This window comes from Homalodisca vitripennis, chromosome 5, assembly GCF_021130785.1.
Source record: "Homalodisca vitripennis isolate AUS2020 chromosome 5, UT_GWSS_2.1, whole genome shotgun sequence".
NCBI classification, from domain to species: Eukaryota; Metazoa; Arthropoda; class Insecta; order Hemiptera; family Cicadellidae; genus Homalodisca; species Homalodisca vitripennis.
This window is the reverse complement of record NC_060211.1, coordinates 74,386,562-74,458,650: the sequence shown is the minus strand read 5'-3', so window position 1 is coordinate 74,458,650 and position 72,089 is coordinate 74,386,562. Positions and strand designations below refer to the sequence as shown.

Below are 72,089 nucleotides of genomic sequence, written 5' to 3'. Positions count from 1 at the left end.
GAAAGATAAATCCACAATGTGCTACAATAAATTAATGTCATGGTGTAAGTTAACGGTCGGTAAACTGTTTAACAAACGTATTTAACTACTTTTGTAACTAATTACCACCACAATTCAGCTTGATAGAATTCAAACTTTCAGTATATTTAGTTTTAATTTAGTAATTGGTATAATTCAAAATTGGTTATCCTTTATCGACTGATGAAAAATATATATGATGCAAATAATCTTAGAATATGATATGCAATATAATATAGACATTATTTTGTTCTAAAAACATAGTCTACACTTCAACTATCAGTCTCGACAAACTTCATTTAAAAATCTACTAAAATATATAGTAAAAGAACACTTATATGCACAATAATCATTAGCGAAGTTTATATTGCATTCAACGATTTTTAACGTATATTTCATAGCATAAAGATTATCTTAAACATTATTATATATGCAGGGTGTTCAGAAAAGGGTGTCACAAACTAGTTTAGCTGATAGTACTCATGATTTAAAACAAAAACTGTCATATAAACATAGGTCGATAAGTGTGCTGTTTTAGCTGTTAGCGGGCATTTTTAACTATACATAAAAAATTATAATCTCTATAACTAGTAAATTTACAGATAATTTTACAAATATGCTATGACAAAAAAATAATAAAAGGAAAACCTTAAAAACATCGTGTTACTTGCTTTAATATTAACAAAATGGCTCATGTTGAAAATTTAAAAAGACAAATGATAAAATATATCAGTGTATTTATAAAAATAGTTGATAGTTTCACAAGGTATTTTGGATAGTTTTGGTAGTTTCGATTTAGATGCAGCGTTATAAGATTATCTTAAACATTATTATTATATATGCAGGGTGTTCAGAAAATAGGTCTAAATACTACTATGTTTTATTATAAACAATATCTTTCATATAAGAGCGTTCAAATAAAGAGAATACTAATATTAACGTTTAACCCTGTAATTTAAAACAAATGTTGTCATTCCAAGAACAGGTTCATACGGTGAATAAAAATTTGCTTTTATTTACCATATGATACATTTAAGAAATAACAAAATTCTGAAAAATATATTTCTCTCTGTTACTTGCAGGGGAATAAGGCTAGTACTCCACACAAGTAAAAAAAACTGTAATTGTAAGTTTCATTCGCTACTCCAGAATCTTCCAAAATTAAACACTCAACTTCTTAATCACCAAGCCACTCGAGCTTTAGGTCCATTTCTTTGCCATCATCGTCTTCACAGTCATCTGGATCAAGAGTGATGATCAGGCTTTCTTCCATCATGCCTTCATCTTTCCTAGGGTTTCGTATGCTTAACATCGTTGTCCCAATCCCAAATTCCATTCCCAATCATTTGATGTCACATTTTCTTTATTTCTGTAATTGTAAATTTTTTATTATGTTCGGCTACATATTCTTTAATTTGTGCCCAAATCAGTTCAGTTGTGTTGAAATTGCAGTGATATGACTGGATTCTAACTATTTGTGTCCTCTTGATGCGGCCATTTCATATATTGTATAAAGAGGTGGATTTGGCTTATGCTGTGTTATAATATGAAAACATTATGCTTTCTTGAAGTCTTAGTCGAACTGGATATTTTGATTCCTCAGCCATTGTTTCACATTACTTTTTCAAACATGGGTGAAGCTTTATCTAATAATTTTTAATGTTATGAAACATTATTCATTATTATTTTCGACGGTTTCTCCAAATTATTTAGTAACTGTTCATCTAACCATTGAAAAACCATTGAAACGATTATTCATTTCTTCATGATAATAATGGTTTGTTTTTTAGACGAGAACAACAGAAGACAGTTCTGTACAAATCCAAGGGGATTGTTAGCGTGCAGAAGTATTATTCTCTCTACTCGTCCTATCGGCACTGGAAATGTCCCTTCTTTCGTGTCGGCAGTCCAACCCCGTTGTCTTGTATGACCAGTATTTACCCATGTTTCGTCTAATCAAACTATATCCTCAAACTGATGCTTCCGTATCTCTCTAAGAAATTAGTTAATACCCAACGCCATAGCAGTCCTTACCACAACTGTATGCACTGGAAGTAAGGTCCCTTTGTTATCACGCTCTGGAACAAAATCTCAAAGTCTTTTACCGAACAAACAAGCATCGAGATTGTGCCCGTAACGGAACGCCCCGGCCGATAGTTTAAGACGAATTGTATTGTTTTGGAGGACTTTTTCGAGATTGCCCTCATATCTTACGACTAACAGCGTTTTCAGATATTATATGTAAAGAAAGGTGAGTCTTGAAAAAGACTATTGGTTGGAATCAGACAGATAGCAGAATAAACACAACGCGCACACACCACTAGACAATCACTCCATCAAAGCTACAATCTGATGGACGAAGAGAATTTTGTCAGCCCTGCAGAATGCGGGCAGCCTATTCGCTTAGACGACGGCAACCACCTCCCCCTCTGGTCGCTTTCCATTTCGTAGAAACTGTTTTTTTTTTTTTTTTTTTTTTTTTTTTTTCATTAAATCACACTATAATTCTGATTACAATTCCAACGGTACGTTTATCGAAGAAATCCGTCAACGCATAAGCGATCCCGACCACTTAAAGGTACGATTGAACAAGCCGGGACCAACAGCTGATGCCTCTCAACTGAAAGGCATATATATTTTTGTGTGTTTTTCAAAAATATATATTTCTGATAATTTTATGATCTATAAAGATTGAAATCGTTGAATAGCATTTCTTGTATAATAAAGTACTAAATTATTTTGAACATAATCCAAATACCTTCACAATGTAGTCCGGAGGATTCATAACAAGTTTCTGGCCACTTATAGATACGTACAGTAGACATCAGGGAAGGAGTCTATTTTTGAACAGTCTACCTGTAAATATTACTAAACTCGTAAACATATTGTAAAATTTGTATAACCTATATTTTGACATCACGTTTAACTTTTTGTAATAAGTTGTGGTCATCAAAGCAAGTCTCTTATACACACTAATACATATAATAGTTTGAATGTTATTTCACATAAAGGACTATTATTCAATTCAAAGATAACAATATTTTAACTTACACTATTAAACTCAGTGATTAAAATAAAGTATGAGGATCTAAGAATAATAGAATTATTACAATCGCCTACAGAATATCCTAAGCAAAATAATAATCTAAGAAAACTTAGATTTTGTTTAATTACAGTGAATTTAAAGTGGTCTCATAGTAGAGTGCCACAGTTTTACAGATTTGTAAGTATGATATGGAATAGTTACCACGTAAATGCCTTGTTCCGGTTGGCCTCCTATGGCCTTGTTGATGGGGTTTATGGCATCGGGAGGACCGTAGATAAGGGAGGTGCCTGTGTCAACGATGGCGGGGTAGTTGCTAATCAATTTCTTCTTCTTCAAATACAGACTGTAAGTTTACACTATGATTAATTCTTGTTTAAATTTAAGTATATTTTGAGTATCCCTTATATTATATTTAAATTTATTACTACACGAGTAAATTAATTAAAACTGAAATTTTAGCCAATGTGAGATAATAATACTCACAAAATAGAACCGACTGTATAAAAAGCTTAAATCTAAAAAGAATTTATGGAATATAAACAAATTTGTATTGCCACTGCAACATTTTCTCATGTTCACACTTGTCTGATATTATAACCATTGTTTTATATCTTGTAAGAAACCGTAAGATCTGTAATAGTTATCATGTAAAAGTATGCATACACGGTATAAATTTATTTTAATATTCTACTTAAATTCAAAAATAGTATTGAACTTGTAGGTATATAATACAAACAGTGGCGTATTTAGGGGAGACTATTAGGGCTGTAGGCCAGGGCGGCAAAGGTTTTAATAAACATATGGAAACAATTTAATTGAGAATATTTGAAAATTGAGGTTGTGTAAATCAATGCCGGTGCACTGAACTTTTCTATACAAAATATTAGGAAGTTAGACTGTCAACTGTAGCCTGTACTGTATAGGGTGGCAGAAGTAGTGTAGTTTCCGTCGATACGCGGGTACAGAACAAAAAGAAGTCTCAAACACGCGTTGGTCAGCAAGATGTGACGCTTGCAAGGCATTGAATAAACATAGGACAGAAGTAACAGATGCACTACAAATTATTTGCAATGGTGAAATACAAAAGGCAACTACACGAATTGAAGCCGGTAACTACCTGTGCAAGTTTCAGACTAGAAACTGCATTTTTGTCAATTCTGTGGGATGATATACTCAACAGATTTATTATTAGTAGTAAAAACGCTACTATCATCTGAAAGCGACTTTTCAACAGTAGCACTAATCTATGGATCATTATCAGATTAAATTAGAAACATAAGAAAAGTGTTCGACATTTATGAAAATGGGGCTCTGCTAAATTCGAAAATATGTATGTATGAAAATTAAATCAACACAAGAGGCCACTAAAGCTGAAATGAAATGAAAATTCTCTTTATTTTTTCAGGCGAAGTTAGGACTACATAGTCCTTTCTTACACTTAACCTGATTATTAATATATGTAAGTACAAGCCATTTGTAATCTTCAAAATAAAAATCAAATCAACATTGTTTCAAAAATAAAATGAATATTTGCTATGTATTCTAAAACTAACAACAAATCTTTTAACAAAAACAAAATTGCACTCTTAAATTTATACAAATTAATATCTGATTACAAAATAATATTGGTGATACATTTTAAACAAAAATTTTGTCAAAATATACAACATTAGAATATTAAAACATTATATTTTTATTAAAATTATTTACTTACACTCACACGTTCATTCATTCTGTCTGCAACAAATCATGACTAGCGATCCTCGGGCACCACGGCCGCGGACATCCGCTGCAAAAAATCAACTTAACAGCCGAAGCAAACCGATCCCGGCTCTCCAAAGATTTTAAAGGATCTGGAAGAGCATTCCACAAACGGCAAGCAGACACTACAAATGATTTATTAAAGGCAGTCGTTCTGTGGTGGGGGATTCGCAACGTCGACGAGCCAGTGCGGGTGTTCTTTACGCCTTCTTCAATAGCAATGAACTCAAAATCGTTTGTAAAGTATTTTGGAAACCCGGTTTTAAGGATAGAAAAAAGTAAAATTAGGATTCGGAAAGCTCTTAGATCTTGCAATTTTAACGTTGACATTAGTACATAATAAGGTGAGATATGCTCATCTCGCTTTAAACTAAACAAAAATCTTAAACAATGATTTTGGATTTTCTGCAATCTATTATTCAAAACCACAGTCATGTCATTAACCACGGCAAAACAGTAGAGGAAATGGGGAAATACGAGTGATTTAATCAGTAAAAGCTTTATGTGGTGTGGTAGAAATCGTTCTTTTCAGCGTATGCACTGCTGCAAATACCTTTTTACAGGTATCTACAACGTAGTCGGTCCAGTCCAGCGTTTTCGTAATTGTCAATCCCAAACTTCTGACACTACTACAGTATGCTACAGACTCTCCGTTTACCCATATTTCACGTACATTGTTAAAGTCAACTGTATTCAAAAGTCTAAAGTGCCCAATTATTATGGGTTTAGTTTTGTCCGAGTTGAGTTTCAGTTCGTGCTTTTCAGTCCAAAGTATCTGTTGAATGTCCAAGTTAATGTTTTCAATAGTTTGGTTAATGTTACTAACACTGCAGTGAGCATATATCTGTAAGTCATCAGCATAAGAGTGAAACTTCGTATGTGTCAGTACCTTGCTTATATCGTTAACATATAGTGAAAAAAGTAAAGGGCCAAGAATGGATCCTTGTGGAACACCACACGTAACAGGCTTCCAGTCAGATCTAATGTCATCAACTATAACACACTGCTGTCTTCCACCTAGATAAGATCCCATCCATGTAAGAACCTCGGTGGTTCCTATATGTCTCAATTTTTCTACTAATAAAGTGTGATTAACAGTATCGAAAGCTTTAGAATAGTCAAACTGTACTAATACAGTGCACTGCCTTTGATCCATGGCAAACCGGATGTCATCTGTAATTCTCAATAACGCAGTTTCAGTACTGTGGTACTGTCGAAATCCAGACTGATAAATGTTAAGAATATTTTGCGATTGTAGAAATTGAGTAATTTGACAATGCACTATTCGCTCAAGACCTTTAGATAAAGCAGGCAAGATGCTGATAGGCCTGTAGTCTTGAGGAAAAGCAGGTGATGGGATCTTGTTTAGTGAACGGATTTGGGCAATCTTCCATATATCAGGAAAAATACCAGTTCGCAAAGATTCATTAACAATTAAAGTAAGAGATGGAAGTATAGCGAACAAGACACGTTTCACCAGTCGAATTTATATGTCATCAGCACCAGTTGTATTGGTAGTGATTCTGTTGATTACATGCAGGACATCCAACTGCATCACTGGCTTAAATTTGAATAGAGGATATGCATGCTCCGTGGGGGGCAGACTTTGTAGTTGGTTGATGTAATTTTGCAGAGCAACATTATTATTTGGTCGAGAAATTAAGAGAAAGTAATCATTTAAATCATTCAAGGGAACTTGGACTGGGACTGAAGAGGGCTGCTTGCCAAAGCCCAGCTTTTTCACATTACGCCACATGATCGTTGAAGTCTGTTTCTTATTAGCAAATAACGTGTTGATGTATCTCAATCTAGAATTTCGAAGGCTCTGCTTAACCCTGTTTCGGAGTTGGCGATACTGATCCATGGCCACCGCATCACCAGTCCTCCTGGCTTTCCGACAGACTGCGTCTCGTTGAGCCATTAAATTTAAAATGTCTTGAGTGAGCCAAGGCACTGGGCGCCTTTTATTCACTCGTTTTTTAACAATTGGAGCATGCTTGTTGAAGAGTGACAGAATCAATGAGTTTAATGTGGCAACCATTTCATTAACGGTCGACAGAGTTTCTACAGAGTGCCATGGTGCTTGAAGTACATCTTCTAGGAAGACATCCTCATTCAAACGCCTAAAATCCCTCTATTTCAAGAATCATTCAAAAGGCTTAGGCGTTTTATAGGAAAGCACAATATTATTAAGATCGCTAACTGCTATAATGTCTAATAGGGTGTGGGATTCAGCAGTGTAGTGTGTAGCGTCCAGTGGTACAATAGTCATGTTGCAACAATTAAACATAGTAGTCAGTTGTTTGTAATCATTGTTCTGTGTTTTCATGAGTAAATCAGTGTTCATGTCACCCATGATTAGGACACGACTGTAGCACGGCATCAGGCGTCAGAGAACATCCTCAAAGTCAGTCAGATGTCCAATCTTAGGAGGGCGGTAACAAACTCCCAGATGTAGGGCATCCGAACCAGACAAATCCAATTTCTAAGAACAGATATTCAGGTCTAGCCGAGTACTCCTGAGGTGAAGCATCCAGTAATTTAACCCTTAAAGTTTGTTTGGTGTATACCGCAACACCTCCACCCCCTTTATTGATTCTGTCGTTTCTGTGGAGAACGTATCCACTTATTGATACTTCACTACTGGGAATACTCGGCTTTAGCGATGACTCTGATATTAAAATAATGTCAAAAGTTTGCTGCCGAAATATAGCACTGATATCATCCACGTGCCCCCTCAATGACTGAGCATTAATATGGGCAGTTTTTAGTTGTTTGGGATAAGGGGACAGTTCATGTAGCAGGACTTGAGCGGTATCAGGCGGAGGAGTGGATGGGGGAGGTGTAGGAGAAGCCGGGTCGGAGTCACTGTCAGCCGCCGACATCCCTACAGCTGAGCCGCGACCGCCGCGCGCCGCCCCGCCACCAGACCACGCTGCTACAGACACACATACACACACATTCATACAATTCTTTCATTTCAACACAATATATCAATATGAAAAAAATAAACAAATATTCCATATTAGATGCGAAGAGAACGAAATACACACAGCCTTGCACTCCATAGATAATACTAATAAATATATACAGTGCTACTAAAATAAAGTAGGAGAGAGAGAGAAAAAAATATGATCATCTAAATAATTGATATCTGATAAAATTGAAATAGTATTAAGTGTAAAATGGTATGTAAATAAACAAATTTAAATAATAAACTTTTCAAACAGAAACAAAATACTACTTGTTAAACATGAATAAATCAATTATTACGTATACTGTATACAACATAGATAAAACTCAAAATTCCTACAAATATTATTATATTGTTGTCCTAAAACTTAATTATACACACATATACACACACTCACTACTAAATTACTAAATTTAATACTGCATACAACCTCGCAAGAACATGGTACATGTATGCCCGCAATATATATATATATATATATATATATATATATATATATATATATATATATATACAATGCCTGCTAAATACAATCTTGAACCCAAACATACAAATACACACACGCAGCTCTACGCCCACACATACAATTCAAAAAAAATATTCCATTATTTTTAAGACATTAGACATAAGACATTAATCTACTATACTAAATCATTACATTTAGAATTTAATCCATGTCGTTATGCAGATGAGGAGAGGGATAAACACTAATTGTCCAATGACCATGTAGCCGAGCCCCTTTTCTTCTCAGAGGTTACCCAGTTTACGCGGCCGTCTATGGTCCAGACATTTCGCGCCCCATGCTTGGCGATCGCCCGCTGGAGCAGCTCTCGCCGATGGAGCGTCAAGTCCTCCCTAACTGTAACTGGAGTCCCCTTCAACTTCTTCTTGTTATTGAAGACCTCCCTCCGTACACGGTAGCTGACAAACCTGACGATGATGGGCCGTGGTTTCGCCGGGCCGCGATCATCAGGCCGGCGAGCAGCTCCGACGCGGTGGGAGCGATCTATGTCGGCCAGGCTAACACTGACTCCCAACCTCTCGGTAAATAATTTTACCATCATCTCATCTGTGTCCTCTCCCTGTTCCTCCTTCACGCCAAACACCCTCAAGTTGTCGCGCCGCTGATATTGTTCGAGCTCATCAGCCCTCTGAGCCCAACCCCGATTTACAAGTGACAACTGTTGCCAAAGTCCCGCCACCTCTGCCTTTAATAATTCCATTTCTGCGAGCGCATTTTGGACGGTGGCGTTGAGAGTGGCAGACAATATCTCAGAGACCTGAGTCGCCACGAGCTGGACAATGCGCGCAACAACGCTGTCGTCCGATAAGGCCACTCGGACGGCAGCTATTGTGGCGGCCTGCCTGCTATCAGGGCTATCTGATAAGGCCGGGTCGGACACAGCTCGCTGGGCAGGTGGCTTGACCTTGGACCCTGCTCCACTGCCACTACTCGTCTTGACAGGCGAATGGTTTACTGACATTTTTAATCTTTATCAAGTAATTAATATCAATTGATAAGTAAGTTCACACTATTGTCTTACCCTTACACACCCAAAGGTCGACACAACCACTTAGTCAAAAGTCCAACAAAGTCTAATAACTTTTTACCACTAAAATTTAATATTTAAGCGGAGCACAAACGAATCACGTGTGTAGGCTACTCTATCATTATCTTCATAGCTGCAACCTAATGAGACTGGAGAAGGTGAAATAAAACGTCTAGGCAGAGATAACTTTAAAATAAACGCCTTTTATGTTGTATTAGACATCATATCCAATGAAATGGAAAAGGGAAAATCTGTATACGATGAGCTGAGCTCGATTTTTAGATTTCGCGTCTTAGACGAAAAAGAAAACCTGTCAAAAAGACACTAAATGGCCATTGTAAAAATCCCCAGTCTTTATAACAAAATTCTCTCTTCATCAGAAGATTTTGCTATAAAATGTCTACATTTATTTTGTTTCTCTAAGGAACTTACAGAGCAAGAACGTCCAAAAAGTATTTTGTTAATCTCTATAAACTCTTACATGTCTACGGAGTTCAAGATATATACCCATAAAACATATGATTTGAAACATTTTTGACGATCCTTGCATCAAACTACTCAGCAGGGAGATCATTTTCTGACAAAAACCTACACGAGATTGCCGATGACTAAAGCACGTTTAGGGGATGCGGCTTTTTTAACCATTAAGTGTGAGATGATCAAGAAATTAGCTTACGATGATTTTATCAATTCATTCTGTCTCTAAATCGAGAAGAAATTTGATATAATCACCATAGAGATGAAAATGATACTGTTTTAATATTTCCTAAAATGTACGTGTATAAACTTACGACTCAAATATATTAGTTGCTTCATATTACATGGTTGGTGAACTAAAATACATTACTATCATTGATAAACTACTAACATTGATATGATTATAAAGACAACAAGATTAAATTGGTTTCAACTTAAAATGTTGTTTATACTTACTACGTTTCAATACAACTTTGGCTATGAAACAAACAAGGGACGGCAGCCACTAGCCCATTGGTGGCAAAACTTAAAATACGCCACTGAATACAAATAATAATACATTAGTGACAATACTTCATAAATAGCACTGCAGACGTAAAGATTATTATGAGACGTTTATTATGTTTTACATACTCTTAGATGGTTAATATGTACTGGTATACCGAAAAACACAATCAATGCAATGTTACGTTCACTAAACATTTGTTTATTATCGATAATTTCTCTGTCGTGCACACCTGTTACCAAACGCGTTTATAATTCTTCTATAGGTTTTTAGAGCGTTAAATTGTTAGCTTTAAATAAATAAGTAATATGCCAAATATGTGTTCCTCACCCATCAACAGTGATGTTCCAATACAAAGGTACCTCGACAGGAGCGAAGACGAAATCCCTAGTGTAATATTTAGGGTCCACGCCTCCAAGAACCAACTCTGCACTTTGCTTGTTGCTAGCGTCTGACGATGGCTCATCCCTGTAATTAATAACATAAAACTAACTTAATGTATGTAATTTACCCATTTATCTTTACTCAATCTGCAAGAACATTATATCAAATTATTGTTGATCTATGGTCTTTGTTCAACATTCTTTGAGCTAAAGAGGCGAATCTATGGGTCAAAAATGACTTCCATGCAACGCTTCTGCAAAATTTATAGAGTCTAAAGGACAGAAGCTTAGAGATATATCTTCCAGAATCCAGTAGATACCAGAGGTAAGAATCTCCCATAGGATATGGGACATAGAACCTAAATATTGCAGAATTTCTAGAGACTACTACAGATTTTCCTACTAGAACCAATAACATAAAATAATTTGGAAACTTTTAAAAGACGGCATTTTTTAAATTCGGAAACACCAAAAGGGCGGTACCACTTAGAGATTTGGGGCTCCCTTGAAACCTTGAATCTTAATTGTAGAGGGCTAATGCCTCCAGTTATACAGACCACTCCCCCAGAGAATCCCCCAGAAACCTATATCTTACCCCCAAACGCTACAGTACTCCAGAGTCCTGGAACGTCTTGAGCTCACGAAACCTTCCTTTACTGAAAATTTCTAAAGATTGGTAAGCATAAGGTAAGGGGGAAAAACATTTGCCGAAATTTTCCATTGGTAAGGAGACCCAAACATTGGTACCCAGTGGACATAAACTTCAAAGAGGAGGTCCAGACACTTGAATCTCTTACACTAAGTCCCAGAGGCTACGCTTTCAGAACTTTATCTTAGGTTCTTGGAGCTCCCACACGATAAAATTTTCTGTAAAAAGCTAATGGGTAACGGCTCCAAGAATTCCATTGAAAAAGATAAAGATATTCCTGGCCAGCTTCCTAGATACGAAGAACAAAAATAGCCTCCGTTAATCAATACAATAAACACATTTAAAGGCTAAAAGGTAATATTTTTATCGTTGGGCACAATGGACTCGTTTTCAAAAATCGAAGTTTATTTATGTTATTTCATTTTTATTCATAGTCCATTAAACTGAAGGTCAGTTAACTCACTCATGTAATTCCTATATCACAAAAACACGTGAAAATATCAAAGTTTTTTTTAACTCATGAGTAAATAATTTAAAATATAAAAAAATATTTCATAATTCAATAAAATTATACCGTATGGTTGGCTAACAACATTTAAATTAAGTATACAGCTAAAATTGTTATGCACAATTTCCTACTTGTTCAGATAAAATGCGAAACACTGGTTTGTTGACCACCTTCTGTTTGACCATGTTGACGAAGGGAGGGTCGGTGTCAATGCTAGAGAGGGAGGTAAACGCCATCCCCAGCAAGCCGTCAATCTTGGTAGAGGCTGTATATGAGTCTATTTCGGTAGCCTCGCCAAAGAGCTGACCTTTCACTGGCAGACCCCCTAACTGTAACAGGAAATCATGAATCAGAGATTTGTCTGGACTTTATTGCATCTTATCCAAAGTCAAGAGCCATGTCAAACTTTTACTTGCCTACAACTAAAAGTTACAGCATATAATCTTGTCAAGAAATGTAAGGCTTCTTGTTTTATCGTTTGAATCAAATCAAATCGTTTATGTGCTCGTTGCAATTAACACTGCACGAATTCTAAGATATGGAACACTCACACCACAATCCTGTCACATTCAGACTTACAACGAATTCATACACTCAAATCTATTTTGTCCCACGCCAATTGCAAACCATTTCCAGCTCTGGAGTCAGTTATCGAATTTTGCGATCTCCTACTTTTATGCCAGAAACTCGTCAACTATGTTAAATGCGTTTAACGCTAGAAGTGTTTCAGACGAGTTTTTGACGCATTTGGTGTAGGGGCATGTTTATCAAATCTGCCAATCTGTTGATGAATTTAACACCAGCCTGCGAAAGTAATACACTACCGTTCTGTGTCTTTTAATACGGTAGTTGTCTCTCCCTCTTGTCTTATACCCATGTAGGTCCCGACCCCTGACTAGGACACATTTAGACATACAGAATAAATTTATTTCCAAAATCTAGAGACTGGATAAAGTCAACAGTTGCTAAATACTGTCCTGCATGACTCTCTGACGTTTAACTTGGCTCAAGCTCCGCACAAAACCACTCCGTAAACACTATGGGGATAAATCAACACATAATATTCTGTAATCATTATCTGATGAGGGCAATATTGGGCCAAGGATATCAAGACCTATATTATTGAGGACAGTTCGGCGCATACGTGGTCAATGTGATTGTTCCAAGTCAACCCCCGATCAAGGTGTATTCCAAGGAATTGTGTAGAATAGACTTTCTCCAATGTGGAATCTGCCATCATACCGGCCGGACCACATTGGTACTCCACTGGTCACAATGTGAAATTCACACGTTTTATTTCGATGAGTTTGTTTGAAGATTGATGCTGTTGATGTGTTGAACACAAATTTGGAGATTAACAAAGGTTTATTGCTCCAAACAATCTTGTAATGTATCTCAGAAACAGAGAGTCGTATCATCAGCATACAAATTCACCTTGTAGAACGATGAATTTACGTTGTTGACGTATATCAGGAATAGGATTGGGCTGAGTATAAAGCCTTGTGGAACTCCATAGCTCAATTTAATTGGTTTGCTAACTTGTTTAAGATCTGGACCACTTGGTCTCTTTGGCTTAAAACTGATCTAAGCTATAAGAGCGGTACGCCTCGGATGCCATGAGAATCTAGTTTTTCAAGCAGTATGTCATGGTCAACGCAGTCGAATGCTTTAGAAAGGTCGAGAAACACATATACGAGTAATATGTGATCCTGACGTTCTACCCCCTATACAACCATATCAAACAGACTCAAAACTGCGTCTACTGTCGATTTACTTTTTCTGAATCCAAATTGGGGTTCGCTGGTTGTGTTTATTCAGAAAGTAAAGCATTCATGTTAAAAAAATTTCGAATATTTTGCTCAACACTGGCAAGATTGAGACTGACCGATAGTTAGTAATTGAACAAGGATCTTCTATCTTAAAAATTGGATGCTCTTTTGCATCCTTTTGAGTTTGAAGACAAATTGACTAACTGAGTAATTGATTTCACAATATGCCTTGAATATTGTTCTTATTAACCACATGGATCTCGATTCGTCCATTGAGGCAACAGTACTCAACCTATGAGGAGGATTCCTTTGTGGCTGTGATAGACGATAGTTTTTCTCACAAGCAACAGACGCGAAACATCTGATAAACTCGTCAGCAACCTCAGAAGCATCAAGTCTGTCCCCAATTTTTACTGTAATTTTTTTAATTCTTCATTTTTATTGTTTATGATGTCCCATGTCGTTTTGGAAACGTTTTTGGAGAAAAGAATTAAATTTGAAAGATCATACGTTTTCGCAGCTTGGATTACCTTTCTGTACGTTGTTTTGTATTTTCTGAACAAACATTTAATTGACCCAAAAAAATTGATTCACACCTTAATATTATCCTGCGACACGTAGCCCGAGACTTCTCCACTGCCATAAGTGATACTGAATGGCTCTCCATTTTTCTTATATGTTTTACTTTTCTTGTCGTTGTACGTTCTATGTTTCTCTGTAAAGTTCCAAACGCAAAGTATTATACAATAGTTGTTTCCTAACTAATTGTTTATACACCTTGTTTACAAATAATGTAAACTAAAACATGCACTATTTAATTTATGTCTAAAACTTTATTGTTTCTTATTGTTCTTTATTTTCAAACCATTATATGATTCTTTTCAATATTTAAAATCGAATTTTTCTAATATTAATTAAACTAATCTAACTACAAGATACTTGTTCTTTAGTAATTCTAAAACTCTTTAAGAAAATAACTCATTTTTCAACAGTTTGTAGGCTAATATCTTCCAATCATATTATTTGTATGAGTTGATACGTACTGCAATAACTTGGTTGACTTTTGCGTATTTGTTTAGAAGCCAGCCACAAGTCAGCAGATCCGGTGTCAAAGTCCACCGTCTCTTTCTGGGGAGGCGTTCTAACAGTTATGGGTCCATAGTAGTACATCTGAAAACAAGGTTTTTCACTTCGCCTCTTTGACAAATTTATGAATAGTAATTTTCCCAATTTTTAGAGAGTAATCACAAACATCATGCTGACTTTGCATACTTCACTTAATCTAAAAATTAATTGTTCAATATTTTATTTTCTGTTTAGTTAACAGAATAGAAGTGATTTTTTTAAAGTATTATAATCTGAGTCCACCATTGTTCGGCATTCAACAATGTTTGAAATTTGTTTATTATTAAAATACAAATTCAATGTACTATTATTAAAATCCAACAAAACAGAGTGTTCATTTGAAAATGATTTACTCATAAACTTGGAAATTCTTTTGATACTTAAAAAACTTAACATATTTATTCAAGAGTGTTTTATTTATTAAGTATTTTATTAAATGAGGTACCAGATAACAGTTTGTTTTAGCAAAACAAACTTTACTTATGCATTAATCATACCCAAATGGAATATGCAATTTTAATTATATTTAATTGGGGTTTATATGAATTTTATATAAAATTTAATAAAAAGTTTAGAATATAAAAATAAGTGTTTGTCAATGTCCCAAACTGTGTAGAATTTGTGGAATAATTATTAAAATTAAATGTTTTAATTTAATTTAAATGCATTGTCTGACTTTAGTAACATAGTTACTATAACAGTTTCAAAAGCAATGTTTAATGTACATTGTAAAGGATATGCAAAGAACAAAGTTAGTTCTTACAAGAATGTTTAGTTTATATGTCTCTAGGCCTATATTTGTATAATATACGTAACATTATAATATAATATGTACTGCATTATAATGATATAAACGTGCAAGTACTTCGCAGTGAATTATAAGTTTATATGAATGTTTAAACTGTAAATACACTAAATATTTTCAATCAATGCACAAATATACTTACATCCTGAGCATCCTTTAGACTGATATCTCCACTTTTCTTCCTGAGGCCCTTTAAATGGCCTGTTAGGTTTGCCAAATTTAACGCATTTTTCTGTAGTCCTATTGTTAGAACACCGTCATTACTCGAGTCACTAAAACAATAAAAAAATTGTAGAAGACATGACTTTATTTGAAATAATACTCCTGATATGGAGCTTTAAAGCATATGCAGACAAAAATATCTCAGTAAAATGTTATTATCGGCATATACTATTATACTTGAATTAAATATTCACACAGAATTCCACTGTAAAGAACACAAGAGCACATTAAAAACTGAAAAATAATGTTGAATATTACTTTGTATGTGAATAATTATTTTACAATCTTTTCAGATTCTTACGATTTCATTATGATATTATTCTCATTAAACTGATTTCAATCTCTAATTCAAGCGATTTATATAGGGCAGATGAACTACTGCATTAGCTCTCTAGTTAAAAACTGAATATGGGAGAGTAAAAGTTGTAACGGTATATACATCAGAAAATAATTTAGTAATTCTAAAAATAAATTTGTATTGTATAGAGAAATAACATAGTAAATTAAATGTGCACAGATAATGTTACAACCAACTTCTTCAAAAACTAACACTCATTTTGATTTCTGGGTTATACTGAATAAGTTCTGCTTATAAATTGTATGGGTTAGATTTTTTCAAGTAGACTACTATATGTTTATCCTTTTCATTTGAGTACATTTGTTTTTATCCCTACATATTTCCATTAACTTCTCATGTTTATTCTTTAAATATCTTATAAGGACTCAAATTGACTATACCTTGCAGTTGGACTTTTGACCATTGGTCAAGTAGAATCTTTTTAAATTTATTAGAGGTAAATAATTTGTAGAATTGAATGTTAAACATGTGGTTTTTTTCAATCCTGCAGTTCTTGCAAAGTGCAAAAATAATGTATTTGTTTTAATATAATTATTTTTTTACTTTGCATAAATACCTGAATATCTTTTATTGCATAATCATCGTGCCCCGTTTTTCAACGATAATATTGAAACATATTGTTAGAACAAGCAATTACTGGCCTGTTATGTATTTCACTATAATATATAGTTAGGGATACATAATAGGGGGAATAGAAATGAGAAGACGATAGTACGTTAACACATGGTGGTGCTAGGTACGGGAGTCACAGGCTAACAACGTGGTTTCGGGCGGAACCGGGCAAAAAGACGTTTGGGCGGAAATCTACCTATAAGCACAAAAAAATCTATTTTAGAATCGTGGGCACAAGAAGGTCTCATTGAAACAGCAGTAGAGGAAATGATAATTCACGTGAATGAAGATGACAGTGACAGTGAAACTAGTGACCTTTAAGATTTTGCTGACGAATATAGAGTGCAAACTGACCAAGGAACACAGTAAATATACGTCAACAGAACGTATGCTGACGAAGCAGATGTTGACGATGATGATTTGGATGGAATAAATCCACTGCCAGCTACGCACGGAAACGTCCTAGAGTTTTCGTTATTAGGTAAGATTCTTGTTGCAGCTATATTATGTTTATTTCAATAATAATTACGAAAATTTCTGATAATACTAGGTTATTTTAATACGACGAACTTCAAGAAATGCACCTGATACCTACTCAAATTTAAACTATCGTGTTACTCTAGTGTGTTTAGAGGCGGAAGGAAATGTCACTCATTTCCTAACGGTACAGTTATGACGAAACGTGCGGCTAGTGGAGACTCGGAGAAAGGTTTTATTGCACTTTTCTGCGAATATCGGACGGACGCTGAGTGGCGCGGAGCTGGGGGCGGTGTTTGAAGTATTTTGACAGCCCCCGCAATAAATATATTCGTGCTGTGAATGCAATATTAGGTTTTCAGAGTACCCAAATTATTCACGATATCCGAATTATTTAGTAGTTGTAGATTATTATATAGTATAATGGTAACATATTAATATCGCACATATTTGTGTTAAATTAGAGAAATTTCGTTTCTGATTACTAGTGTAAACAATCAAAAGACAACACACACTGTCGCGTTGTTTGTTGGTAAGTACGCTGGCGCGCACCGTCTGATGTTCTCTTCTCAGTGTCCGGTGAGAAAGTGACCGCTCACGGCAGTGCCCGCACCAACGCGGCAACACCGCGGCATCAGTCTCCCCACTGCTCGCTGCCCCTCCACACCCTTCCAATACGGAAGTTGTATCTATTCGACTATAAGTGCATGATGGGAAACCACCAATCGGATTTAATACATATATACTCGCCTTCGGCTCGCTGGGGGCTACGCCCCCAGGCCCCCAAAGTAACGCTTGCAAATTCGGGGATAAGCGGGAATTCGGTGACTGGTTAAGTCCGGACATTAAGTAAATGACAAGGGATTTAAAAATTGACCTTTTCATAGATTTTTTTTCCGGATTCGTAAAAAACTTTTGACTTTGAGGCATTTTTGCGGTTAAACCGTTAGAGATACGACAAAAAGTGACTGGACCTTTCTTGTTGGAAATTTAATTTTGTCTTTCGATTGTGCCCTCAGATCTGATCTACGACCTATGGTTTAGCCAGAAATGAGCTCGGGAGAAAAGTCTGCACGGGTCAGCTATCTTGAATTGTTTAGTATAACATAATAAAAACCGACCTCAAGGCAGTATTTTAAGTCGAACAGGGGGTTTAATATCACCAGGAGACTATCTAGTCAAGGCGAGAAATTCCCTGGGTGGGTGATTAATGTTAAGGATGGTTAAGACAAGAGGGGGTTTAATTTCGTCAGGATATTGTCTGGTCATATGAACAAATTCCCAGGGGGGGTTAAACGTTACCGGGGGGATAAGTCTCCAGGGGGTTATCTGGTCATACCAGGATCTTCCCAGGGGGGGGGGGGGTTAAGAGATTTGGTGACTGGTAAAAATTCGGACATGAGGTCATGGCAGAAAAAAATTCCCTGGGGGGGTTTAATGTTACCAGGGGGGTTAACACATCAGGGGGTTGAATGTACAGGAGGTTAATCAGGTGCATACCAGGAAATCCCCGGGGGGGGGGGGTTAATATTACCGGGGGTTAATGACACACTTGGGCCTTTTTTAGAGGGTATTGTGTCTGTGAACATAATAAATATTCCTCTGTCCCTATCTACTATTGACGCTTAGCTAACGCTCAGCCAACTCCCGAAGTCACTGAACCTTTTCTGTAGATCACGTGATTTTCCTAAATCCCGTTTAAAATTTGTTTTGAGTTACGACCAACCGTTTAGCCGCTATCAAGCCGGAATGTAAATTTTTAGGCGAAAATGTCCAATATTTTCACTTAATCGCGTTTTGCGGTCAAACTAAGGGAAATATAGTAAAAAGTCACTGGACCTTTTTTGTAGGTCATCTTATTTCCTAAATAAAACGTTAGTCTTGTTTTTGACCTCCGACCAATGGGTTTCGCCGCTATCGACCCCAAAAAAACAAAAGTTTCGCGTAAAAGTTACAACAAAATTGTACATAATCACGTTTTTTCGGCCAAACCAATCGAGATAGGGCAAAAGATTACTGGACCTTTTCTGTAGATCGCGCAATTTGCTAATTTGATGGGTCAATCAGATTTGAGCTACGACCAACGGTTCGGCCGCTATCGGGCTTGAAACATTATTTTTATCGACCCAAAAACAAAAAGTTTCGCGTAAAAGTTACAACAAAATTGTACATAATCACGTTTTTCGGCCAAAACCAATCGAGATAGGGCAAAAGAATTACTGGTCCTTTTCTGTAGATCGCGCAATTTGCTAATTTGATGGGTCAATCAGATTTGAGCTACGACCAACGGTTCGGCCGCTATCGGGCTTGAAACATTATTTTTATCGAAAAAATCTCTGGAATTTCAAATGTTCGAGCGTTTTGTCGCTTAACCATGGAAGATAGAGCAAAAAGTCATTAGACCTTTTTTGTAGTTCACTTCATTCCTGACCATGAATTTTCCGTCAGATCCGAGCTAGCTCCAACGGTTCGCCCGCTATCGGGCTTACAAAAAAATGCCTGCAGGGGTGAAGAATGATGCGCGATTTTTTGGGAATTTTTTTTGAGGGGTTTGAAAATGAAAAATTCTCACTTTTCGGGATTTTCCTGGTGGTTACACGTGGAAAGCTATCTGTGTACCAAATTTCAAGTCTCTAACTCATCTGGAAGTAGGTTAGAATTAGTATATACGTGAGTGAGTGAGTCAGTCAGTCAGTCAGTTACACATGCGGCTGTATATATATTAGATTAAGACACTGATTGTACCAATACAAGATATTAATAGAAGTAAATTATACCCCCCTTTTTAAAATGTTTAGTAATAACGTAAATATCACACACCTATGATAAACATATTCCATGAAGTAGATGCACTTGCTTCTGTTAGTGTAATCAGTGATTAATCATACTATGATAATTGGACATATTAGTGAGTTTGAGTACTCTACTCATTCGTGGGAATCATATATAGAACGATTTAAATTACTTTTTTCATGCAATAGCTTTGCTGATGAAAAGGTTAGTACGTTTTTAACAGTAGTTAAAACATTCATGTTGTTGCGAGACTTGAGCACACCAGACAAACCTACAAATAAAAAGTATGATCACTTAGTAACAATCATACAGGATCATTTGAACCCAAAACCTAATTTCATAGCTGAAATGTACAAATTCTGTATCAGAAATCAATTTGAACATGAGACTGTTGCAGATTATGTAGCTAATCATAAAAACTTTCAACCCATTGTGTGTTTTGGTGTAAATTTGAACGATTATCTTCGTGATCGTTTAGTTAGTGGAATTAGAAGTGAGTCTACTAAACAGAAGTTATTGTCGGAGGCTAACCTAACCTTCGAGAAAGCTGTTAGCGTAATTTCATCAGTTGAAGCAGCGGAGAAAAACGCGGCAAACCTGATGGGTAGAGCAAACTTCCAGCCGAGCGGGAGAGTACAGCGGATAGCAGCTCAACCAAATGCAGGAGCTGGAACCGAGTCAAGAGGCTACACATCGGTAGCATCTTCACAGCAGTTGCAATAAGCATGCTCTCAGCAGCAAACCCACACCAGCGATAGAAAAAAGTACAGTGTTATTGTTGTGGGTCAAATGGCCATGTTAGTAAAGAGTGTCGTTTTTATAGATGTGTATGTCATCATTGTGGTAAGAAAACCCACATAGTTAAGGTATGTCGTTCCCGAATATCAGGTAAGTTGAACAACATTTAAAAGTGATTTTAAAAAGGTACAGCCTAAACATAACTATGTACAGTCTGTACATATTAATAGTAAGCCAGAGATATGTTTCTGCTCTTTTTCATTTTAATGAAACAACTAGGCCTAAAGAAATAAAACATGCTACTAAAGGAAGGCCCAGTCAAGTATTGTCTCTAAGTTGTTACACAAATGTACCGATTGAGCCTATTGGCTAAATAAATATTAATATTAAGCATCAAGGGATAAGTAAAAACTTAGAACTATACGTCATTAAGAATGGAGCTCATCCTTTAATAAGCCGATATCGGTTATCAGCCTTGAATGTACAAATATCCTTTTGAGGTAACATCTGTTATGTGGCAAAAAGTGTAAATGGTACTGCAAACCAGTTTTTTTTTTTTTAACAAATATATGAATTAATTAAGGATTTTCCTTAAGTATTCTCAGAAAAATTTGGTGAATACAAGTGTGAGCCAGTTAAGCCACATCTGAAAGGAACTTGTGTTCCTAATTATTTTAAGCCTAGAGCTCTACCCTTTGCTCTGAAAACTAAGGTGGAGAAAGTACTAGCACGTCTAGTAGATGAAGATGTTTTATGTCCGATAAAAACTTCTGATTGGGGCACACCAATCGTACCGATTTTGAAAAAAGATGGTAGTATAAGAATTTGTAGAGATTAAAGTTACCTTGAATCCACGCCTCGTGATTGATCCCCAGAGTGGCTGATTTAATTGAGGAATTTAAAGAAACACGATTTATTCAGTAAAGGTGATCTCAGTCACGCGTATATGTAATTAAGATTAGATTGCGATGCTTAGAAGTTGTGTACCATAAGCAATCATAAAGGATTATTTTCATAAAAGGATGTCATACGCATTGCTTCCGGGTGTTTTTCAAAGAAAAATATAACAAACACTCCAAGGATTGTCTGGTGTTGTGACCTTCCTGTACGATGTTCTTTTGCCTGCTAGTGATAACGAGACTCATGTGGTACGTCTCAGAGAACGTATTTAAGCTACTCAGCGACGCTAGGTTCACAGCAAAAAGTTTAGTAAACTAAACTTGAATTTTTGTGCTTTACAATTGACAAAGAGGGTCTCCACAACACACACAGTCCTAGGCTAAAGCGATTGTTGATGCACCAGTCCCGAAGAATGTAACTGATGTTAAGTCCATTATCGAATTAGTCGATTACTATGGTAAATGTGTAAAAAACCTATCTAGTGTTCTTAGTCCTATGTACAATCTTTTAAGGAAAGATGTTCCTTTTGTTTTCAACAAGAACTGTCTGAATGCTTTTAATCATGTGAAACAATTGTTAAGTACTGCTCCAGTACTAGCTCATTATGATAGTAAGGCCCTGTAGTGTTGACTGTGGATGCCAGTAGCACGGGGCTAGGTTGTGTTTTGAGAACTATTACTAAAGACGGTGTTGAAAAGCCAGTATCCTCCAGTTCGCGATCTCAGTCTTTAGCAGAAATGAATTATTCCCAGATTGACAGAGAGGCTTTAGCTGTAGTGCATGGAGTAAGAACGTTCCATCAGTACTTGTACGGTAGGCATTTTACCTTAAAAAGTGACAACAAACCTCTAATTAGCATTTTTAGTCCAAAAAAGATTTACCGATATTTGCAGCAAGTAGGTTACAGAGCTATGCGTTATTTTTGTCAGATTATGATTCTGACATTCAATACGTGAAGTCAAGCATTAATAGTGCTTATGCCTTATCCAGGTTACCGTTAAAAGTAAAAGAAAACACGGAGGAAGATAACGAGTCATGTATAGCCACTTATTTTCATTGCATAAAGGAAAGTTCGTTCCCAGTAACTTGTGATCATGTAAAGTCCGAAACTCTCACAACAATAATGAAACCCCAGCTAAACTTATTTTCTACAAATTTTTGAGAACTCGTTTTGATTTATTGAGACCAATTTACCAAATTTTGTCCAGGAAAGACAAGAAAAGCAAAAGGTGTATGCTAGAGGTAGTTCAACTAGGAAATTGTATTCTAATCAATTACTACATGTTAGAGACTCATAAAGCTAAAAATAAGTGGATGGAAGGATGTGTTACTAAAAAATTAGTCCAACAATGTCTTAGGTCTGTTGCAATCTGGTGTTGTGTATAAGCGACACATTGATCAGCTGATAGCTGTTGACAATCCCCCTATCCTTGCAGCAGACAAGGACGTTGCAGCATGGTGGCCATACCAAGGCCACACTAGAATCCCAGCCCAGGCCGCGCTGCTCATGTTGTGACGTCACAGTAAGGGGCGGGCGAGCAGCGCTCGTCTCGTAAGAATAGCATTGGCCGCCAGGACTCACCGTGAAACTTATCAATATTTCAGCATAACCGGTGAAGTTAGTTATCCTATCTCAGGAGTATCCCTTTAGCACAAATACTTCATCATAGTACATAAATATTTAATTCATTTGGAATTATTAGGTAAATGAAATAAGCAATACAAAAGTTATTCTTATTATAAAAGTTACTATTTATTGGCTTAACTTATTAACCTTTCTTTTTTTACATTTGCCACGCTCCTTTTTTACAATTTTTTACCTTGTTTGTTTGCTATAGTTATTTAAAAGAATATTAGTAAAGATATTTATGCACTTTTTAACATAAATCAAAGAACTAACAGAACAAGTTTTACATGGAAAAATGTATGAGTCGCTAAGGTGATCTAACATTAAATTGCTTAAAACTTTTCTCTGTTGTTTTAACATTAGACACATTTTTTCATACCTGTCGCTTACAACAAGTTTAAAGAGTTTAAGACAATCAGTTAAAATATTTACAACTAAACTAGATGGGTACTTCAAACTTCCCCTGTCAATGACCTGTAGATAAGAACTGTACACATTGTTGCTAGAGACTAGCTCTTTGTATTCTACAAAGCATTTTTCAAATTGTTTACAAGTATTCGATTTTAGCATTTTGAAACATATGTACCCACCTATGCAGGGCTGTATTTCTAAATAGGCTAAGTAGGCTGCAGCCTAGAGCGGCAAAATTAAGGGGCGGCAGATTTGAAAAAAAATTAAAATATTAAAATGAAATATTTGTGAAATACAATATTATTTTCCTTATACGAGTTTAAGTTTGTGTTATATAAATAGAGCTTTTAGGAAACACATACACTTTAATTTCCTATTTCGTTGTATGTATTACTACAAAATATGTACGAACGCCTTGTTCCTTCGCGCAACGAGCGGCGATCTGCCGATTTACATTGGCAACACCCCCTGGCAGCCGGCAGCCCTGGGTGGCTGGCGCGACAGCTCTCCGCTCCCCTGCCCCTCCCCACCACTCCAACACTGGCGCTCAGCTGATAGTCACCTGACGCTGTCACGGACCGACAGACGCACCCTCTGACTCACGACTCACACATCCACAGATTACACTACACTACAGTCTACAGTGACTATACTGCGCTGTCAGTTGGTGGTTGATGTTAGTGTTGTGCACACGGCGGCACGGTTACGGTGTTATATAAGTCGTTGACTCGTTGTATTCAGCTAGTTCAATGTTAAAGTCAACAATCAATTGTAAGTATGATTGAATCTGAATGAGACTTAGATGTAAGAGTGGAGTGAATGGAAAATTTTAGCTAACAAGTAACCATTGCAATAACATGTGGGTCGTTGTCAAATCAACTGTCCTTTCGAGGTCCCAATATATACAATTTTTAATAACTTTAATTTTAAGGGGGCGATTCACCATTGCGGTTTTAGCAACCTTTGGCCGGTCGGCTCCCATAAGCGCAATGTTAATTTCACGCTTGCAGGCTTGTCGAATTCAAATGATCATATTCCAACAGTGCTCACAAAATGTGCTCATAAAAAGTAATATATTTTTTACGGAAATCTATTGACAACTAATCAATCTAGGGTTCTCGATTTTTTAATTTCCTCTCAAAAAATCTGTTTAGCCTTCAACGGGCGGTTAAAAATCACTAATTTTTGGACTTTTTGCCAAGTCCCCTACACTATATTATTTAATATTTTCAACATTTAAAAAACGGCAATCCTAGATCACCATTTGAGGAATACACCAATACTGTACTCTAAAATTTAGGATAACTTAATTCTGTGAGCAGTGATCATTTGAATTCCACGCCCTGTTTTCATGGTCAGCGGCGTGTTAGAGCACCCCCTTAATAAAATATACTCAATTGTCGTATGTGTTATCAATGAACCAATTAAAATTTAGGATAATTACTTTACTTGCTTATTACCGCTGCTCTTGTACTTATTACTCCTTATAAACCTCATGAGTGTTACTCTCTACATCATGGAATGTTAGGTAGGTACCCTAAATCATGAGTGTTACTTGGTAGTTTTAAGGGAAAATTGTTTAAACTACAGATATTTTGGCATATTTAACATATGTTTTAGATAAGTAAGAACAGAAGTACTCTAAAACTCATTATTAAGACAAAATAAAATTTTTTGGCGAGTGAAACTCAAAGAAATTGAAAAAATCTCATAAAAATTCATGTAAGTAATACAATGTATTTGCTTGCGTTCTCACAGAAAAAAGTCCAACATTTTTCCAGATCCCCTTTTGGCTGGTATATGTGTGCCCTCCAGACCTTCTTCCTTCTTCCCATATAAAAAGAGCTTTCAAATCTCGTTTTCTCCAGGACCCCTAGGATGGCAGTTACGCAGATTACGCTCCCAAATAACTGACTATTCGGTTCTAACGTAGAGTTTTATATTTTAGGCTACTATACTAGCTTCTCTACAACTACAATGAGTGATGGACGGAAGAGGCTTAGCGGTGCGGAGTACAAGAAACGGGCGAAGAAGAAACTCGAAGAACAAGAACGTGTATTGAAACAAACCAAAAGGCTAGATTTGTTCTTTAAGACGCCAGGAGAACAAGAGATTGCACCAGTACTTGAAGGACCTGCACTTGACGATTCCGTTGACGAGAAGGCCGGCCAGCTGGACGACAATGTTTCAGCTGGGCCAAGCTGCTCAAATCCACCAGCTAATCTAGCAAGTTTAAACGAAGACATCATCATACCTCACGAGATCGCCACTGAAAGCCTTTCGTTGGAGCTGCTGTCACCCTGCTGTTCCAGCGAAGATCCAGCTTTCTGGGTTTTGAATGATGCAACTCGAGATTCAATCGCAAAAAATGGGTTCAAACAAAATATCGACCTGGATTTCTCAAACAGCGTCAGAGAATACAAGGATCAAAAACGATATTTATCCAAATCTCTGTTTCAACGAACATTGAAAAATGGAGAGGTTCAGGACAGAAAGTGGATGGTATTCTCAAAAAGCAAGGGTTCTGTTTATTGTGGCCCTTGTTTGGCATTCAATTTCAAAGAGAAATCCCAGTTTGATTGTAAAGACGGATTCAAAGACTGGAAAAATGGTGAAAGTCGGGCCAGTCATCACGAAAACTCACCAATTCACAAGTCGGCAATCATTACTCTAAAATCACGAGAAATTGCTCTGAAACGTGTTGGCAGTATGTTAACTGAGCAGCTAGACAAAGAAACCAATTATTGGAAAAAGGTTTTGGCCAGGGTTATAGCGGCCGTTAAGGCCTTGACATCAAGAGGCCTTGCATTAAGAGGCGATGATGAAATCTTTGGATCAAACAGAAATGGAAATTTTCTTATGGCTTTAGAGCTTATCTCCGAATTCGACCCTTTTTTAGCTACTCACATTGAAAAATATGGTAATTGTGGAAGTGGTCATACAAACTATCTCTCTTCCCAAACGTGTGAAGAAGTCATTGAATTAATGGCTCAAAATGTAAGACAAGAAATTTGTGAAGAATTGAAACAGTCAAAATATTTTTCTCTCATAGTTGATTCAACCCCAGACATGTCTCATGTAGACCAGTTGGTTCTTGCAGTCAGGTATGTTTTAAATGACGGTGTACCCTGTGAACGATTTCTTACCTTCATCCCGTCAGTTGGACATACCGCAGAGGGTATGTTTAAAAGTGTGATGAGAGAACTAGGAAATCTGGAAATAAACATTGATGACTGCCGAGGCCAATCGTACGATAATGCCTCAAATATGTCGGGGACTTACAATGGTCTTCAGGCAAAGATAAAGAGCAAAAGTCCTTTAGCTCTATTCATCCCGTGTGCGGCTCATTCTTTAAATCTGGTCGGATCATCTGCTGCTGAATCTTGTGAAGAAGCGTGCAGATTCTTCATGTTGCTTCAAGAACTTTATGTGTTTTTTACATCTTCTACAAAACGATGGGAGTGCCTGATAGGTGTAATGGAAGATTCTTATCAGAATAATAAGACTATAAAAAGGGTGTGTCCTACACGATGGTCGGCTAGGGATGATGCATGTCAGAGCTTGCGAGAGTCTTGGGACGAAGTGTACAAGGCTTTGACAACAATTTCAAAAGACCCAACAGAAAATGCTACAACCAGATGTGAGGATCAAGGAATCGCTCGGAATCTAGAACGTTTTGAGACTGCATTTATGGTATGCTTCTGGAGCACTGCCCTCCATAGAATTCACAAAGTCAGTAAAACTATACAAAGTGGAACCGTTGACGTTTTGTTAGTCAGGGATTTGTATGGTTCTCTAGAGGAATATTTTGTGTCAGAAAGAAACAACTTTTCTTATTTCGAGGAATTGGGTATGAAGATAACCAAAACTGAAACATACGATTCATACGAAAAAGACACAAGCAGACAAACCAAGCGAAAAGTCTGGCCAGACGAAACCCGGAGTGAAGAAGTCAACCTGACTGGCAGAGATGACTTGAGAATTAACACATTTCTTCCAATTCTAGACTCCTTTATTTGTGAATTTAAGAGAAGAAAAGTGGCCTATAGTGACTTTGTAGATAAATTCTACTTCCTGACTCAATTGTGTGACAGCAAAACAGACATCAACATCACAGAAGAGGAACTAAGAAACAAGGCAACGAAACTTCATCAAATTTATCAAAATGACTTAGATTCCGATTTTATTGAAGAGTGCATTCACTTCCAAAAACACTGTGCGGTGGGAATGGACAATCCCTCAGATAAAACGTTGGAAGGAATTTCTTCCTTTTTGAGAAAGAACTCGTTGCATGATGTTTACCCTAACTTGGACATAGCAGTACGAATTAGTTTGTGCATACCTGCAACTAATTGCGCGGGAGAACGTAGCTTTTCCTGCCTTCGAAGAGTTAAAAACTACTTACGGACAAGCATTTCTGAAAACAGGCTCAATTCACTTTCCCTCCTATGTATAGAAGCAAATTTAACAAAGAAGCTCTCTTATGAAGATTTAATTAAAGATTTCTCAATTAAAAAGGCTCGTAAGAAAGCTCTGTAAAATGTAAATAGCCTACTGTATATACAATAAATTAGTTCTGTTAATCACACAATGAACTTGTATTAGAATGTACAAACGTTATTTTTAAATATTTCAACTCATGCTTATAATAAACCAGTTATTCAAATAATTTTGTCAACTTTAATTTCACCTTGCAAAACCATTTGATTGATTTAAATTAAACAATTTTCTAAGATTTGAAAATATTTAACAACATTCCAAGTAAGTGTAAGTCTGCAAAAAATACACATTTTCTAAAATGTGTGTTATTTGGGCTGCAGTTCCATATAGTTCCACCGGCACAATCGAATACGAACATATCGATTGTTGATCAAGCTAAAACATCGTGCCGCGGCGTTAGGTTAGGTTATTTCACGTTATTTTGTGTTTCTCGGTCGGTAAATAACGTGAAATAACCTAACCTAACCACCGCGTCGCGATATTTCCCCGTTATTTGACTAAACATTAAAAAAATTTATAATACATTAAAACTGTTACGAAATGCTTTAAAAACGCCATCCAAATTACTATTTTGTTCTTGAAAAATGCAAATTTTCCCGGGGGGGGGGCCGGACCGCCGGACCCACTTTTGGCGGGGGGGGGGGTTGTGCTCCCCTTTTTGGGGCGACAAATTATCTTAAGCCTATAGGCGGCAAACTGGTAAATCCGGCCCTGCACCTATGTAAACTAAGGCTACTAAGTCATTCTCTGAGATGGCAACATCATTTAATGCTTTAATTACATCTTCAAAATCAATATCATTAAAATCAAAGCTATCACTTTCTTCAACAAGGTCTGATACAACCTTTATTAGGCTGACAGCTTTCAGTTTTTTTTCTGCCTCAAGAACTTGTACAACAAAAATATTGTAGCATCCTCCACACATTTGTCTGTACTGCCCAAACCTCGCTTCTAAGTTATATGTTTGAAATTTACCTATTAGTACATACAATACTTAAAACTATTTAATAAGTACTTAATTACGACTATTATAGTCTTTACACTGTGAACCAAGGCAGTTTGAGTGTCCAAAGTGAGTTTGCCATTTCGTTTCCTTCTATTACCTGTTTCCTCCCCTTGAACTGGCAAGCTGTCCCATGCTTCTAACCACTCAACAAACTTCATTAAATATAACACGCTTTCACCCGTCAACGTTTGCACTAGATTACAAAACTTATCATTAAACCTCACACCTTAGAAGGGGTTCTTTACGTTAACAATCTTCCACCACGTAAGAATTATCTCTAAAAACATTGTTGTGCCAAAAAATGCATTACTGTTATTTTGAGTAGCATGGTGCTTTAGAGCAGCTATGTTCTTAACATCAAACAGTTTCACACATAAATCTACGTTTTGTCTCTCAATATTAGTTGGAAATAAAACTTTTTTTTTAATGATGGAGCTGTTGTAACAACATTATTTTCTTCTAATTTTTGAATAATTTTTAGATGTGAAACACTTGCAAAATGAGTATTTTTACTATCATAAAAGTCAGGGAAGATAAATGATTGATTACTGTCTGATTGGTTCACCAGTTGTTTCTTATACATTTAAAAAGGTGAACAGTGTCAAACATAACAAAAATTTCCTGTTGTTTGTTATAAGGATTGAAAAAACTACTCTTAAGTGTTCCACCACAAAGCTTTGTAAACATAGCTCTGTTAACACCATTGTTGTCGGAAATAATTGTTAACACTATATACCCAACATCAGTTAACATTTTCAATACTTGTAAAATTAGACTATACAAATAATCACTGGTTAAATCTCTACAGGGAAATAACCCTACAACATCTTTATTGCGTGAAAGTAGTGAGCTTATCATAAATGACTGAATGGTTGTTGCTAATCCAATAGAGTTTTGGTTTTGATTATGAGCTAGTCCTTCCAATTTACCACCTGTACAGCTCATTTCTGGTTTTACATAAATTTCATCATTAAGTAAGCTACATACATTTTCATTTTCTTTCATATAGGATAACTTTTTTTTAGATATCTAATATGAGTAGTATCTATTCCAGAGCTACCAGTTCCTAAGTTTGAGGTAAAAGATTGCAAGTATCGTGGATGGGGCATAGTCAAAACTTTGGCATCTCTAATCTTTTTGTATGCAGCTGGAAAACAAAAGAATAACGTTGCAAACCAAATTAAGGAAGACGTACAATATGAAATTTTAACTGAAGCTGCTAATTTAATTTGTTCTTTAAAGAAAGTTAACTTTTCTTGTTTCTTCTAACATCCCATCCAACAAACTGCTTATACATTCTACTTTGTCTGATTTTGGTATGTCTATTACTTCAGAGGATAGCTTTTTAATTATATTTCTTAGCTTGGACCAACTGTCAATTTGTAAGTTCCGTGAAAACGTTCGCAAATAACTACTATTCTTGATCAAGTTATTATTTTTAACTAAATAAAAGGACAAGTCGTCTTTAATGTTTAAGGACAATGTAACTGTAGGGTAAATATTGTCTTTAATGGAAACTAAAAATAAAAATAGTTGGTTGTTGTCCTGTTGATAATATATAAGTTACACATCTTACTGTAATTATTTGTGAGACAGCTGAATGAGTCAATTAATTGTGTCCCGCCGTTCTTCCTCTTGGGTTTGTTTTTGGTGTCGCTCTTCTGCTTCCCTTCTTCTTTCTTCTGGATCCTTCCTCTCAGCCGACAGATACTTTCCAATGTAGTTTGGCAAGTTTTCAAAAATCGTTGGAACCGCATCGTTCCTTAACTTTAGCCGACCCCGCTTAACTGTTAAAATGGTGCCGTCAGGTCGAGTTACAGTGTCTACCTTTATTATATATCGCTCGTCAAAATGTTTAATGCACACGCGGGAGTTGGACGTAACCTCATAACTATCTCTGTGAATCGCTCTTAGCCACGTACGGAATGTCTCAGGATCTTTCGGAAATGACAATTCCGACAATTCAACAAATGGCTTAACATAATTGGTTTTACACTCTGGAACTCAACATTTACTCGGCATATTTAAACCAGGCTCCGACAAAATCCCCAACACACACACACAGTATCCCCAACAGATGTGTCCTGTAGTCAACAAACGTTCACAATAGACTGGTGTCAATGACAAGTGAAAGTAAGTAAAAGTATGAGGGTGCGAAACGCCGAGATGGTTGAGCCGGAGCAAGGCCGCACTATACACCAGGCCGGAGCCATCCAGCTGTGACGTCACAGTAGAAGCCGTACCGGCTTGGAGCAGCCGTTACATTCAATACGAAATACGCAACTTACAACCTGTCATTTGACAGCTTAAAATCTGGAGTAAAATTATGTATGTTATATCAAAATTAAAGCTTACATCATCCTCTTTAAATCTGTGGCAATATTGTCTTATTTCGGCACGTATAAAATAATAATAATTGATTTGAAAGACATGTACTAAAATTAGAACATTTCACTTCATGCTGTTTATAAAGCTACTTGATGGCTTAAACTATGAAAAGACTTATTAATTTGTTTCAATATTGGGAAGTTGGGGTATAAATGAAGATTAAAAGTGAGTTCAAAAACTTAATTTTAATTTATAAAAGTATGCTTATTTTGAGTAGGTATTCACAAGTTGCAAAGGTAAAAATGACATATTAGTAAAACAGTGTATGTAGGTATCATCAGATATTACAAAAGAATTATAAATACCAAATAAACATAAACAATACTTGTTACTTGTTAGAATAAAATTTTACAAATTCAATTTTGTTTAGTGTTTTGCACATTTTAGTTTGAACTTAACTTAGAAACTTTTCTCTTTTTGTTAGATTTTGTTTTTAAACTACAATTTCTTTTTAGACTGTTTTCTTTTCATTGAATCAGTTGCTAATCTGGAGTAATTATTCAAAATAATATTACAAAATGAAAAATGAATTGTACTGTAAGTTTACTTTTTTCTACATTACAACTGTTACACTTGTCATTCTCATTTAAGGCCAAAAATTCCAAGATAGTCTGTTTTAATACTGCTCTCTGATTATTTCTCAGAAGAAATTTACTTTCATTATCTATCAGGTAAACAAACTTTAAAAACTTTAAAAGATATAACAATAACCTGCATAATGAAATCAGAGGGGTATTTCAAGGCACCCCCTATCAATTAAGTTAAAGTAAACATTATCCTTCCGTAAAGGACCGATAGAACAATTTGAGTCAGAACCAAGGGTTAACAATTCTTTGCACGATTTACATGATATATTCTTTAAAATAATATGGCTTACATAACCACCAATATATACTAAACTTAGCATATCATTCTCTGTAACTAGTAAATTCATTCAGATCTACTTGAAACTCGTCAAAAACTGGATTAACAATTTTCTTTTTCACATTTCTCTAAATCATCGTTCTGAGAGAATATATCTGATATACATATTTCAGAATGTTTTGCAGAGTATAATTTAATGAGACTTAATATTTTCAACTTTTTTTCAGATTGTATTACCTGATTTACTGAAATGTTATAGAAGGCCCCCACTCATTTGCCTAAATTGGCCAAAAACGAGCTTCCAAACTATCTGTTTTAAATATTCCTAGTAAGATGTAGGACAATTTTAGGTTCTTAGTTAAGAATTCGACTATTTCTAACAGAGTTTTTGTCGTATGTAACAAAGCTTCTTGAGTTTCTTTAGATAATTTACCATTCCTACTACCTACTTTTTCTCCTTGAATCTCTATCTCATTCCACTTAACTAACCATGAACAAAATTTTTCTAAATATAAACTGGTTTTGTCTGTCATTGAGTTAATTGGCTTGTAATATTCATAATTAAATCTTACCTCCATTTATAAGCTTGTTTTACATTCACAACTTTCCACCATTTTAAAATGATGTCCATGAAATAAGCAGTACTAGAGTTTATATCGGTATTTTTTAGAGCTGCAATGTTTTTTTTCGTCAAATAATTTACAACAAAGTAAAACATTTTGCCTTTCTATCGAAGTGGGGATAGAGAACTTTCAGAGACAAAGCAGGTGCTAATTTTACATTTTTCATTTTGTTCTTTCTTGTGTAACATTTTCAAGTCAGATACACATGCAGTTTGTTTAATATTATAATTGTCGAAATTTGGAAACGTAAATGTCTGTTTGCTATCACATTGATTCAGCCAATTGTTCCTTATACATTTAAAATAAATGGACTGGGATCAAAAAGAGTATACATATTTTGTGACTCACAGTATGGGTTTAGAAAATTTAGACATCAACTGGCCATTACAAAATCGCACAAACATATTTCTGTTTACTTTATTGTTATCGGATATTAAACATGTTATTCTAAAACCTAAGTCAGTCAGTAATTTTTATAACTTGATTAGTTAGGCTGAACAAAGTATCTGTATTCAAGTTTTTGACAGGAAACAGACCTACGATTTCTTTATATTTTGACAAAACAGAAGTTATCATAAAAACTTGTATAGTACTCGCAAGTTCAAGCTTATCGTCGTTTAGAACCAAACCCCTCTATTTTACCTGCACAGTATTTAACTTGTGGTTTTACATAAATTTCATCAAGTAAAAGACAGCATACTTTTTCACTATCATTAAGAAGGCTTGCTTTCTTACATAAGTAATTTATGTGCCCAGATTCTAATCCAGTGTTGTTCAGCCCAAACTTAAGCGTGTACTTACTAAGATATTTTGGGTGTGGCATAGTAAATATCTTTGCCGCTCGTATGTAATTATAAGCAGCAGGATAAGCAAACAATACAGTAGCAAACCACAGAAGAGTATTTATACAATAGCTAACTTTTTCCTTAAAAGTCAGATTAATCTGTTCCTTAAAAAACATCAGTCTCGTTGTGGTTTTTGTGTTGTCAGCATGTTCTGTAATTAAAATGTCAATTGAGTTATTTATTATTTTAATGTGTTCTTCTGTTGTGCTATTTTCTGTAACAAAATCAACATTTTCTTCAAATACACAATTCAACAGAAACGTAAGTTTTTCCCAAGAGTTTAAAATATTTAAACCACCTAAAATTATTGCAACCTTAGGATGAGTATTTATCACAATATTATTACAATAAACAGTGCAAGAAAGACATTCACTAATACTGATACACTTAGATACTTCCAAGTTACCCTTGCTTTTTATAGACACATTGAAAAATTGTACGCTATCCTTAGATTGATATAAAAATACATCGTTTTTTAATAAATCACAACTTTTGTCATATTTATTTATTATTTCCTTAATACTAATAATAATATCTAAAGCTGCCAATTTTTCTTTTTTTCCCTCTTGACGTTTCAAAATTTCATTTTTCTCTTGTTTCCGGGGGTTTTCTTAGCTGGGGCAAGTTTACTGACAAATACGAAGGCTGATTCTTAAAAATAGTTGGCACAGCATCCGGCGTAAGTTTTACTCGGTCTCTTTTTACTGTCAATACACTTCCGTCCGGCCTAGTTTACTGAGTCTTCTCTTACAAGATAACGTTCATCAAAGTGTTTGATGCATACTACCGAGCTCTTACTTGGTACAAAGTTTTTCCTATGAATGGAACGAAGCCGTTGTTGCCTAAACTTAAACATCATTAGGGAATTTAAAAACTGCAATCCTACCGTCATCTTTGTAATTGCTGTCACATCCAGGTACACAGCAGGAAGTAGGCATATTTAATATTCACAGTTGTGTAATAAAATCTAACGATACGATCAATTTAGATATTTTGATACATTTGTACTTTCATTACTTACACACTGTCAAACTTAATAAGCACTAGGTGTATGTGGTTTAACAAGCGAAATAATACAACAGTTGCGACACTACACATATCATCCAAACTAGGAATACATAACCACAGTCACTTAATCACGTGCAAGCGCAGGGTGGAATGGTTGGTGTTGCCTTGAGCTATCAGCCAGTGCGCCGTGCGGCTTGTTTCAGCTGATGCGGCCGGCCACTGCGATGACGTAGCGCGCTAAGTGGAGGGGGGTGACTCCGGCCTGGTGTATAGTGCGGCCTTGGCCGGAGCCCGCCCCTTACCGTGACGTCACGCAGCCAGCGGCAGGGCAGCAGCGAGGCCTGGGATTCTAGTGTGGCCTTGGCCATACCCACTATGAGACAGTCAGCAGAGTCGCCCAGTACACCGCCACAACTGAGGGATGCCAACATCACAAGGTCTAGGTCAGGTAACGGAACAGCCCCCTACCCCTCTGACATACGTCACAACAATCCACGCCTTGAACACTCACCCCTCCAAAGTCACTCATTGTCTCCAACTGTCACAGTCACAGCTGTCTCTACACCGGTCAGGCGCTATCCTGAGACTATTCTGAGACGCTATCCTCATAGGGCTAGGAAACCAGTTGAACAATTAGATTTGTAATGTTGTTTTGTTTATTGTTTTATTTAAATTTGACTCGCATTATTTATTTCATGGCTTAAAATTTAACACATGGCGGTGCTAGGTACGGGAGTCACTGGCCGACTAACGTGGTTTCGGGTGGAACAGAAAAAAGGGACGTTCGGGCATAAATCTACGTAAGTGCATGATGGGAAACCACCAATCGGATTACACAGAGCAATATACATTACAACACTGATTGTACCAATACAAGATATGAATACAAGTACATTGCATAGCCCAAATTAAAAACATGACCATAGTTAAAGGCTGCTTGATTTTTTAAATATTTGAGATAATATTTTACGGACTCTGCTACCTATCTAGAATTTCTCAACCCATTTTTTCATTAAAAATAATTCATGATATTCCTCAACCAGTTTAAAGTTAGTTGATTGATGTATTTTCTCATACTCTTTAAAATAAACCATATTAAGTGTAACAGTTTAAGTTTTCAAACAGTTCTAACATACATTCTACACTTCCACTGAAAATGTTGTTACCTACTTGAAAACTTTTGCACTAAAGTTAGAAATACAGATATATATTTAACAATTTGTTTACACTGATTGTGACTGCTTTTATTTATAACACAATTTTGAACGAGTATATAATATCTAGTTAAATTTATAGGCAATACAAAAAAAATCTACGCAAAATAGGTTTTAATTCAGTGTGTATATATGTGTGTATGTATGTGTGTTTGTGTGTGTTTGCGCGCGCGCGCGCGCGCGCGCGTGTGTGTGTGTGTGTGTGTGTGTGTGTGTGTGTGTGTGTGTGCGCGCGCGCGTGTAATCACATAAAAATACATAACGTGTGATAATATATAAAGACTTCAATATTCTGTTATAAATAATGTTTTATCAAATGGTCCTAGTGGTTACCTGATACTCGCAGCACAGAGGAGGCCGACCAGCTGGACTGCTATAATGGTCGCTGTCCGGTACATGCTGTAGACTGTGATGGATCATCTATCTTACTGCGGTTATATATACAGCAGCTGTCACATCACCTCGAGTGTGGACATTACGCTCTTCAGTCACCGGTTATCAGTCTGATTATAAAAATGTATTTTGTAAACGTATCGAAGTAGGATTATTCCTGCTGCAAGGAATCCTATGTACCTTATATCAATGACACCCCATTGCTGGTTAAGATAACTTTTACCAACGATTAATACTCACTAGAACGATTAGTATTAGTTACTAGAAAAACTAATACTTTTAACAATATCTTCAACAACGTTTTTTATCATAGGTAATATATCACTTTAAATTTCTTTAATACCTCTCCAATAAAACAAAGCACCTGAAAAACTAAAAATGAAAACTTAACTTCTAAATTAAAATTATCAACATCACCACGCGAAATTCTAATAATTAAACTACAGTACACACTCATTCATAAGCATTCATTAATGATATTATTATTCCCACAGTGTAATAGGTATTTAATTCAAACAATAATGTAACTTCAAAGCAAAACGGTTACGTATTAGTCGGCCAGTTAATCAGTTTTTATTGTTCTTTAGAAGTAATGGTATTGTTCTAATGAATATTTGGCTTCATTTCTTTCTTATAACATTTTGAAGTTTCTTATTAACGTGGTATTATCGTTTATACTCCCTGCTTGCTACTAGGAATAAAACCAAATAACAACGGTTCTATCTAGCATATAGGGAGCACAAACCTACAGTCTCTTCGAATTAGAGGGGAGTCAGGCTTAACCTAATCTTTAGGAGCTATTTTTATCTTATAGTAAATTTACATGCTTCTGAAGAGTTTGGTTTGGATTTGGTTGTTTGGAAGCTTCCAATCTCTTGAATCCTTTGCTCATAGCAGATACCGGTTTCTATGTGAAATTTATTTATTTATTTTGTACAATAGCTACAGGAATATTATCCCAAAACAGCTATATTGAAAATACAAGTTAATAATAATTATTTACAATATAATATACTATAAGTACGTATATGAAGAAACTAAATTACAAAATCATTATTAGGCTGAGTAAAAATTAACTGTTTCTGTTACAGCACGAGAAAAAATAAAAATATAATACAATACATAATAATAATTTAAAACTTTAACAAAACTAGGTTACTACCTTAAGTTTAAAAAATAATATTTAGCTTATTTACAAATGAATTAAAATTATTATTAAATATATCCAATTCATTTTTATACATGTTTAGCAACCTAATACCTTTAAAAAATGAAAAATTTTAAAACTGCACTGTATTACAACGTGGTGTAAAAAAAACCAAAGAGGGTCTCAGATTATTTCTTGGGACATGCAGAAAAACCTTATCAACTAAAAAAGAACTATCAACTAAGTTATGTAAAATTTTATAAATGTATAAAATAATAGATCGGTTTCGTCTTGTTAACAAAGTTTCAAAAGAAAAAAATACTTCTTAAGACAGTTGTTGACAGGTTTCGCTCACAAGAAACATGAAATCTTTTAAAATATAAATACCTTAGAAACTTGTTTTGAATTAGCTCCAGAGAAGCAATGCTATGTAATGAATAAGGGGTCCAAATTATTGCACAATACTCCAGCCTACTTCTTACGAATGCATTGTATAGTTTAATGATAGGATTAATTGAATGAAAAAACATCGTGTTTCTAATTACAAAACCCAACATCCTATGGCATCCATTAATGATAAAATTAAGGTGATTTTCAAACGTAAGAGCCGATTCAAAAATTACGCCAAGATCTTTAACATGAGTCACTAGTAGTAGCTTAGTGCCATTTATAGAGTATTCTGGTAGAGTTAAATATTTTTTCCTAGTATAAGTCATCGCAAAACACTTCTTTACATTTAAAAATAGGTTGTTCTCTAAGCACCAAAGGCTAAGTAAATTTAGCGTTGATTGCAGTTCAGCAACGTCGTGATTGTCTCGAATCTTTCTATATATTTTCAAATCATCGGCAAACAAAAGGCATTTAGACCGTGTTAAATAATTAGGAAGATCATTAATATATATCAAGAATAGTAATGGGTCTAAGTTAGATCTCTGGGGAACACCTGAAGTGCTAATGTACTTTTTAGACATAGTGTTAGACACCATAACAAACTGACTGCGAAGCTTTAAATAAGTCTCAACAAAACTAATAAATGGCGGCGATAAATGAAAACAAGATAATTTACTTAACATAATATCGTGATCTACTTTATCAAACGCCTTTGAAAAATCTGTATACACTACATCAACCCTGCCACCAGTATCCAATTCAGATGCTACGTCAAAAGAAAATTCCATTAGATTAGAGACTGTTGATTTACAAGGAAGAAAGCCATGCTGCTGGGGAGATATATCAGATTTTACGTTATAAAAATATAGTTATAGAGAAGTGATTCAAATATCTTAGCGAATGTATTTAACAATGAAAAAATTATTTTCTGGGCGTTTCTAGAGAAAATGTTAGCTCTTGTAAACTCCCAGCATCGGGTACTCCTGATAAATATATCCTAGTACTATGATATCGGCATCAGGAAGCTTTTAGTTATCCCATGGCTTTGCACGCAATTTCCTGTTCAAAAACAACTATATTACAATATTACTTTTAAATGGCATTCTATACGCTCCTGACATAATAAGTGATAAAGAATCTCTGAAAGATATTCCGATCTCCCGATCCATTTAGACCTAAGTTTCAAGAGCAGTTTTTGGAACCATTAAGTCAGATAGTGAAACAGTGTTTATAAATGCCCGTGAAATAACTCAAATTATCTTAAACATTCCATGACTTTTAATTGAATAGCTCCAACTATTTCAGTAACAGTAGACCAATTTGGAGTCATTAGCATTTCAGTTAACGCACTCATTACATATTTTATCAGAGTTCATTATTAATAGCTTCAGATAATAAGCGAAATTGCCCAAGGCTCTTATTTTCGCCTTTACGCATGTATAAGCATTTATGGTTCAAATTATTTCTATTTTTGACGCTAAGGTTGAGCTTGTTTTGTTGCCCCGATTAAATAGTTTTTTTTTCTTTTTTTTTATTGTATATTATTAACCATTGGAATTGCAATGCATTATTTGTAGCAATGTATGATTTATGGAAACTTTAGATACTATTGGGGCGGTTTACAATAGTCAGAGAGAAAGTCCTTCCGCAGTACGCTTCTAGGGCACAGATTAAAATATGTATCAAATTTAATAGTTTTTGCTGGGCATTCATCAATCAGAGAGTTAGGAGATCTCCTTTTATATACACATAGGTATAGACAATACTGATGCCTCCCAGTTTGTGGGAAACTCTAATTTGGGAATTTTAATATTGTAACTTCAGACAGGTAGGCCCTAGGTTCTAGAACCAAACTTTGAGCCTCTGGGAGCTTCCAGAATGTGGATTCTCCAGACCTGTGGTTGTTTACAGTATCTAGAATATATCGGCCTACGAGAACTCTCACAACCCGGAGTTTCCTGATCCTGGTAGAACCACGCATCAGAATATTTCGCAACCACGTTGTTCTTTAGAACCTTTTAGTATCCAGGAGCAGATTTATAGGGACTTTCGGCCTCTTAGCTCGCCTATTCTAGGCGATGTTCAATACTAAAATATTTGGAGAAACTGTTATCTCGAAGTTCTCGACTTCTAATACCTCCAAGAGTAAGAGGCTCTAGTATGTCAGACCGGTTGGCTACCTTTTAGCTATTTTATTCAACCGCTAGAAGCTACATAAATTAAAAAATTATTGATTAAAATTGATATTGATAACTGGTTAGTGAAATTTATTAAATTCCATTAGTAATGCTTACGTATTTTGCGCTGGATAACATGTTTTGAACTTGCACTCTACGCTTTTTCTTCTTTAAAAACCTCTTCGGATAACGTTTACGTTACTACTGGTTCATAGCTACGTATCTGTAAGAGAAATATATTAGTTGTAAAAATACAAATTAAAATCCTTGACCTATGAGCTCCAACCTCTTGACCTTAAGGAATCTGGTTAATTAAGCGAAACTGGCATTTAATTCAAAGAAATCTTACTTATTTTAGTTCAAATTTATAGACAGCTAAATTTCCGAGAGTTATGTTTGTACAATAGATATTGTTTTGTCTGGATCTCTTTTTCCTTGGCTCCAAAGGAATTAGAGATATATTCTCGACGACATTTGTTCCATAGAATCTTCTTGCCGATTTTGGTTTAAATCTATCCACCCATAGACATTTTTAAATGTTTTAAATAAATTATATTGTCCTTGAAACACCGTTATCTCGGCTGAAAGTAAAACATTGTTGATCTGACACTGGAACAAGACATATTTAATAGCGGCATATAAAATAGCTTGTACATTTCTCGTTTCGAAATGAAAGGCGAGCAGTAGCAGCACTTTAACTAACGTGTTTATCTGACATTATTATTTTACATGCTTTTATTTGATAAGATTTATTTAATATAAAATAGCATTCTAAATAAACAGTAAACACTTATCAAAACTCAAAAATCGTCTAAACTTAGGTTTCCTTTTTGCAAGTTACCTTTTGAGTGGTTTCTCTTGTGTAAAAGTGTGCCCAATAAATGACTGAATGTAAGCATATAATTTACAAGTTCTGCAATTTAGAAGCTATCGATTGAGTTCAAGAAAGTTCGACGAAAACCAATGTTTGTCCGATAGAAGCTCGTTTCTCTGAGAACACTCTGTCAATCCACGCTATCAGTAAGGACGTATTACCTCTCAAACTGTCAAGTGATTCTTTATAATTTAAACCACTGCTATCAAATTAAGTACCAAGATTTAGTCTTGCATTACATTACAATTCGTGGATTTTTTAGTAGTTTACATACATTTCTTCTGCTTACTGTTATTTATTAAAATTGATCACCGCTAGATAGACACTGTGAGTCTTTTTAATGTTAGCAATAAAATTTTAAAGAACTTTCCTCAGTAGAGTATTTAATTACTTAATTTTTCCCACCAGATATCACACTTATTTTAGCCACAATTTTATTAACATAATTGAAATAGCATCATTGCAATTACAATACTACTATTTTTATTATTATCATATCACTGTTCACAAAGTTATATCGCAATATTATTTTAATCAGAAAATTGGAGCCGCAATATTTATTGAAACAATTGTAAACACGACATGCACACTATTTATTGGAATTTTTAGATCGAGATGAAAACATCAAATTAGAAAATTATATTATAAAAATTATACATACACATAAACTTTGATCGAAAATAATTACCAACGTCATTTTTGCTAGTCCTTCTACAGTTTTCACACGATATAGTCCCTATGTTCAGTATTCTACAGTACAGTTGTCAACATTTACATTCATTCGGTATGTTAATACGATTTATTCGAGTCGTTATGGCAATAAGAAGATATTTAGCATATTTTTATCACTTCCTTCAGAGTAGCATTTATTTAATTTTTTCTACCAACATATCACATACACATAACGCAGCCATGGCAGGAACGGTTGATTCAATTAGAACGCTGAATTCGGTTCCAGTTCATTTTAGTTTTATCATAACGTCTGGTATCAGACGCTGTCTCAGACTTGTCTACTGGAAACTGGAGTCATGTTTGTTTGAAGAGATCGTAAGTAACATACTACTTCTCATACACAAGGAAATTAAGACAAAAAACCATATTTCTTTTAATGTTTTCTGCACTTTTATTGTTTTGTAAAATAGTTTATCATTGTGGTATGAGAACTGTAATGAATTATATTAACAAAATATTGCTCACTGTGAAATCTTATAACATTCTTTCATGCCTTTGTTTGATGAGAGCTACTGCCATATTGGTTAAGTTTTTCAATATATACGTTTGCCTGAAAAATGTATTGCACTAAATACTGTTACCTTACAGTATCATTCAGTTGTACAATTAAATGTGCTACTATTTAATCCACTTATAGTACAATCACTGATTGAGTAATGCGCTCATTCTTCTCTAGAATAATACCATGACGAGATAAGGTATTGTTTGTGATAAAAAGTACTTTTGTCGTAAGAAAACAATGTTTTAATATTAGCAATTCTATATTGTGTTATGGATTGAGTTATGATTACACCACAGTAAGGTTTACAGATTTTATTTGTATATTTTGTCTTTGTTTAAATATTTCAAATCCTCAAATTCCACTCTCTTTTAGCTACTCCTAGATAAAATGAATCAATAGCGCATGTAAAATCTCACAATTCGTTATTTTACAATAAAAATCACACGATGCTATGGAAAATAACGTACTACTACAAATATTATAGATTAACTTTTTTGGAAAAACTTTAAGACTTTGTAAATTCGCATGATTTTAGTAGCCTAGTAGTCATTGGTTACAAAATAATTAAAAAAATTTGAGTTTTTATTGCATGGTTTCCGTGGAATGTCGATTTGTTTTTTCTGTCGAAAAAACGCATGTATCCTTTTACTCCATATAAGCCAAAACTAAATATTTCATTCATTTTTATGTGGGTAAACTAAAAGAACGAGAAAAATGTAAAAAAATAACAGTAAAAACAAAATTTTACCCTTGTAGAGGCAGAATTCCCTAACAAGGAGAACTTAAACACAAAATGTTTCCTAACAAGTTGTGGTATATGTTTTGTATATCAAGTGAAGTAATAATCAATATGACAATTACACGTGTAATTTCAAAACTACGTTGCCTAAACAGATTAAGTTACAAGTTTCATAATTCCATTACACAATTCTTTACATCTGGAAATAAATGTAATCTCACATTATACTGAAATAAATACCGTTGAGCTGTTACTCATGTTACGTCATCACTTATCAAGAGTTCAGGATCCGCCCACAGCTGCGCTAAACGTAATTAAGAGAATTTTTGCATAAATATTATTGTTACTTCTGTTTTTATAAGGCGTGGATTTAATAAACATTGTTTTTTTAATAGAACAATAAAGGATCCCAGATATAAATGTGTAGATATAAAAGCAACACAGTTACTGCTATATAAATTATTGTGATAAGTAAAGTATTCTGCTACCATTTAAATGTAAAAGTTTGTTTATGCGTCTGGACCCCCATCACGCAAAAACAACAGAATCGCCTGAGTTGAAATTTTACAAGAACTTTAAACAATGAATTAACATTTATGCCTAATTAACCCTCTGCTGCGCCTCAGGTATTCGTTCCGCTGGTCTTAGGCTTTCAATTGTTCAATGTATAATTAATGAGGATGCTAAAAATGTAAAATTTGATGAAACATTATTTGCATTTAGAAAGTTATAGTAACACAGTATTTATTTATACCACTGTCAATTTTATTTATACTATACGTAAAGAGAATAAAAATTATGATGTTTAAATTTTAAATGTTAAATGTTAAAAATATAATGGGCATTTCTAGAGTGGAATTAAAATTGCATCGGTTATTTTATTATTCAGCAGATCATTAATAATTATTAAAATATCATGCATCAATCCACCTAGTGCTGTAAAATTTAGCATTTATGAAAATAAACTCACAAAGCTCCTCTTTCTTTTAATTTCTTCCCTCACTCTTACTCACCACCTCCTCAAATATACTGCGTAATGTAACCATATCATATATTTTTAGTGGGAAAGGGGTGAGGGGTAGGGAAGGGGATATATATATACTATGCAACAATTCATAATGCATCATAGTTGTTATTTAGGAATAGATGTACTATCCAATTTCAGGATAATTCTTAATCTCGTATTACGCTTTAAACCTGTAACCCCTCTTAACTTAGTATAGACATTCGTGTAATCCCATTGAGCTTCTACTAGCTATGATGTTTAAATTGGACATCAGTGTTATTAAATATTTATGTTGCAGTTAATAATAATCTTATGAATTACCGAATTTCATGTATTTTGGATGTTTCCTTTTTGATTGTGACGAAAAACTTTTTTCTCCCTGGCTTTAGTATTACAACAGTCCAACCTAAAAGCTGTTGGAGTTGTAATTAATAATAATATAATAATAATTTACTCACTTTTTTAAAGGACCGAAGCATGGATATTTAAATTGTTTAATTGCTTACTAAACACTCTTAGTTTGAGTATTACAATAAAATCATGCGATAATATTTACTCGATGAGCTTCAAATACATTCCTTTATGAAACTAAAGAACTTAAAAGTGCCAACCATGGTGCCACTTCAACACGACAAAAAATGAAATAAATATTGCGTATACGTATACGTTGCAAAATTCTCTTTTTCTTAGAAAATGATCTCTACCTTAACATTCTCGATTCTAAAATGTTTATTAAACTAAATTATTTTTACTCGAGTAAAAAAACATGGTTTAAGTAATAGATTAGACATATTTGGATAAACCAACTACTTACATTATTTTACTACAAGAGTAAGATAACTAATGTTGTAAGATGGAGCTTATATAGGTTTTGTAATTTAATCACTACATTGAAAAATTACAGTACTCAATATTGTATAATTTTTATTTTGCAAAGACCTTCCATAGCAAGGCTATCTTCTTCAGACACATCACACGAGTCATATCTTTTTTCGAAGTATCTGAAGAAGATAGTTTTGCTATCGGAAGGTCTCACAATATAAAAATTATACAATATTGTTTATTGTGATTTTTCAATGTAGTGATTAAATCAAGATAACTGTTTTCAAGAGCCCGTTAAGTAGCTTTCGTCATATTGTAGATTATTACTACAAGCAGGAATTCTAAGAATCCATCCTTTCAACTTTTTATATGACTAGTAAAAAAACTGTATTTATTAAAAAAAAAAAAAATTTTTTAATTTAAAAAAATAATTGCAAAGTTGTATAGGTAAACTTTATAATGTGGATAGCTTGAAGAGGTATTCCAGGAATTTTTCTTAATATTGATACATCGATACTGAAATAACTTCAATAATGGATATTTATAAAACAGTGTCTACAAAAACGTAAACATAACTAAGTTTCAGGGAACTGTCAAAAGTGATTAACAACTAATATCTGTAAATTGATTAGATACAAAAGCAACTGATTAAAACTATATCTGAGGTCGTTAAATGATATCAATTTCAGTATAGTTGTACTGTAACCGGAGGCATTCTCTCTGTCCAACACGAAGGCCTAAGATGTATCTTGCAAGAACTCTGGTAGCAGCTCAACTTGTTGGCCTACTATGTGCTGCCAGTTTTAGGTAAAGTTGCACATTAAACCTATATTTGTTTCTTTATTACATTTTAGTCTTAAAGTATGTGTTTGTTCTATCTTAGGTCAAGAAGCTAAGAAATTACATTTACTCCGAAAAGGACCTTTGCGCTGCTTCCGGGTTGACAGAATATTCTGGATGGTGAGGTTAGAGTAGGGGCCGTTTCCTGACAAGAACCGTGAAGAAGTATTTTTTGGGCATTAATCTCAGTCACGTCTCCTAGGAATAGGGGAAGCCAGCTCTATACCAGCCTCTCCAGTCAAATCAGGCAGGGAGTGGTACATTCTTATGTCTAGGCTATCTTGAAATTTGCGGTAAGTGATGCATTACGCCTGGATATCCTTAAGGCTGTCCAGATTTAAGTGACATATCAATTTTGCTGTACTCATTGGAGGTTCTACTGGAAGATTTAAACCAGCCAAAAGTGAACTCTATTGGGGAGTCTTAGAGAGTTCTTCAGTATAAACTCAGTGCCCACGAAGTAAGTTTTTAAATTCCCAGGAGGGCTCATTTCTGGACGATTTATACCTTCTATTTGAAACTGCACTGGGTACAGTAAAACCCAACTTGTCACTTACATCTTGGCAATCCCTTGCCAAGATGTAAGTGAACGTCACTAACCGTAAATTTCTAGATATTGAGGTGAAAGGTTGATCGCTTGGTCCAGTTGGAGTGGTGGAAATTGTGTTAACGTTATTGGAAGCCTAAACATGAGAGAGTATTGTCCGCCATTCACTTTAACTGGAAGAGACTAAAACGATCCCTTTTTCCAAGGTGACATGACTTATATATAGAGTCCTCATGGTGAATGTTCGAGTAAAATTGGATCTCGACAGGAGACGATTCCCTAGCCTACCCATCCTAAATATTCTGTCACTCCAGAAGCAAGCGCAAAGGTTCTTTAGGGCTGAGTGCAGTAGGTTTCTTCAGTGGCTTGTCCTAAGTGAACATGCAAAATGGTTGTAAAGGAAAATCATTTGCACTGTTTACTCTTCATTTATAACTAAATAAAGCATTGCTTAATATTTGCTTAAAGCTTTTGTTAGCAGTCAACTCGCGAGATCTCCCCAGGCAAGATGAATTCAATAATTGTTATTAGTTGAAAACTCATTTATGTATACCAAATTATTCCACAATACCGTGCCTGGGAGAATTTGAACTCCAACAGAACTTTCACCAGGTTCATCAACTTTATATGAATAGTAAGGTGTCCCTGCGCATATCATTACTATGTTGAGATTATTGAAAGAATCATTCATCTACACTAGAGAGGGAAGGGTGAGTTCTCCAAAATATATCTCGTCATAAACTATTACCATATCTAGAAAACATGTGCATTGAGATACCAAGGATATCTTAGGTTCAAGTCTTTACAGTTGTGTGGTTTATGTAGTCACCATTAAACGAGGTTAAGTGATAGAGAGGACTTTATAGTCCTAACTCGCCTCCAATAAAGACATTTCTCATTTCATTTCAGAAAAGACTATAAAGGCGCTAGATACAAAGTGCATGGAGACAAACAAAAATTAAAATTTTAAACTATCTCTTTTCGTTTCCGTGGAAAAGTCTTTTTACTCTCGTTACTAATTTATTGAGTTAATTTTAAAACAAACAAATACTTTATACACTTTACTAATTTTTCAAACAGTATTTAACTCGATCAGGTAAATTATTTTTTATTTACACAAACCCTCCAAAAACTAAAAGAAAACTCAAATTTAATTCATATACTATTTAAATTTCAACTAGACAATGAACGAAAAGCCAATGATTGAGCCATATTTAAGTATCACTAAATGCCTGTTGCTGTGTATATATATTCCGTCATACAGTTAATGTTTCAATTTCAGGAATCTGGACCAAGACGATATTTTAAAAATTAACCGTGAAAAACACCCAGTCAGATTAAACCATTTGAAAACTCACGCCAGTGCCCTTAAGAAAAACAGAGGAGATGTAAAACTGAAAGATATCCAAGATGTAAGTACAATAAATTAGATTACCACACTTACAAGAACAATTATGCCAATCTAAACTGATTTAAAACACGGATTAAAAATTTGTAAACGAGCTTTCAACAATACCAAATTCAAACAGTAACATTACAACACTAATCATAAATGAAGGACCAAATACAATTCCTGATAAACACTAAAATATTAATTCAGTAAAGCAAACAAGTAAACGAAAATGTATCATTCTTGATTGTTGAAAAATATAATCAAAGCAATAGAAATCAATATCATATAAGATTACTTCCAAGAATTTTGTTGTAAAATAGTTTATATATATCGTATAAGTTAATAAATAATTATAAATGCATAATTGCTATATAATAATAAATACTAGTTAATTTCTGTGTATAATGTACGGACACATTAGTATTCAAAATATAGATTCTTAGAAAAACTGTTGTCAAGTGTAGTACTAAATAGTAATGTATTGTTCTTTATTCTGTACACAGAATTATGGTGTATAAATCTTTACTGATTAGATCTACTCGTAGTACATATTTTCCACCCGAAAATTCATTTTATGTAATTCTATTAACTTATTTTAGTTACTTTATCATTTAGTGTATTTGCCTTAGTATAAATATAAAACTGTACTAATACGTCATCAGTATATTAATTTTGGTTTCCGCTAATAATATGTGAATGCACAAGCATTGATTATAACAGAATTAAAAACAGATTTTTGTGAAATTTGGTATGTGTGCGTAGTTGGTGGGCCACAAACTACTATACTCGTATGTACTTTTAGTTTTATTTAGTTACTTCATACATGCTGCTTGGTCAGAAACTGAAATACTGTATAGTGTTTATGTATATGTTTCTAACCACCTTAGAGTAGATACTGAAGAATAGACACATCTCAGTTGATTTCCTTGAATTTACTCATGTTGAATGTCTGATTGGTTGTGACATAAAATGTGGTTCTGGTCTTTAGTGCTCATGACCATTGTTACCTTACCATTAAAGAACTCGCTTTGCTTGGATCAAACCCGACCTCTTACTTGTTCATCAATATTTACTGACATTGAATTATGTAATTGCCACTTATGAAACTATAATGAATACTATTATCATTATTAAGAGTAATTTTCATATTAAAAATCCTAGACAATCTTTAACTTTTAGTAATACAGAACTGCATGTGTCTTTACATTTCCAATAATCATATGTTACTTCCATTTATAGAAAAAGAAAATTATAACTTTCCCTATTGTCTATGAAAGAATTTTTGTGCAAAGCTTTATCAACAGGGCTTTCACTATGTAAAAAATTATATCTTACTTAAACTTATAATAAAAATTAAAGACAGTGTGTTTAAATTACATTTGTAGCATCTTCGATACTTCAGTACTCTTTTATTTAAGTATAAAAGTGTGCTCTTTTAATTTTTTGATATTTGATTTGATTGGTTTGATTTCTCTAAACCATGGTAGTATAACTCTAAAAAGTGATTAGGCTTGATTAGAGCGCGTTTCTTCTAGATTTAATGTCTGATAACAATCCCATCTACATTTCCTACGTTGCTTAAATAATTTTTGAATGTGTAGCAAATTCTAAACAGATTTGCTTATACAAAAACGTCTAAGCAGTTTTAACTTAAGGGCTCATTACAAATTAAATTTAGCACTATAATCATAAATAAGTTATTAGTAAATACAACACGTAGTAAACAAATTATAGGTAGTTGATAGGTAGTTTTTATCCATTTATGATTAATTCTTGGACAGTTCATATAATTATTGATGTTACAGCATTCAAACAGTATCTCCCCTCTGAAACTAAAGCTGTATTTTGTTCAACTACTTATTGCCTTACAAACTGTGATGTTTTCAAGATGTTTTATGTTGGGCCGATGGCCGTTGGCACTCCACCACAGAGACTAACGGTACTTTATGACACTGGTTCTTCTGACCTCTGGGTGCCCTCCAGTCAGATGTGCAAGACCGACGAGAAGTATTGTCGTAAGTTAACTTTCAGTAATTCAAATGTGTTAGAACAAGGGCAGGATTCTCTAGTTTTCTATGAATAATGTAACTATCTATTTTTTTTATAATTAACTAAGAAGAGCTAGAAAAATGCGGATATGCCGTAGGACTATGTAAAATAATGTTACTATTTCTAAGTGATGCAAAAATCCCCTATAATCCTCTACTATAGGACCAATTTGACAAATTCAAAAGCAACACAGGAAGGCTATAATATCCATAATAACCCCTTCCATCTGACTCCTACGAAAGGTAAACGGAAGCCGCACAACAGCTTTAGCTGTAGTTCTACCTTTCCACTTTATGAGGTTCACATGTCTACCTCAATAGTTCTGGCGAATTCTTAGAGAAGCAACCGATATTCTAAATCCAGTATTTCATGTTTTCAATAATCGAAGTCCCATGCCTTGTTATAGTGCATGAGAGTACATGTAGCTGGACACAATGGGTGGTTTTGAGACAGAGGTTCAATGGCTGTTAGCCTACTTCAATTTACAGTTAACTTAAATATTGACCACAATAAAGGTATGGAAGCTGTGAAACACTTTATAAAGGTATAGAAGCTGTGAAACACTTTCTAAATAAAGGACCTGGAAATTCAAAACCTAGCACTAACTTCATCATTACTCTCATAAATTTTACATTATCTTCCTATTGTTTTCGATTTCAAAACAAATTTTATTTACAAAAGAAAGGAACAGCCATGGGTACCCGAATGGCCCCATCATACGCAAATCTTTTTATGGCAAAATTTGAACAAGATTTTTTACATTCTCAAACATTTAAACCTTTATTCTGGACTAGATACATAGATGACATTTTTATGTTATGGACAGAGAGTAATGAAAAACTTTTAGATTTCTTAAACGCATTGAACTCCTTCGATAACAATTTAAAATTTACTTGGAAAATTTCGACAGAGTCAGTTACATTTCTGGATATTGACGTTTACATCAAAAAAGGTTACTTGAAACACAAAATTAATGTAAAACCTACTAACACTTTTCAATATCTACACTACAACAGTTGTCACCCTGTATATGTAAAAAGATCAATTCCCAAAAGCTTGGCTACACGAGCAACTAAATTATGCAGTGAGAGTGAAGATCTTAAAAATTACTTTAGTAACATATATGATGCTTTTTTAAAACGAGGATATCCTGAGAAGCTATTGAATGAAAAGCTACAGCTCAATGAAAGTAACCTTAATAATAATTATGTCAAAAAGAAATATTATGATGAGCCTAAATTAATAACACAATATCATCCTGGTCTCTACAAAATTAACAACATTTTTAAAGTAGCTTACAAAATTCTTCAAAATTCTCCACTGACAGACTCATTTCTAAAAAGTATTCCACGTATTGGTTTTAAAAGACCTCCTATCTTAAAGGACATTATATCGAAACCAAAATTACCAGCTGATTCTGATGTGGAAAATAAATTTAAAGGAGCACATCCATGTAATAAATCAAGATGCATGGTGTGCAATCAAATACAAGAGTCATCAAAATTCGAAAGTAGTTCAACTAAAAAAGTATACAAAATTATTGGAAATTTGACATGTGATACAAAAAATGTAGTATATCAAATTCAGTGTAAAAAATGTCCTAAAGACTACATTGGCTCTACAACAAATAATTTAAGAATAAGAATGACAGGTCACCGTTATGATTTTAAGCATAATGATGAATCAGAACCATTAGTCATTCATAGTAAAATACACAAAGAATCTTTTGAAAATTTATATACAGTAAAACCAATACGATCAATAAAAAATAATTCAAATACATCAAAATTAAGAAATTTAAAACAAGCATGTCAAATTGTCACAAAATCTAAATTTCCCTATGGATTAAATCTTCGATAAATTTAAATCATCTGAACACTCATCACATCTTTACACCCACAGTTTGAACATAGACAATAGACAATAGACAATATTCTTTATTAACATATTCTTCAAGAACAGTTTTGCGTCAAATATAACATATGGAATAAATTCATAAAAATGTACATTGTCAAGTGATTAAACATGATTTGAATCAAGAACAAAAAACTCATCAAGAGAATAAAATGGATGTTTTTTTAGCCAGTTGCCAAGCCGTTGTCTCAGGTGCTGGCCATCTGTCCCCTTCACTGCTGCTGGAAGATGGTTTCAAAGCTTGGACCCCATGTAGCTTGGCTTCTCTTCATATTTAGTCAGGCGGTGTACAGGGAGGCAGTAGTTTGTTGCATGTCGGGTGTTGTATGTGTGCAGTTGTGATCCAGTCTTGAGTGGGTTCAGAGTCTTTGTTCTAGCATATGTTATGGTCTCAAGTATGTACAAATTCACTATAGTTAGGATTTTGAGCTCCTTGAACTTTTCCCTACAGGATTCTCTGGGTGATAGATCACAAAGTGTCCTTATAGCTCTCTTTTGTTGAATAAGTACACGTTGCACATTTGTCTTGGATGAGTTTCCCCAGACCAATAGCCCATATCGAAGATGCGTCTCAAAAAGAGAGTAGTAGGCTATTTTGGCAGTGTTGAGATCACTAATGGTCTTAATTCTTCTTATGACGTAGATTCCTGTGCTTAATTTCCTACAGAGGTTATCCACATGAGGTGTCCAATTTAGATGTTCGTCGAGTGTGATGCCAAGGTAGGTGGTGCTGTCAGTAGTTTCCAGGTCTGGCAGTCTTGTCACTGTTTGTTTTTTGTTTCCAAAAATTAATTGTTTTGTCTTTGATTGGTTTACAACTAAGCTGTTCTGTTTACAATAATTAATTGCTGTGTTTAAAGCTGTGGTGGCAGTGGTTGCTATAATATTTGGATTTTTATTACCTTATTTTACCTTATATGTTTATCATTTCAAGAATATATGCTTATTAATTTATTTATCTGTTTACATGTATGTTTTTAATTATTTTATGTGTTTTGTTATGTTGTTTTGACCTGAAGAAGCGTAATGCGAAATATAGTTAATTAATAGTAATATGTTGGCCTTTTTCTACATATATAGTTCTTAGCTCATAACATTTCGGCTAATGTGGATTGTGCACATAGCTAATATTTGTAATAAACATGTGTTTTGAGCAAGGAACTTACGTTGTAGGTTAAAACATTATTTATGTTAAGAAAATGGTACATACTTATATTTAATAATATAGGATTTGTTCCACACTTAACTCTTTTTCAAGATTCTACGCTTAGGGAGAAACTCAGTTATTGTGAGGTTTAATTGAATGTTGAATTTATTTTTTTCCACAATCATTTGTTTTGATGGGTTGTGTCTCAAAAGAATTTGTATTCTAAGAATAAACTTTGTTACCTCCTTCTGCTAAGATACAGCTTCTCCAACCCCATAATTTGCTATCCAAAGTAAATAGGTTTACATTTAAATAAACAAAAAATGGTTCAGCATATACGAGTAATATATATTCTGCCTCAAACTTTCATGAAACAGTTATTTTGTCTAAAATAAGATGTATTAAAATTTACATTAAGGTATGTAAATCTCGTATTACGAATAATAGTTTTGCTCAGTCACCTCATACAGCCGCTGCAGTGTGGAACGTCCCATAGGGAGCATTGTGGAAATATTAAATGCAAGCCTGATTTAATTGGAGTGGTCCTAAACTATTGGAGTGGTCATTATATAACCATATAACATTATACAAAGTTTGCAAAATATACATTATCTGTTATTGTTACAAAAAATGTTAAGGTGTTTCAGACATTTTACTTATACTGTATACAATAGTTATAATGCGTTACTCTATAGTCGATACAGCGACATTTCACTCCGGTACGTGAGATTGGAGTTCCCGTTGTACTAACCAGTTAGATGTTTCGAGTAGATTTTCTCAATATGAACTCAATTTCTCTGTTGAACTGTTTTTAAATTTAATAAACGATCCTAAATACGTCATACTTACTCAAATAACAATTCAGCATTAACATTTCATGAATGGTGTCTTATTCCAGTGTAATGTGTCAGGTTTTAAATTTGGATTGCGATAGTTTTATGAAATAAAATCTGCTATCATATGAAAGTATGTTACTTTACAAATTAAGTTAGTGTTTTTAATCTACCAGTAATTTTTAAAATATTTACAAATCGTATTGTTACTAGAGTTTTTCTTGGACGAGTACTGGAAATTTCAATTTTTTTGTTATTTCACTAAACGGCGAGATTTCTTTAGTAATATCTTTTGTTTACTGAACTTTACTGTTTATTTCTAGACCACCACAAAACGTACAATGACATGAAGAGCAAGACGTACAAAAAGGATGGCAAGCCTTTTCATATTCTGCATGGCCCTGGTTCTGTCTCCGGCTTTGTGTCAGACGACGACATTAGGGTGAGTTTGGCATCTTACAACTCTTTCAGCTACAACTATTTATCACTTGATCATTTTGTAATGAATGTATTTGTTTAGTTTTTTCACTATTTGCACATTTTTAAATGAAAGCCATAAAGAATAGTTATTATGTATATGTCTTTAAGTGCAAGAGCAAGTGATTACAGGGCGCTTCACACTGCAGTCCATCCATACACTGGACAGGTGGATTGGATGTTAGGTAAAGATCGTTCGCCTGTGTATTAACTGGAACATCGGACACCGGCGGCGGCCGTCCAACCGCTGGAAGAAATTTACGTCCAGCGTATGAATGCTTTGGAGTCGCTCGCCGAGCGATTTTTACAGGAGTCACCGTAGACGTTACCAGTTGCGCATGCGCATGCGCATTCAACAGGCGCCGTCCCGCTAGAGATATTCCAAAATACACCTAATGGATTTTGCAAGTTCTCAATAGTTTTAAAAAAGCTTACCTCAAGCACACGGCTAGCCGTTCTCTACTTGTGATTGGTTTCCTGTAATTAGTGTCTTCTTCCTTTATAGCATTCTCTATAAATGTAAAAACGTCATACATACACACACACACATATAATTTCAATGTTTGAAATTAGAAGCAAGCATTACGTTTTTTATAATATTGTTACTTTATTTTTTTAAGAGATTAAATACATAACACAGAATGAATGGAAATTTTTATTCCAGATGTGATGCAAACATCTACATTTTGACTGTTTGCTGCAATTCGTGCAGAAAAAAGCTATGCGACTTACACTTAATTTTCTAAAATACTGAGACAAGTATCTATTTAAAAACATTTCAATTGCATTTATATGTTTTTTTTTTATAAGAGCTAAGCAAAACACCCGATACAAAGAAGTGCAGATGAGGTCGAACAGAACGTAACGTCTTCATGGCATTTCTTTATGAGAATACTTGCAATTTTGCTACCCTTTTACCTTTGGACTCAATAGGGTTCTTACTTTCACAAGGGGTTACTTTGTACCAAGTTTCAAGCCTCTAGAACACTTCTATGAAGACTTATTGCATATATGGACAGACTGGCATCGACACGATTGTAAGAGGGATCTGTCAAGCCATAATTAATTTATGAATTTAATTTAATAAATATGAAATGTTAGCATGCAATAAAGCTCAACTCTAATGCAGGTTGGAAGACTCAAGGTGACTCAGCAAGTCTTTGGAGAGGCCACTAGCATCGATAACTACACTTCATCCCTGAAGTTCGATGGTATCCTCGGAATGGCTTACCCTGCTCTCTCTAGCATCGGAACTGATCCTCCATTCGTCAACATGATCAAGCAAAATGTAGTCAGCAATCCAGTCTTTGCTTTCTACCTTAACAAGTAAGAAAATCTAAAATTTTAATATTGCCAAAAATATGCATTTCTTGGAAAGACCTAACTGTTCTATTGTGCATGCAATGGCTTTTTTTATAGGTATTTTCATAACCGCATCTCTTTTCTTAACCTTCACTAAAAATCGGAAAAATCTGTTAAACATCCCTAAAGTAAAATAAAATTTTCAAGGTTTTTAAAGAACTTTGCTTTTGGTATAAAGTAATGTACTTAAAAACATGTAATTTTATATTATTATCTTTTCTCTCTCAGCTGTAGTTTGCATTTCAAAACTCCTGTTGAAGTACTACAATGTGAGTATGGTTTCTTGTCAATCCCCCGTCAAAAGTAATCCGTGAGTCGGACGGTGGACCTGAGGCCGTGACCGTCGGACACTGAGGAGGTCGTAAATAAATGGCCACGACAGTTTTACGACGAGTATTAGTAGGCAGGCAGGCAGCGGGTAGGCCGGGACTCTTGTCCCTTCTGAGGTAGCGTCTCTGCAACAAGCAGAATGGCTACTGGTCATTTGTACGTCCAGCCCCAAGTGGGGCTATTGTTGCGTTGGGTCGTGAGGAATTGTTAAATGTGTGGTTTTAATTTCGGTCGGTTAAAAGTAGTCTAGTTGGTTGGGTAGTGAAGTGGAGAGTCGTTGGTTTTTGTTGTTGTCCGTTCATTCTTCTAGGGTGGGTCATTTATTATAACCTTTAGATGTGGGATTTTACACGGATGGACGGCTTCCCTGGTTGCCCACTCACGGATGTGATCCCACTTTGATTCAGCTGCTGCTGCATACGTGGTTCTCGCCTGGCCTGTGATGAAATCATGCAGGCTGGGTAGTCCTGCAGACCGTAGGACGACCGTGTTCCTGACGAACCATGGTGTGTTCGTCAGTTGGCGGAGCGTCCTGTTCTGGAAGGCTTCTAGTGCCTTCCTGGTAATCTTGGAGGTGTGTGGATGCCAGGCTGGAGCCGCGTATGAGTCCTTTAACTCCCTTCTCAAAATGACTTTATTCAGCTATAGCTTGAGGGAACTGTTGTAATGATTTTCTGATTGCCTTTAAATTTCCCATCACTTATTGCTTGTTACAGTGTATTAACATCTTCACGGAGACTATGTATTACTCGATCTTCAGTAATTCTAACCTACAGCGCACATTATGACGTTAAGTACAGTCAATGTATTAAGATACACAGTTCAAACAATACTAACTAAGACTACAGCAGCACTGGTGCTAAGGTTTTTTATTATCAAATATTTTCATTAAATCATTAAATCATTTTCAGCCTATTCTAAGATACCTGACTAATTCAATTTTTTTTCACGCTGCTACTTGGGTGCAAATTATTCGCATTCTCTTTCATTGTTTTGTAGAAACTGATGACCCAGTGAGACTATTTTCCTCTCTCAACTTTCTCTAAGTTATGAGCGACTGACATGAGAGACGAATATAATTAAAAATTAATACCGATATGTAAAGGTATCAAGTATGAGGTGTGAGAATCTGTTGCATATAATATGTATGTCTGTGTTTAGTAAGGGAGGAACGGTAAACAAAATCGTTTATTCATTTCAGCTACCTGTATCTAACACGTATTTTCTCAGTAGTGATTTCTTTTTAACTAACATCTTTACAGGAAAATGATTACTATAAATTTCTTTCCCGTGTGAAACTTGTTTTAATATTATTCAAATCTCAAATATATTGAATTATAAACCGACAGAACAGAGGATATAATGCCTGAACCATTCATGAGCAAATCAGTCACTCATATCATCTTTAATTTTTAATAACAGCTAATGACTATCCTTGTCTTTGTCAAAGATTTGTCTAATGTCCAAGAACAAACCTTCTGGTTTGGAACTTTTTGGATTGTTGATATTTAATTGGCTTTATTCTACACATTTTAGCAGGACTATCGGTTAATTTCGTTGCTAAATTCAAATTGAGTTGAAGCTGTAACATTGTAACATCTAAAACTTACATATTTTGCAGTTTTTTTATAACTTGGGCGATACTGAAAGCAATGATATTGGTCTGTAGTTTTTACGAATGCACTTTGCTCCTTTTCAAGAACAATTACAACTTAAATATTTTAAACAAAGGCAAAACTCTCACTTAGTCACTCACCACTATTTCCAACTTCTCATATATCTATAAAATTTCGCACACGTTGCATCAGAAATTAAATAGAAATATTAAAACATTTTATAAAGATCAACCATAAGGGTTTAAATGGAATTGCACCCCTAGAAGAACTGTATTTTGTCTTTCAACATATTGTTCAAGAAAGATGACATTTCACACACGCGTTCCTCTTCACATAAACAGAAAAACAAACATTTTCATGAAGATCGAATACTTACAGTGGTTGCAACGACTTGAAAAACTATATTTTTGTATTTTAACTTTCCGCTCTCCTATAAAGGATAAATTTAAAACACATATTTATTATGTTCTTAAACAAACTACCGGCACCGGAAATAATTTAAACCGGAATTAGATTACAACGCTGGAAGTAATCGCTCTTTGACAATAGTGGACATTTCAGCTAACTTATCGATGTAATATGATACAAACACCAACTTTCTTCATCAGGTAAACAAGGCAAACACTGATATAGCGCCGTAAATTATACCTCAGACCGAAAATCGATTTATTTGAGTGTAAGTGTACGATTTTAGACCGAAGAATATTTCTGGGATTTATATACTTTCTTGATTGGGTTAATAAAACAAAAGCTACTACTGCCTCTTTAATACCATAGACCGAAAGTAGATTTCTATGAATGGGAGTGGACCCCTCTTGCACAAAGAAGGCTTTTCAGAACTATGTACGTATAATTTTCCTAATTAGGGCAACAATGCAGTCTTCTAAGGCACTACAATATGTTTGACCGTAAGTAAATTAATTAAATAATTTGAAGTAGATGCTTTTATTATTATTATAAATTACTACCAGTTATCCGCGGCTTCGCATGCAAATTCGTAGGCTTTGCACATGTATTGCACTGCTGGGTTGATTTAATTATATTTCTGACGCCAATGTTGAATTTGCTTTGTTGTCTCAACCAATACAATCTGTCAAAAACTGTATGTTTATGGTCATTGTTATTTACTGTGGTTTTCGTATTATTTTGTTCCACAGAGTACAATAAAGCCTTTCTCGTGCTCAGTCTGACCTTAAGACAAAACACACATAGCAATATTTAAAATATAAAATATTATACTGTAACAAAATATAAACAATAATAACATTTATACTAATAACATAAACTTTAACTTTCTTTAAGAAAAATACAGGGCCTCCAAAGAAGATCTTGTAATGAGGTCCCATCCTTGAGTTTAAAATAAATATTGTATTATTTTACTTTCTCGATTAAAAGGAAAAAAAAATCTTTTTTTGAGAGTGGGATGAAATTGAATTGTCCCTCCCATGATGGAGCAACACCTTTCACCACAAACTGTAAAATATTTTTGTGTGTGCTTTGGATATGATTATTTACAATAACATATATATATTAACTGAAAAGTGACTTTACACTTGTAGTAGTGTAACCAAATTTTTCAAAACCTGCTCTTTGTTTCTTCTTGCTACTTGGGAAATAATATTCCTATAATCGAAAAATAATATGTATTGGAATAATAGGAACAGGCCTTTGCAGTCACACTTTACTAGGTCCACTGTTCTTTGCTCCATATGAGAAGTGTTATTGTGTAGCAGCGACTGACATAGATTAACTGTTTTTGTTATTGACGTACAATACAAGATAGATGAAAGTTTTCTGAAGTAAACGATATGTTGTTGCAGCAATAGGCCACATGTGAATACTTAATTTGTGTATTTACACGCATAATTTCTAGCTTATTGTAACCAAGCTTAGCATTAGTGTTTTAATATGCCCTGTTTATATTCATTCAGTTCTGAGTTTCAGTATAATTTTATTACGGTACATATTTATTGTGAGGATAAAATTAACTAAACCAGATATCAAGAACAACTCTGTCCAATAATTCAACAAAAGTTGGTAGGTGCTAATATTTGTTTATTGATCTCTTCATTATTTAATTGTTATTGATTTTTATTTTCAATCTAACATAGCATTAAATTTTTTAGTTAATTTCCAGTTTGTTTGTAAAATAACGCTGTCCAAATTTAATAGAAGAGTGAAATTAAGAACTATATATGGGAGAAGATTAAGGTTTGAAAAAGTACAAAACCTTACTACTTTTAGGCTAGACAAGAAAGTATGAAAAGGTCGATAAGACAGATTGTATACAGGCCGTCCACGTTACAAAACGTGTGTGTGTGTATAAACACATTTTTTGAATGTATGTATACGATTTTTTAACAAAGAAGACTTTTCAGACCTAAACATGTATTTATTTCCTTGATCGGAACAACAACGCAAATACTACTACTCCTCGAAAATACCTTTCAGTGACCATTGCTGATTTTTAGGAGTATTTATTAAGCTATTGAAACAGGGCATGGCTATAATAGGTACCTGTTATTTAATAATAAATCGTGTTCCAATACATACATATTCAATTCTAATTACTTTTAATGACTTTTTTCAATTTTTAAAAGGGCAACTGCATTATTCATTATATTAATAAACATATTAGACACACTATTTACATAAATCCATATAATTCTCGTTGAATCTTTGTCCTCAGCAGATTCAAACTTTAAACTACGTTCCACATGTTACGTCATTATTACATCTACTTACATCAAATAAACTTGTTTTCACCAATACAGACGATCAGAAAGACAGTTCGATGGTCCCTAAATTATTGACGAGTCTATGACAGCCAAAATGTTCTGCTTACCCAGCTAGACCTTGGCCGCTTAACAAAATGTGATTTATACAATTGAAGTAGTTTCCGTTACCAAAGTATCGGCGAAACCAAAACTGCCAAGAATCTTTACACATCTATCAATATAATTATTTATAGTAATTATCAATATTTATACATAAAACAATCCAAGGCAAAAAGTTATTCTTCCTGTGTTTTTTAGCCTACATTTTCTAGTAAATTAGGTAATGTCATCTCGAGCCAATTGTAAATTGATAAGATAACAAATGAAAACTGATACAAGTGTGGTATTTAAAGATAATGGATTAACTTTTCGTAGATTGGCATCTCGTCGGTAACATATTAGTTGAATTTATACATTAATAAACTATTACACCGCTGTATCAGTTTGTACCTACTACTCACAAAGAGAAAACAGTTAGATACGTGTAATCCGTAACGGAATAATAATAGTAATAACAATCATCATTTTCAAATAAACCTCTAAATGTTTCAGTACAGCTTCTTCAATAACCTAAGTCAATAATAACAGTTTAAACAGTTAAATTCCATCCATTAACATTTATCTCTATAGTACGGTACATCATATATTTACTTTTTTCCACATACATATTTCTGAATTCACTCATGCGTTGAGTTAATTAATAACTGTACAAACCTGTATGTCCTGCTATAATGTATATTAGGCGTATTACATTAAATACACGTTGTTTTTGTCATATAACAAATTATTGAAAGATTTGGTTATAAGAAAATAAAGTCAATGATGGATCCGGAAGTATACCAGAACCACACGAATATATTAGAAAATAATTCATCATTAACACCGTTACTATTTATATCTGGCTTATTGCTGTTACTGATTAATAAATGTTTTTGCTACGCTTTCTGGTTAAAAATATATAATCGTAATAAAACTGAATTTTCTTAAATACTACAATTTTATTTTAAAACAAAAAAAAAAACAAAAAATGAAGGTTCAGTTGTAGTAGCCCCCGTTCTGTTAATTTGCCATTACTTTGCTATGACCAATACACTGGACCCGCACCCAGGTATCATTAACACCGTTACTATTTATATCTGGCTTATTGCTGTTACTGATTAATAAATGTTTTTGCTACGCTTTCTGGTTAAAAATATATAATCGTAATAAAACTGAATTTTCTTAAATACTACAATTTTATTTTAAAACAAAAAAAAAAACAAAAAATGAAGGTTCAGTTGTAGTAGCCCCCGTTCTGTTAATTTGCCATTACTTTGCTATGACCAATACACTGGACCCGCACCCAGGTCCCGAGTCCCACCAAGCGGGCGCGCCGGGCCAGGCTGCGGTCTTACACCACGACACTCTCTGTCGGCGGTCCGGGGAACTTCCTCAGAGCGGCGAGTGACGAGCACTCTGTCGGTTGCTCCGATAGGCAAACTCAACTGAACCCTGTGGACACGTGTGCTCGTGCGGTATATAACTCCAGCTATGCCCGCACGCACTCCACCGAGAACTTACTTTTGTGGCGGTCATCAATAATAATAAGTATTATTACCCAAGTTACGTTAAATGTATATTCAGATGATTTATATAAATTGATTAAGCACTGGAGGATATCGAATCGTTTTAAAAACATATGTGATGGTTTTGTAACGTGGACGGCCTGTATACAATCTGCCTTATCGACCTTTTCATACTTTCTTGTCTAGCCTAAAAGTAGTAAGGTTTTGTACTTTTTCAAACCTTAATCTTCTCCCATATATAGTTCTTAATTTCGCTCTTCTATTAAATTTGGACAGCGTTATTTTACAAACAAACTGGAAATTAACTAAAAAATGTAGTGCTATGTTAGAAAGAAAATAAAAATCAATAACAATTAAATAATGAAGAGATCAATAAACAAATATTAGCACCTACCAACTTTTGCTGAATTATTGGACAGAGTTGTTCTTGATATCTGGTTTAGTTAATTTTATCCTCACAATAAATATGTAATAAAATTATACTGAAACTCAGAACTGAATGAATATTAAACAGGGCATATTAAAACACTAATGCTAAGTTTGGTTACAATAAGCTAGAAATTATGCGTGTAAATACACAAATTACGTATTCACATGTGGCCTATTGCTGCAACAACATATTGTTTACTTCAGAAAACTTTCATCTATCTTGTATTGTATGTCAATAACAAAAAAACCGTTAATCTATGTCAGTCGCTGCTACACAATAACACTTCTCATATGGAGCAAAGAACAGTGGACCTAGTAAAGTGTGACTACAAAGGCCTTTTCCTATTATTTCAATACATATTATATTTTCAATTATAGGAATATTATTTCCCAAGTAGCAAGAAAAAACAAAGAGCAGGTTTTGAAAAATTTTGGTTACACTACTACAAGTGTAAAGTCACTTCAGTTAATATATTTTATTGTAAATAATCATATCCAAAGCACACACAAAAATATTGTACAGTTTGTGGTGAAAGGTGTTGCTCCATCATGGGAGGGACAATTCTTCCCAGTCTCAAAAAAAAAAGATTTTTTTTTCTTTTAATCGAGAAAGTAAAATAATAAAATATTTATTTTAAATCAAGGATAGGACCTCATTACAAGATCTTCTTTGGAGGCCCTGTATTTTTCTTAAAGAAAGTTAATGTTTATGTTATTAGTATAAATGCTATTATTGTTTATATTTTGTTACAGTATAATATGTTATATTTTAAATATTGCTATGTGTGTTTTGTCTTAAGGTCGGACTGAGCACGAGAAAGGCTTTATTATACTCGGTTTTGTTTTCAACATCCTTTGTTTTTGTACTTTGTTCAAATTTGAAAAGAATATTTTCAAGGGGATTATTTTTTGGTTTGACTGTCAAACAGAAAAAATCAAATGTGTTACTTTCTTTAAGAAATCAATTTCTATCTTTCTTTCTCTTTATTGCACAGGGAGATACAGGACCAGTTAGAACTCAGCAAGAAAACAGGTGCAGAGTTGGTTCTGGGAGGTGTAGATTCTAAGCACTACCAGGGTCAGTTTACCTTTGCTCCCGTCAATTCTCAGGTGTACTGGCAATTTCAACTCGATGGGTAAGATTTTATCAGAATCCATTTTAATGTGATTTATTTGTAGTTTTGTTTAATTTTGAAGCACTTTTGCCTATCACTCACATGTTAATGGACTGTTTGGTGTAGTAATACTTGCAACAGTCAACAGTGGCATTCCCACAATAAAAACCCCCGATGTTTCAAATTGACGTTGTCAACTCTAGGTTTTGTTCATAGCTTTATTTACAATCTATTCAATACAATTGAACAGCAAGTAAATGTGAGGGTTAATTAGAAAAGCATGGGTTAGCAGCGGTTTACAGCTAACAACACTGCTTAGCAAACACTCAAATAAATCTTAGTAGTAGATCAAGAACACTGTGTATATTTAGTCTGTAAACACTGCCACTATCATCAAGTAAGTTGGCAAGATGGATTAGGATGGTTATTCAACTTTTATTTGTAATTTGGTGTTTAAATTTGTCATTTTCTCCTTGACAAATAAAATACTTAAGTCTTGATGGATTATGTTATTCACATACCAAGGAGCTTTGTGCATGTTTTGCAGGATTTTTATCTATATTGGATTATATCTATATTATCATTTGAGTCAAACCCCCATAGTGAGAGTCATAAGTCCAAACATGTTTCAAAATAGCTTTGTAAAGGGAATTTTATTTTCCAAAGACAGAGCGTTTACCAGTTTCAATATTTATTGTTTAACTGAAGTCTTTTGAGCTATATGTTGGAATGCCATTCCAACCTTCTATCAATCTGCATTCCCAGGTATGGAATAAGATAGTGTAATTTGGGGCTTTCAATAGTGTAATCAACTCAAAAGTGGATGTAAAAGGTTCTCCAGAACTTTCTCAATATCTTTGCAAACATTAACTGAGTGTTTGTTACCCGGATAAAAGAATCAAACAAAGTCCTACAGTGAATGTTTAGTTCTTAATTCATTTTTGTGCAACTTTCTTTTTGTACCTCTTAAGAACTTCTCTACCCAAAAAACTTGCCTAATGGGAAGCACTTATATCACAACTACAACCATATATGTAAATATTACATATCATAGTTATAGTGCCATATCTGACAACATCAATAAGAATGTTTTTATGACAATTGATTGTATTTTTGCTATACATTGCAATTAACAGGAGGCAAATAAATGTCATCGTTATACATAATCACTGCTTAATTATACAAACATATATATCATTATTTCCATTTTGCTGATCATTAAAGATACTAATTTATTACAAATATAAAAAATAATGACAATAATAGCTCAGCATTATAATTAATTATCTATAAAACTTTGGTACAGTATTTGCTGAAAATGTTATTTAATGTATAGGAGTCTGTTCATTTTCAATATTTATTAATTTCTAAAACTTTTTTATAAAACTGTTTAAACCCATATGATGATAAGCAATATTTAACACACATATTTTATATATTTCCTCCAGCGTTGTTCTGCAGCAGCAACAAATCAGCCAGTCGTACCCTGCCATCGTAGACTCAGGAACCAGCCTCATCTGGGGGCCTTCTTCTGTCATAGACCTCATCAATGAAGCTCTCGATGGGCATGAAGAACACGGTATATATATTGTAAGTATTTTTAACAGATAATGTACATAATTATTTAAGGCCAAAATACAAGCCTCATTACGATGTTAGAGCTGCATACTAACCGTATAAAGCAATAAAAAAATTAAATATTATGGTTTAAAATGTTAAAGTAACTATTTCTAAAAAGAAACAATATTTCATAACCTCCTCTGAAAAATTAAGGATGTTTTAACTCGAACTTCAGAAATGCATAAAAACACTTTTACACACCTCATATTTAAAAAATTATCCAGGAAACGGCTCTCGAATTGAACCGTATTATCCGTGTTATTTGAACCTAAATATCAGTTTTTTATAGCTAATTCCTTAGTTTAAAGCTCCTTGTCGGATTGTCGACTCTTTTCCTTGCATATTTCTTAGCATATGCAGCAGCATTTTTGTTGTTGGTAACAACGTTTAAAAAAGGTTTTCAATCCATTCAATGTTTAATTTTTTAGTGCATGGTGAAAAATATATAAGAAATAACAATAAAAAACATATATAATAATACATTTCTTGTCTTTTATTCTAGAAACCAAAGTATAAATTTTGAGTTTAAATGAATGTACAAAATTATGGTTTTACTACTATTAACCAAAAAATATTTTGGTTAGTAAAAAAAGCCTACCTTAAGCTTACAGCTAGCCATTCTCTGCTTGTATTTGATTTACCGTAATTCGTGACTTCCCTCTTTATATAATTCTCTATAAATGTCATAACCTCTTTGAATTTTTCTTTACTTAGTCTAAAATACTGTTTGAATCCCTCTTCGTCCCCCTAAAAGTCTGCTATCAAATCATAGAATTCATCAAACACTTTTCTTTTTCTATTAATGGGGTGCACCCAATGTTTTTGTGTACCAACTGAATTCAGTAGGACTGTATTTTCATCATCACTGCTGGAACTGTTACACTTCTCACAAAATCACTGTTACACCAAGGTACACAAAAACCTAATTTTTTAAATATGACAAAACATATTATTCCATAACAAAGTCTTGAAAATCCATGAACAATTCTTATTTGTGAAAGCATAAGTAAAATATACCTATTTCCTCACTCCACTATAGTTACAATTCTATTTACTAATTTTGTCAAAATCAGTGTGATGTTCAAATTCAGGCATTTTTGTAGTAGAATATCACAACTCTAAAACTGAAGCTTTTTAACTATCTGATAAGTGATATTAATAGTTGAAAAATAATCAAATTTCTGGTTAAATTCCTTTTTTAATTTTTAGAAAGCTACACTAATGTTCTATAAACACTTAATATGCAATAATTAAGCACTTAAAAGTATGATTACATTTCTGAGTAAAGTGTGTGCTTTTCTAAATGTTTAAGCTAAAATTAATTTTCTATCCATATTCTAATATGTAGAATGTTAACATGTTATTGTACTCTTAACTGTACAATATAACAAACAAAATTAAATATAAAATATATTGAAAATCGAAAAAGTTATGTTATTCAGTAAACTCTTCTCTTCAATTTGTTGAATAAATTAAATTTTTTCTTTAAAATGACACCTTTTCATGCTTCCACAAAATTTGGTTTGTGTCTCGTGAGGTATCAGTGCCAAAATAAGTGTTTCAGGAAACTTCTTAGCAAATAAACTATTATGTTCTCACAATTCTAATATTGGCTCCAAAAATTTCTGAACTACTATACATGTGGGCCGTGGTTTTAAAACATATGGTTAGTTGTGTATTTTTTCTATTTGGAAAATCTAAATTGTGAACTTTCAGCATCACTTTTCTTGAGGGATTATCGACTGAGTTTAGCATGTCAATCACGATTTTTATAAACACTTGTTGTGGTGAAAACATTGTATAAGTACATTCCTGATTTTACCCAGAAAAAGTTTAAGTACAATAGGCAAAATCATTCCTGTAAATCAACCAAATTTGTTTTGGTCATTAGATTTATATATTGGTTTTTTTAATGTTGAAGTGAAGACTCCTTCTAAGACTAATCAGCTTGTTGAACTTGAACCTAGGCCATAGGAGACCTTACGAGAGGACTCTGTATCCCAGCAGATATGAGTTAAGCCGTTTACTTCACAAACTACCATTATATAATCACAATATATGTTTCTACTACTCCTAAAAATTACCAAAAATATTTTACTATGCTTTGTTTTACAATTTACATAAATGTGTAAATATTATTGAAGAGCCTCTTGGACATATTTTAAAAATATAAATTACACGTTTCTATTCAGATCTTCGGAACAACTCTTCTTGACAGTCCCAGGAAACAGTTATAAGTTCTGCAGAATTACCTTCACTAATGCATAGTTTTTAATACACTTTTGATCCTTTACAAGGGCAATGCCCTCAGGCCACTCAAAAGGAAGAGAGAAAAAGTAGCATCTGGACATAATTGTCTCAATTACCCTAGAAATAACTTGATTGAAGGTCTATTAATCTCAAAGTTGGTACAAAAACCCCTAGACTCTCTTTATGGAGGATGTAGTAAAGCAGCTACTAAATGTTTCTCTAGTGATGTCATACACCCAATCACAAGATGCAATAATCCCACTGAACTTTGAATACTGCCTTTTTGTCATTAGTTGAGTGACTGTACAAGTAATCCTTCCATTTATTATGAGAAGCTCGTGAGGTGAAAGATGTGATCACATTATTACAAAGGGAGTGCTTAATCCTTCATGTCCTCTCCAATCTGGGAACACTTTTTCTTCTTCATTGGTTGGCTACCAAGAGGTGATTCCACTATTTCAGAGCTTGATAATATTAACCAAAAGCAATAAATACATATTTTTAATAAATAATTTATAGACAATAGACAAATAAATATTTATTGTAAAATACAATTTCTGGTATCAAAATGTAATAAAAACTGGTACATAGTCAATGATTAAAAACTACATAACTAATCTTATTTTAAAACATTACTTTCATACTTATAAAAAATCACTTTTTGATACATTGATCTATAAAACATAAATAAAAACATTGATTAAATCCAAGGCTAAACCCATTGTACATATTTTTACTATTTGTTTTCATCATCAACTATCTTCAAAGAATTAATTTACACTATATGTTTTTTAACAAAGTGCTTCTTTTATTTATTTTTTTTTTTTGTAAATGTAGATAAGGGAAGTTTTTTATATGCCTGTGGAATATTATTATATAATTTCAAACCTAGATAAAGAGGACTAGTTTCAAATTGTTTAGTTTATGTGCCGGATATTGAAACAAATTACAATTTCATGTGTGATATATATGATTAAATTTGTTATTTTTCAAATTGATCAGGATTATTAAGTACTAATTTAAGTATTTCAAAAATGTATATACATGCCAAAGTAAGGATGTTACATTTTTTTAAATAACGGTTTACATGTTGTTCTTGAGTTGCAATGACCTATTGTTCTAATAATTGACTTTTGACTAATAAAGAGTTTTTGCACATCTGAGCAATTAACCCACAAAGTAATACCATAACTCAACATCGAGTATACATGGGCATAATATACAGCTAAACCAACTTCCAAAGATGTTATTCAAACTAGTATACTCAAAACATACCTGGTTGAATTAAGTTTCTTATTTAACATATTGATATGGTTGGAAAAATTTAATTTAGTGTCTAAATGTATGCCTAAAAATTTTACTATGTGTGTATTATTATTAAACCCTTTACAAAAATGATCATTTCTTAATTTAAAGCGTAATGTATTAGTCTTGTCTCGATTTAACAACAGACCGTGAGTAAGGAAAATTTTGTGAAGTTTGTTAATGACATCTTTGGTGTCAAGTTCTAAGTCACTTAACAATAATTAACACACTTATATGAATAATTAACAAAAAAACTAATATGTGTTTTATTCATATGCTCTACTCATGTAAATATTGAATGTAGCTCCAGTTCACATTCCTCTTAGTACAGCGCCTATAATCTGACGCTGTCACAGACCTGACTCCTGGAATCTTAAGTTATGATCATCTGAAGAGATCCAAAAAAAAAGTCACAAAGAAGCTTTTTATGGTTTCGACATCAGAGACCCTGGACTGGAGCTACACTCAACATTTAAATTGAATCAAACCGTCCCATCATAGCTACTTTATATGTTCCATCCATTTTTCATATTTATACAAAAAACTATATAAATACAGTCTTTTAGAAACAAAAAAGTAGAAAATAACAAATATATTAGTTTAGCAACAATGTTTTACCAAATTTCTGTCCTCCTAATAAAATTTTCCAAATCTGAAAAAAAAGAGTTTCTAGCCTCAGAAAAATGTTCAGGTTACTTCAATATTAAAATACTATGAAGATAAACTTTTATTGTTAACCATACTGTATGTGACAAAGATACGAGGGGTATTAGAAAAATAAGGTTCCCTATGCCGCCGAGACAGAATGCGATATGTTGGGAGAAATCTGGCAACACTGTCTTATTCATCAGCTGTCCTCTTCTCTATCCATACCACTCGCACCTCGCTACGTCCAACAGTGCCGGCCTAGCTGCCTTCGAAGATGGAGCTCTCTATCGTTGTTACCGCCAGATGCGAAATTCGTGCTGTGATACGTTTTTGAAATGCAAAACAGATTTAACGTATTGAAATTCATCGTCAGTTAATCGAAAATTTATGGGGAAAAGCATATCCAAGCAGCAATCACGTGAATGGCGTCACTCAACTTCGCCTAAGCCGAAGAAGTTCAAGCAAACACAGTCTGCTGGGAAGGTCATGACAACCTTCATTTGGGACAGGAAGGGCCTGCTTTTGATCGACTTTTTATCTCATGGAACAACAGTAAACTCCGACAGATATTGCGACACATTAAAAAACTGAGACGCGCGATCCAGAACCACCGGAGAGGAAGATTGTCCAGTGGTGTGAGGCTTCTCCATGACAATGCTCGACCTCATGTCTCACGTCAAACTCAAGAACTGCTGACAAATTTTGGCTGGACTATTGTGCCCCATTCCCCCTACAGCACAGACCTAGCCCCAAGTGATTACCACTTATTCCCAAAATTAAAGGAACACTTGGGTGGCCAACGCTTCAGTACCGATGATGAAGTCAAGGAAGAGGTTACTCGATTCCTCAAAGGATTGGCGGTAGAATTCTACACAACATGGGGATAGAAAAGTTGGAGCATCGTCTAAAAAGTGTTTGGATAGAAACGGTGATTATGTGGAAAAATAGCTTAACTTTTAAGTTTTAAATTGATGTATAACACTAATTAGAAATATAGAGTTATCTATTTTTAAAAATCATGGGAACCTTATTTTTCTAATACCCCTCGTAATTCTACAATTAATTATTACATGCTGGTTTCAGGTTGACTGTTCAAAAATCAAATCATTTCCTGATATATATTTCTCAATCAGCAACACAAAATTTGTTCTTCATCCAAAGGACTATGTTGTGAAGGTATAATATATACATATAATGTTAAACAATTTAAATGTATGTGACAATTAATAATTTTGTAAATAATGTGTATGCTTCATGTCACAGTAAATGATTTATCTATTCGTTCTCATTTTAAGAATAAAAGCTCTTAATTGTTTTGAAGTAAGTTGCAAATTATGAAAGTCATAAAAAGTAAGAGAGATAAGAATTCAAATATTTTATTAGCAAGGCATTTACTTTACTGTACAATTAATTAAAAAATAATGTAATATTTAGCTTTATCTAGAGGATCTTGATTTAAATGAAAATAATAAACCATTTCAGATTAGAAATGAAGAAGACAGTATCATCTGCATCAGTGGTTTCATTGGAAAGAATGGGCTGCCTTTCTTCGTCCTTGGAGATGTGTTTATGCGCAAATACTACACTCAGTTCGATATGGGTCAAAACAGAGTTGGATTTGCCATTGCTAAGTAAACAATAGTTTGTTTAAATAAACTATCATAGGCATTTATGTACAAGATTTTAATGTTTTGTTTTCATGATATTCAAACCCAAATATTAAGTGCTGGCTGTTGTGAAACAACTAAATTTTACCCCACAAGACCAATGTTAAACCTCAAATACTTCTAATTATTAGTAGTAGAGTCCATGAGACATGTCCATTTTAAAGGTGTCATTAATGTCCAAACACTTTTTAGATTTATTTTAAATTATATTTTTTTAAATATTTAAATGATAAAGTACATACAAAGTTTTAGATATTTTTCTGGATGCACATTCATAGCTTTAAAATTAGTAACATTTCTTCACCCGATGACCATAAATAAGGAATAGATGTGTTTTGGATTTTAAATTATTCTTATGGAGTTAAAATCAAAAAGGCCTCTAGTATTGTCAACTCTTGTAATAATACAAGTAACAAAATACTATACTCAACCTTGAAATATTTATATGATTTTATTTCTTATATGAAATAGTTTTTATTTTCCAGCAGATAGTGGTGGACTTTCATTATCACACTGTATACTATACCATGTAATTGTTAATATATCTTTTAATGTTCTTTTTCTTCTATATATGACTACAAATAATTTTGTTCAAAATAATAAAAATAATACTGCTGTATTGTACATTAATGTTCTCCTTTTCCAAACTAATTAAGACATTTAATTAAAGCAACAGTCCTTTTAGCTACCATCATGTACCTATTAGATTTGGAATTTGAATATTATTATATAATCTATATATTCCAAAATGTTTGTGCAACCTATATAAACGAATATACAATAGCAGAACACAAGTGGAATTGTTCTAAGGAGATTGCTGTTTCACCTGCTAAAGTAAATTATCAATATGGATCTCTATATTTTGGCAGGGCTTAGAATAGTATTGCAAGATTGGTCATAAACTCAGTGCCATGATTAAATCCTGGAGATGATTACTGAAGATATCAGCTTAGCTATTCCAAGGTCCACACTTTTTTATGATGACATGACGAAACATAACACGGAATCACAAATCAGAAGATTCTCACTGATTTCAATAATCTACGCCTAATGCCTCATCAGTAATAACCAAATTATTCCATAGGACATTAAAAAGCTAAAATGATTCAGACAAATATTAAACACATTCCTGAATAATTTTTAATAATATTACACAAAAATATCTGTTGGCTATGAAAAAAAGTTAGGACATAAATGCATGGTCCTTCAGAACGTGGTCTAAAAAGACAAAAGTTTAAGGTTTAAAGTAGTTTACTATAGGCAAGGC

The 72,089-nt window shown here is 34.0% G+C and overlaps 2 protein-coding genes across 2 annotated transcripts; one reads left to right on the top strand and one right to left on the bottom strand.

The window, feature by feature from the left end:
- Positions 1-10,657: 10,657 nt before the first annotated feature.
- On the bottom strand, positions 10,658-20,759 carry LOC124363517 (cathepsin D-like). Its single transcript, XM_046818765.1, has 6 exons — positions 20,630-20,759; positions 20,245-20,303; positions 14,684-14,810; positions 14,237-14,355; positions 12,025-12,200; positions 10,658-10,799 (listed from the first exon to the last, which is right to left on the bottom strand). Exons 1-6 carry the CDS (start codon positions 20,757-20,759, stop codon positions 10,658-10,660), a joined length of 753 nt encoding a protein of 250 aa, XP_046674721.1.
- A 24,862-nt stretch (positions 20,760-45,621) lies between these two features.
- On the top strand, positions 45,622-71,446 carry LOC124362373 (aspartic proteinase A3-like). The gene is made up of 9 exons (XM_046816811.1): positions 45,622-45,745; positions 47,608-47,737; positions 49,607-49,733; positions 53,985-54,103; positions 55,268-55,464; positions 63,213-63,353; positions 64,781-64,922; positions 70,239-70,331; positions 70,638-71,446. The coding sequence occupies exons 1-9, from the start codon at positions 45,681-45,683 to the stop codon at positions 70,788-70,790; spliced, it is 1,167 nt and encodes a 388-aa protein (XP_046672767.1). The 5' UTR covers positions 45,622-45,680; the 3' UTR covers positions 70,791-71,446.
- Positions 71,447-72,089: the final 643 nt, after the last annotated feature.

Bases quoted from the DNA above. Each gene is read 5' to 3' on its own strand.
- LOC124363517 (XM_046818765.1), bottom strand. From the start codon at position 20,759: ATGCTTATTGCAACTGCTGTGAAGATGCTACCGATGTGTAGCCTCTTG. The intron at 14,811-20,244 runs GTACTAACCTTT...CCTTGTTTTCAG, and splicing joins TTTTAACTACTGTTAAAAAC to ATGTACTACTATGGACCCAT. The intron at 14,356-14,683 runs GTACGTATCAAC...GGAACTTTACAG, and splicing joins AAGTCAACCAAGTTATTGCA to AGAAACATAGAACGTACAAC.
- LOC124362373 (XM_046816811.1), top strand. From the start codon at position 45,681: ATGTATCTTGCAAGAACTCTGGTAGCAGCTCAACTTGTTGGCCTACTA. The intron at 55,465-63,212 runs GTAAGAAAATCT...TTTATTGCACAG, and splicing joins TTTGCTTTCTACCTTAACAA to GGAGATACAGGACCAGTTAG. The intron at 70,332-70,637 runs GTATAATATATA...AAACCATTTCAG, and splicing joins CAAAGGACTATGTTGTGAAG to ATTAGAAATGAAGAAGACAG.